Source organism: Phocoena phocoena, chromosome 13, assembly GCF_963924675.1.
Source record: "Phocoena phocoena chromosome 13, mPhoPho1.1, whole genome shotgun sequence".
In the NCBI taxonomy this organism is placed as follows: Eukaryota; Metazoa; Chordata; class Mammalia; order Artiodactyla; family Phocoenidae; genus Phocoena; species Phocoena phocoena.
The window spans coordinates 51,307,238-51,379,326 of record NC_089231.1 but is presented as its reverse complement, the minus strand read 5'-3'; positions in this window follow the sequence as shown (position 1 = coordinate 51,379,326).

Here is a 72,089-nt window from a genome sequence, read left to right as displayed (position 1 = left end):
CCGCCGCAATAAGAAGCCCACACACAGCAACAAAGAGCACCCCCGCTCGCCGCAACTAGAGAAAGCCTGCGCACAGCAATGAAGACCCAAGCCAGCCAAAAATAAATAAATAAATAAAAATTTTAAAAATTCAATGTAAAAAAAATAACAAAGATGTCACTAAAAGATGTTTTCATGATAACGGAATCAAATCCTAAAAACTCAAAACACTCAAAAACTTCAAAATTATAGGTGGCATATAGATATTGGGATACACTATTGAGACCTCAGAGCAGTGACAATAACGCCTTACATCGTAGGAGAATCTGATACAATCACACATGCACTGCTCAGAGGTGACATCTCTGTGAGGAGGACAGATCAGACTTAAATGCCACCCCCCGCACAGAACTTGAGGTTGTCTTCATGACCACACAGGCAGCAAAATGCAAAGCCAGGGCTGAATCATAATTTCCAACTTCCAAATCCATATTACTACTCTGCCTCTAGGGTGAAATCTCCACTTATGTAGATAGTTTCTTTCTATTTTACTAAATATTTTGAAAGTTAAATTTGAATTGTAAAAGCATAATTTGTGCTGAGGTTAAGTCCTGACATTGCCATATATCAGTAGGCATTCAAATATTCTCTTTAAATACCAGTCTCCTCAGCTATAAAAAGGGAGTTAACAATACCAGCCTCTTAGAGTTGTTGTCAGAATTAAATAGAATAATTCATGCGAAGCATAGAGCCCAATAAGTGCTCGGTAGAATATGGCTTTAATTATTGATAATAAAAACAAAATATACCCATTGTGGAAAATGCATCCAAGTATAGAGCAGGAAATAACAATCATCCATAAATCTACCATTTCAATATAATCACTGTACCATTATAGCATATTTTCTGGTTTTTTAAATAAGGCTACATAATGCATTTCCTTGTTATAAAAATTTTCAAACATACAAAAGTCAAAAGATAAATACAATGAATACTTACATATCTTCTGCTTAGATTTAATAATTGTAAATACTTTGCCATATTTGCTTTATTTATCTATATATGTGTGTATGTGCATGTTTTCACATATATCTGTGTTTCTTGCAGAAATATTTTAAATTGCATTAATCATTGCATCTCAACCTTAAATATTTCAATATGCATCCCCTATAAATAAGAACATTCTCCCACATAATCACTATACCCATACCACAACAGAATATTAGTGATTATTCCCTAATGTCATTTAATATTCAGTTCATATGTAGATTTTCTTAATTGCCCCCAAATGATATTTGCTGTTTTTCTTCCAGCAAACCAATTCATGCATTGTGTTTAGTTATGTCTTTTATTCCAGAACAATCTTCTCACTAGTTTTCCATCCCTCTAAGCATACTTTTTAATGATGCATACATTCTAGCGTAGACATATACACAGCCATTCTCTTAGCTTTAGACATATAAATTGTTTTTTTTTCTCTATTACAAATCATGTTAAGATGAACACCTTAGTTCACTAACTTTTTTTTCACCTTTTCTGATTACTTCGGAATATTTGTTTCTCCTAAAATTTATGAAAATATTTAAGATCCTCCTTATGTATTAGCATATTGCTTTCTAGAAAGGTTTTAGCCACTGTTATCCCCCAAAGTATTTGAGTATGCCAGGATAACTGGGGTTCTCAATGCCTCCTCATCCTCTGGGTCCTGGTTTAAATGTCACCTCTCTAGGGGACATGTCAAGGTCATCTACATTGGGTTTGCTCCCCTGTCGTGCTTCTATGGTGCATCTTTCCTAGAATTATTTAGTTATCTGGCTCTTCCCATGGAGGAACAAAAAATCTCTACTTGAAAAGGCCACAGTTTGTGAAACTGATGATTGCTTTCCTTTTTGTATTGTGCTGATTTTCGTAAGATTTCAACATAAAACTTCTGGTTCTTTTAATTTTTGCCAACAGGACACACATTAAGATGAAATATTACCATATGTACATTAAATATTGCCATGATTATAAAACCAATGAAAATTTACCCATAAGTGAGTATTTTGAAAACTCTTATTTTAAAATAAAATAACCCAAATAACCAATTTAGGTAAGTGGTTAAGTGAGGCAAATCTATATGATAGTACAGCCTGTAGACATTAAAAATAATATTCATAAAGAGTTATAATAACATGGGGGAAATACTTGCTAAATATGGGTATTGTTATGGGTAAAATAATTGTTAGAAATTCAGAGTGCTAAATATAGCACAAAAAGACTAGTAAGATATAGTTAATGCTGCAGCTATGGGTGATCAAAATTTCTTTTCTTAAGTCTTTTCTTTCTTTCTGAACACAGCACAGCAATGAAAGAAGCAGCTTTGGAAAAACATTATTTAAGCATCCATCATTCCTGTTTTCCAAACTATAAAAGAGGAAGGGAGTTTTCACTCATGGTAACTTCTAAACTTTTCAATCTGACTTTTGTAGCATGAATTTAATGTTAATACTACTTCAATATAGAAAGAATCTAACAAAAATAGGCCAACCAGCCAACCAACAAATAAATATTTTGGAATTCTCCATCTCCTTCTGAAGATTTTCAGCCATGTTCTATTACAACAGCATTTATAATTATTCCATTTTTTATTTGTAGTCCCTTTGATAAAACTTATCAACACCTCTACTTAATCAGATGAAATGTGCATCAGTAGGCAAGCACGTAACACATGCCTTCACTGTCTTCATCTCGAGCAGTAATTAAAGAACATCTGCTAAGCACTACCGGAAGCCAGCATTATACTTGGTGTTATATAAAGCAGCTTGCACTTGGCCCCAAGCTCTAGAACCTTACAGCTAATGACCTGTGATCAACAGACTCATCTTTCGTTGAACTACATGACAAACCCCCTGGACCCAAAGCCAAAGGAATTTACAGCTTTCCAAGGCAACTTGATATTTGCTTTGACAGCTTCACATAGCTTTATCCTGGAGCCAGACAAAGAGCTGAAGTTTCATCTTCACTCGCCTTTCCAGGGATCAAGCTCTTTGATGGAAGGAGATCACTGGGAATCCATCCCTAGGCCTGGAGGTGTTAGAGGCAGAAACCAGATGTACAAATCCTGCTCACTTTGGGCCTCTGGGAAAATACCTACCCATCGTTACCCTGATCTACCAGTCTCAGGTTGCCCGTCCGGCTCCAATGTCAGCACAAATGCTGACTCCTAACACTCTGTGTGTCTGGGAGGTGGGAGAAGAGGAATGGGTGGACAAGAGGTGTGGAGAAGAGCCAGCTAGTGACGCCTGCCCAGAGCTCTGGCTGGCCTTGTTAGGCTCTGGGCTGGTTTTTGAAAGGTTCTACTGCTGCTGCTGCCTGGTACCCAAACGTCTACCATTTTAAAGTTAACTTTTAGCATTCCTTTCTTACCCCCAGCCCTGCAAGGTAGGATCCTTGCTTTTCTCACAGCTCCAACATCAACATTCCTTTTGACCAAAACTTTTACAAGCAATAGATAGTCCTAGTGCCAATGTATCTTAGCTAGTTTCTGTAGTCAAAGTGAAACAAAGAAAGAAAACTTTGTAAAAATTGGTGTTGTATAATGGAAACAGATACAATAAACAACAGCCAGTGTGCACATTTAATGGCCTAAAGTCTTAGCATCCCAAAAGATTTCTTGAGGAGTCATGTGTAGATTTTTGAGAGGAGGTGGCAATTTTCTAATTGGAAGCCTAGGACTGAGGGATTCTCTGAAACAGACATAGTCAAACAGAGCAGTCAGGTTGCCATATGGCAAAATGGGAAGAAATATCTAGCTGTGCATATAAAATGCCTTCTCAGAATGGAGACATGGCTTGTAGGATATACATAAATATGAAGCAACCAGGCATAGCCAATGTGGCCATGTGTTGGAGCTCCTCCATCAGGGAACATGTGGTGTGTTAGAAGAACTGAAAGAGGTTCAGAGTCGCTAGAATGGGGAAGGAGGTGGTGGTGAAGGTTACTGTAAAAGACAAGTAAAAACAGGTAAGCAGGACATGTTCCTGAAGGGCCTCGTAGGTTCTTCTGAAGAGTTGAAAGTTATTTAACTGTTTAAGCAGAGCTGTTGAATGACTGGATTCATGCTTCTGAAAAATTATTCTCATTGAAGCATGGAGAGTGGATTGACGGCAGGCAAAGGTAGAGGCAGAAGGACCAGTTGTAATATCCAAGCGAAGGATGACAGTGGCCATGAAGGTTGAGGGACATATATGGATTTGGGAGCTTTTTAGGAGGAAGAATTTACAGGTCTTGGTGATTGATTACGGATTGGGGTGGAGGAGAAGTATGAAAGAGAAAGAAGAGCTTCGAATGACTGCCTGATTTTGGTGGAGTCATCAGGCATGAAGGCTGGCAGCACCAAGCTACTAAGGGAGCCCAGGAGAGGTAAGAGGCACGTTAGGGATGATAATAATAAATTCAGGTTTCGGTGGGTTGAGTTAAAAATATGTTTGGAAAATCTCAGTCAAGATCTTTACTAGGCAGTTGGATATACAGCTCTGAAGATCTGTGTTTTACTTACAGAGCTGGGAGTGATTCATACATAGATAATAAATGAAGCTGTAGGTGTACTGGGGGTGAGGGGAGGTTGTCTAGTAAGGAGAGACAGAAGGGCACATGCCTGTTTGAATACTCTGCTCATTCTTGGCAGCTTAGTGTAAATTCATTTAACAACCTTTACCTAAGAGCTGGAGGGAAGCAGTATGTCACATGGGGCTTAAGGATGATGGAGGGGCAATTGCCCAAGTGGGGAAGAGAAATAATCCTCAGAGTGGCGTTCATTACTGAGCACTTTCTACGTACCAGGCCCTGTCTGTGTTGAGAGCTTTATACGCATTGCTCTTTTGAATTTAATTCTTACAAAAACCCTCCATTAGGTAGCTATTACGTGCCCATTTTATAATAACAAGAGCAAAACTTGGAGAGGCTAAGTAACTATATCTGCTGTTGGATAGCCGTTAGCTGTACTGGCTATTAAGAACTTGAAATGTGCGATTGAGGGAGTTTTACATTAAATTTAATTTAAATTCAATTTTACTTAATTTAAATTTACAAACCAATACTGAATTCAGTTATTAGGAAACGTTTAAGTATGTTTGGAACAAGTTGGGTATGTAAATCAACTTTTCCAACTGCAAGTTTTATGAACTCTAAATACAGATCGAGTACTTCCAATGGAAAACTAGTATCTAAATTGAGCTGTACTGTTAGCATAAAATACATACTGGATTTCAAAGACTTAGCGTAACAAAAAGAATATAACATACCTCATGAATAATTTTTTATATTGATCATGTGCTGAGAGCATATTTTGGACATTCTGGGTTAAATAATATGATTAAAATTAATTTCACCTGTTCTTTTCACTTTTTCTTGTGTTGGCTATTCGAAAACTGTAAATCCTCTAAGTGGCTCGCACAAGATTTCCCCTAAAACTGACATGGGGCATACTCCAGCGAAGCAGTGTCCCAACGACTTGATAGTTTACGGAGCTGGGCTCCAACAGAGGTGGACGCGCACGTGCAGCCCCGCCTCAGTTGGACCGAATCTCCGCCCGTGTGCCTACGACAAGCCGGCTTTCCTGTTTGCCTTTTTGAACTGTTTTCTCTGAGCCTTGAAGAGCCAGGGGCTGTGATGTCACTGTATAAACAGAGGGAAGGGTGGGGGCGAAAGTTGCACTGGAGAGGACCAGGCAGAGGAGGAGGATGGGGGTGGGCACGGGAGGTTTTCAAAGGTGGCGGGGTCTGGAGTGCGTGGGAGCAGCGGGAGACTCCAGGGTCGATAAAGAAACCTAATGGGACTGCCAGTCACTAAAGTGGGGCGGGGACGGGGACGTGGCTGCAAGAGAGGGGGTTTGGAAAAATATGGGACGCCTAGAGCTAATTCCCCTGATTAAAAATGCATTAGTTTGGAGGTGTCAGGGACACGCAGCTGTTTTCAAGGAAAGCCTGGCTCCAAAAGATCCTCCCCGGCCGGGCCGCCTGGCGGCTCCATCTCGGGGTGGATGTCAGCGAGCCCCCGGCCCGCCGACGCTTGTCCTCTCCCTGACAGGGCCCTGGCCAATGTCCTGCTGCTGAGGGTCGTGGTAATTTACATCCTTTCTGTGTACATTAACTTATCTGCAGCCGCGCTGGCTGCGCTCCTTCAGTCAGCCTGTCTCCTGTGCAGCCTGGGAGACTTCCCCCACCGACGGCCGGGGGCTACAGAGGGAGCCGGGCCGCCGAGTTCCTGCGCCCTCGGAGTAACAACAAACGCCTCCGAGGAGAAGCCCCGCCGCCCGGTCCCGACCTGGGACGCGGAGCGCGGCGCGGGGCCTGGCGTGGGAGGCCGCGAGGGGACAGCGCGGGCAGGGCAGGGGCGGGCGGCCCGTGGCTGGAAGTGAAACACTTAGCGGCTAATTCATGACTCATGACTCATGCGCGGGCTCCTCTTCAGTGACAGCCGGGACAGTTACTGGTTATTTGTAGCCCCCCGGCTTTCATTTCGCTGTAATTAAGCAGTCATTTGAGGGTCATTTCATACCAGTTATAGGTTTCCCTGTTTTAATAATGTTTTAAGTTCCAGGGGGGCAACAGGGAGTGGAAAGGGAGGTTGGGAAGGAGGCGTGGAGGGCAAGAGGGTAATCGTCTCTGAGAACGTGTGCACTTTTCATAACTCTTTCCCTGACAGGCCCCAGTGTGGAGTTTCCTCAGATGCCGCCTCCTAAGTTCTGTTTCACGGCGCGCAGGCCAGATCCTCCTCCATGACACGAACAGTCTGTCCCGAGAAGAGGTCTGGCCGGGTTTGAGTCAGATGTTGGATTTTCTTCTTTCCCCTCTGGCACCACACTAATCATTCTCTTTAATCACTGTAGCTTTTTAATGAGGCCAAGTAGGTATTTATGGAGCCGTCTACTCTCTAAACACTAATGCTTGATAAGTCATTTATAACTTATCAGTGGGCTTTGCATGGGCCAAACCCAGAAGAAAGGAAGTGAGAGTAAAATAGAGTCTGGAGTTCGCTAGGAAAAATGCAGCATATCTTCAGGTCCTAGATGGTACCAAGCCCTTGTGGGAAATGTTCAATCCGTCAGGCATAAGAATAAGTAACAACAGTCTGTCCCAATTTTGTGAAAATTCCCTGGCTGTCATTCCTGATTCTCTTCATCCCACCACTTTCTCCTTTGGCTGGTTCATGTATCTTTGGATATCATTTGAAGCTTCCATTCTAAGGCCAACTCTACAGAGTTCTTTAGAGAATCCTGGCGCCATTACATTTGGAGGGTGCACAGAGGCAAAATGAGAGGACTGGGAAGAAATAAAGGACAGAAACCAGATTTCCTGTCATTGCAAAAGTAGGTGCCACATGCCCCAGATTTCAGTAGAAGTTAAAGTTAAAGCTGGAATACGTAGCAGCAGCAGCAGCAGGAGTGTAGTTGCCTTCCAAAGAGACTAGGAGAGAAAACCCTTCTTAGGGAGGGTAGGAGAAGGAGCGGTGAGGAAGAAATCAAGACAGTACCCCACAGACTAGAAAAAAAAATGCATCAATCCATCAACATATTAGTATTTAATGTGCATTAAGGAGACTTTTAAAAAGTTTTCAGCCATAAAAAAGGACCATACTGATATATGCTACAATATGGACGAACCTTGAAAATGTTATGCTAAGTGATAAAAGCCAGTTACAAAAAAACACACATTGTATGATTCCATTTATATAAAATGTCCAGAATATGAAAATGTCTAGAGACAGGAAGTAGATTAGTGGTTGCCTTGAAGGGGGGTAGAGTGGAAAGAGGGAGAAATAACTACTTAAGGGGATAGAGTTTCTCTTTGGGGTGCTGAAAATGTTCTAGAATTGATTGTAGTGGTGGTTGACCAACTCAGTATACTAAAAATCATTGAATTATAAGCTTTAAATGGGTGAATTGTATGGTATGTGAATTGTACCCCAATAAAGCTGTTACCAAAAAAAAAAGTTTTCAAAAAGTTAAATAGAAACAGGCCAGAAAAAGTGCTATTAAAAGATTATCTTGCTAAGTACACTGCTGGTTTCTCCATGACAATGAAACCAGCAGTTAATGTCCTTCAGGGTGGGGACTTTGTCATTCTCCACTTGGCCCCTAGTGCCTAGAACAGTGCTCCTTATTGAAGGCACTGAACAAATATTTGCTGAAAGAAAACTTGCAAATAACCAGACTGGCCTAATTCAGATGTATACCATGCTCTCCCTACCATCTCGTCTCTGCATCTTCTATCTAGCTTTCCAATATACCTATTATTATTATCATTACTAATACAGCTAGAAATAATAACTAATACACAAAATTTTATCATTTTGTTCCAGGCACTATACATATATCTGTCTCTAATCCTTATAAAACCCAGCAATGTAAACCTACTGAACCCAGGTCTGTCTGGCTCCCAAAGCTTTAGTCTACAATAAACACTGCCTCTGAAAACCAGTAACCACAAAGGCAAGGAGCATTGATGAACATGTATAGATACTCTGCCAAAGTCACCCATAAAGGAAACCAATTTGGTTTCTGTTTAAACTGAAAGAAGTGTCAAGAAGCATCATAAACACATCACTTAATTGACGATGGATTTTCTTATTTAAAATTATTATATTAATATGTTTAATTTATAATTATATTATATATTATATTATTATATAATATTACCAACATATGTACCTACCATGTACATAGCCCTGAGTGAAGCCCTGGGACGTGCTATAAAAGCAACGAACATAGGCGCTTATACTCACGCCTGCTATAAAGGCCATTGTCCCGCTCAAAAAAAAAAAAAAGAGCACTCAATATGTTTGTCTAAGTAGTATACAGAAGATTTAAACACACATAATCTGAAAAGTCCTGGTTTCCCAAGATTTGTTCCTAAAATTGAAATATCTTTGTGGAATGTGAAGGACAAGGTCCAGAGCTCTATGAAGAACTGCTTAAATGCTCTCCAAACATGGCTGGGGAGAAACTCAAGTAAGAATATATCCCATGTATTTGAAAGCTACTGTGGTGTCTGCATGGGTTTGAGCCCGCTGCCTGGGTGTCCATTAAATGGTTATTATTTCTTGTGTCAGTAATCCCAGATTCCACACCCACATCCCAACTAAGACTCAGACTCACTAACTTATCTCACACATTTTAGTATATTAATATAGCAGCTGGAAATGCACAAAACCTTCTAATCAAAGGTTCCCCTGTTTCGCTTTAAGAATTTTGCTCTAAGGTTTATAATACGTAGCCCACATTTTAGCCCAAGTAACCTCTCTGAAACTACTTACTGAAACTGTCACAAAGATCCATAACAGTATCAAGAAAAGATCACAAATAGTGGCCAGCAAGTTCTCCCTCCAACTGTTGGGATGTTCTCCTCCCCAGTCAAAACCGATGAGAGGTGTTCCTTTTGCTTCAAAAACAAAAACAAACAACAGCCCATAAATGTGAGGAAAAATCATAGTTCCTCCCCTCTCCTCCATATGGGAGACTCTAGAAGTGAAAGTCCAACCACTTAGGCTGATGAGCTTCAAGAAACTACTCAGGACTTTGGAATGTGCCTAGGTACCACGTCTATGGAATAGCCATCCATCCCTAAGCATATGTGGTTGTCACCCTCTAGTGGATGATCTATGATAACAGTTGGCAGCCTCCTGTGGGGCACAAGAGCAAATGTCATCCAAGACTGACCTATCTCGAAGAGGTAGATGACCGATAAGCCTGCAGCAGGACAATTCAGTCTTGGGTATGCATTTCCCAGGAAAATGGGTGGTCGTGGGCTGTTTATTCAGTCTACAGTTCCTTGCCTCTTTTGAGTCTACTGTTTGTGTTTCCTACTGGTATTGTGGCATTTTCAAGAACAATACATATTCCAAGACAGACTTCTACAATTGAGATAGTTCTAAGCAATAGATTCCAAGAAGTTATTTGCCTCCAGACTGGCCTTGAAAGCTCTCTCGGTCTGCAGGCCTACTGAGTGTGCCCAACTATTTAGCTGGTAATGTAGAACCTGCCAATTAAACACCACTCCTGTGTTGAATAATCTGATCTGCCTAGGGAAGCTGTGGACCAATAAATATTGTCTCGATATTTACTGTTGTATAAGGAGCCTAAATGTAGAGGCCTAAATATAACACTAAAAATGAAGTATGGTTTTGAATGCGTTCATATTATGAGATTCAAAATATAATAACATGATTTTCCTGCATCCATCTTATCAGGTACCTGAAGAATTGCATTTTTAAATCTGGATGGGAATTGGATTTCTACATCATAGACAGTCTCTAGGAGGGAAGGATTATGGGTACAGGAAATACTCCACATTCTCAAAATCCTACGTTTTTGGTGCTTGCATTTGCTCTGTGAGAATGTTCTGAAAGAAACTATTTCTCCAGAAGACAAATATAATTTCCTGAAGATCTGTTTATTCATCAGCAGAGGAGTTGAATGCTTCAAGTCAAGGATAACCTTGGTTCTAAAACTGAGGTCAAATAATGACAGCGTTGTAGAAATGAAATGCCCCTCTCCTCGTCTTACCCATCTGATAGAAGAAGAAACTGAGGTTTGGCCAAGTTAGGTAGTGTTAGCTAATTACAAAGCTGATACCCAGCAAGAGTCCCCTCTACACCACCTAGGCTCCTGCTCTTCCCCTTACATCACTCTCATCTCCCAGATAGAATTTCCTTAGTGATTGTAAGGAAATCAGTTTCTTAGCCTTGTTCATAGTAGTATATATTGTTTGGTTAGAAATTCATTTTTATGGTGGCAAAATATACATAACATAAAATTTACCATTTTAACCATCTTTAAGTACACAGTTCAGTGGCATTAAGTACATTCACATTTTTGTGCAACCATCACTACCATCCATCTCCAGAACTTTTCTATCTTCCCAAACAGAAACTCTGCACCCATTAAACAATAACTCCCCATTCCTCCTCCTCTCAGCTCCTGATAACCACCATTCTTCTTTCTATCCCTATGCGTTAGGCTACTCTAGGTCTCTCACGTAAGTGGAATCTTACAGTATTTGTCCTTTCCTGATTGGTTTGTTTCACTTAGAATAATGTATTCAAGGTTCATCCATGTTGTAGCACATGTCAGAATTTCCTTCTTTTTTAAGGTTGAATAATATTCCATTGTAAGTATATAACACATTTTGTTTATCTGTCAGTGAGCATTTGTGGAAAATATATTTCAAATTCACAAGAAAAACAAATACAAATCTTTAAGAAGTGAAGTCAAGAAGATTCTTCTGCAAGAAACTTGAAACTATATATTTTTAAAGACTACTGGAGATTGCTAGAGTAATTAAAAAATAATTTAATAATTCCATGTAGAATTGTTTTAAATTAAAGCTATGGGATTTTGTTTTCTTATCTTTACAGTCTCTGCCATCACCTCCCATGCTATCCCAACATCAGTGTAGGCGCACATGTAAGTACTCAATAAATGTGTGTTAAATTTCCAAGTCAAGCACTGGGAAAATCGAACGTGGTCTATGTTACCATGGTTTTTTTAAAAAAACATTTCTATTGATCATATGACAGCACGACACAAAGTTTCCTGGCAGAAATCTAGTAGAAAGAATGTTCTCCTGAGAGAACAATGTGTCCATCAAAATTCTTAATTTCAAGCAACTGAAACTGACTCTAATGGAGCAAGTATCAAAGGAGTTTATAAAAGAATATTGTAGAACTCATTGAATTGCTGGATGGCTGGAGAACCAGACTTGAGGCTTCCAAACCATGTCCAAAATGGTATGAGTTTAGTGGCCTAAACCACCAAAGTTTAGGCCAGCACTGAGCTGTGGGTGTCCCATTTGATGGCTGCCAGAACTTAATTGCACTTAACCACCTCCAAGTCTTCCGTTTCTGCCCAGGATGCAAACCTTGCAGCTCCCGCCATCTCCCAAACCTGGATGTCTGGGCATCCACCTCAAAAGCAAAAAGGATTCCATAGAGCCCCTCCTTCAAACTGTAAGGCATGTCTCAGGTAAGTACAGTGATTGATGGGGTGCAGATCACAGGCACATGCCCAGCTGCAAAAGTGGCTGGGCAACAAACACATGAAAGGATGCCCAACATCACTAATCATTAGAGCAATGCAAATCAAAACCACAATGAGGTATCACGTCACATCAGTCAGAATGGCCATCATCAAAAAATCTACAAACAATAAATGCTGGAGAGGGTGTGGAGAAAAGGGAACCCTCTTGCACTGTTGTTGGGAATGTAAATTGATACAGCCACTATGGAGAACAGTATGGAGGTTCCTTAAAAAACTAAAAACAGAACTACCATAAGACCCAGCAATCCCACTACTGGGCATATACTCTGAGAAAACCATAATTCAAAAAGAGTCATGTACCAAAATGTTCATTGCAGCTCTATTTACAATAGCCAGGACATGGAAGCAACCTAAGAGTCCATCAACAGATGAATAGATAAAGGAGATGTGGCACATATATACAATGGAATATTATTCAGCCATAAAAAGAAATGAAACTGAGTTATTTGTAGTGAGGTGGATGGACCTAGAGTCTGTCATACAGAGTGAAGTAGGTCAGAAAGGGAAAAACAAATACCGTATGCTAACACATATACATGGAATCTAAGAAGAAAAAAAAAAAGGTCATGAGGAACCTAGGGGCAGGACAGGAATAAAGACACAGATGTAGAGAATGGACTTGAGGACACGGGGAGGGGGAAGGGTAAGCTGGGACAAAGTGAGAGAGTGGCATGGACATATATACACAACCAAATGTAAAATAGATAGCTAGTGAGAAGCAGCTACCTAGCACAGGGAGATCAGCTCGGTGCTTTGTGACCACCTAGAGGGGTGGGATAGGGAGGGTGGGAGGGACGGAGACGCAAGAGGGAGGAGATATGGGGACATATGTATATGTATAGCTGATTCACTCTGTTACAAAGCAGAAACTAACACACCATTGTAAAGCAATTATACTCCAATAAAGATGTTAAAAAAAAATTTGCTGGGAAGCAAGTTCTGTGTTTTCTACCTGAGGGAGGAAGACAATTCACCACACAGAAGGGGTGTTCAAAAGGAGCTGGGCTGCCTCTACTGAAGATAAGAACACTATGTGCTCCCTAATATTTTATGGCAGAGGGACACATAAAAATCCTAACTAGAATAATTAGAATCAGCAATTATTTTCAAACACCATTAACACCTGATCTGGAGAAAGCAGAATGAATCGGCAAGTTTTCAGCCAGTTCATTCAGCCCACACTGCCATTATAAACCTACAAAGCATCACTGGAGAACTTCTCCCTCTAGAAATAGCTTCAGCCTTGATAAGGGAAACTAGAGCTTGATTAAGCAATAATTGGTAGCAGCTAAAATGTTTAAGGAAGGAGCCGTACCTTGTACTTAGATGTCTGAATTATTATTCTTGCATTAATTCCTGCACATTTTCTTTTATATTTTGATAGTAAAATATGAATAATACATTATTATTTTAAAAGTATATTCAAGTTGGAACAGCAGAAGATATATCATATGTCAAAACTTCTATTTCTATTATTCACATTTTATTAATTGACCCCTTCTCCCTTAGTGAAACACCACCAGGCTAAACAGATACACGTCTGGAAGGAAGTCACTCCCGAAGGGCTAGTATTGCTGGCTCTAACCTACTGGAGACACAAACACAAAGGCAGTCACACACATCACGATAGAAAAGAGCTTGGAGCAAGAAGAATCCGGTTTCATCTTACAGCGGACTTTCTCCCAAAATTACCTCAAATGGGTCAGTCCCTAAGTGTCACAAATTGTCATGATTTCCAAAAACAAAAAAAGAACTTCTATAAAAACCTATACATCTGAATACCTTCAAGTAACTCCATTCCTGAAAAAGTCACACAGATCAAGGAATCTACCCACCAAGAGATATGTAAAATAATAAGCATTTTGCCCTATGTATTAGTCCTTGGATTCTTCAACTACATATGATCTATGTCTACAAAACTGGTTCATTAAATATACTAAAGTTGATGGAGGAAAAAAAGTTTAATGTTTCAAACATTCCTGGTTTAATGTTACATAATTAATTAATTTGGTTCATTAAAATGTTAATTAGCAGAATTTTCCTTCCTTTAAATGGCTAAGAGCAGTGGGGGGCAGGTTGGTGGTGGTGTGATGAATTGGGAGGTTGGGATTGACATATATACACTAATATAAAATGGATAACTAATAAGAACCTGCTGTATAAAAAAATAAATAAAATAAAATTCAAAACTTAAAAAAAATTTTTCAAATGGCTAAGAGCACTATATAAATTTTTATCTTTAAAAAGATCTAGTGTAATCTAATAAATGCACTATTTAAAAAAGAAAATCACGGAGTCCAAAGTAGAAAATAGAAATCATAGGCTAGAATAAAATAATGTTTAGCCTGAAATAAAATTTCAAGATCGTCTAAACTAGGGTTGACAAATACATGGGGGTAAGGATAGGCACTTCCCTAGTTTCTGTCCAAGGCAGACATAACTAATCAAACTCAGCAGTTTCCAGCTGAGCCCAGACATACATAGTCTCATTATTCTTCTTCCAGAGCTCTGTAGCCTCTATCATTCACTCAGAGTTGGCATATGTAAAGAAACTATTTGCCATCCCTGGTATTCTGAGCTCTTCAATTTACATATAGGTGGAGGCTGAAAAGCATGAAATAACCAAAGTCTTGACCAATGTCACCCAGCTGACAAATGAAAGACTCAGCATTATAACACTGGTTATCTGTGCATGACTTGGATCAGATTCATAGTCAGAATACATAGCTGATTGCAATCAAGTCCCTGAATTCCCAAGTTTAGTAATTATAATGCTCCTGAAAGAGTTTATATTACCAACTTTATAATTTCTATTGTGAAAGAAGCAAAATAGGGGAAAAAGGAATCTTATGGCTTATGACTGAGTATGTATAAGTTCATTTATTGTTCACAAAAGGGGATTTTGTTTTCCTCTTCACTCATAATTTAAAGGATAATGTTAAAGCTTTTACTGCACATGAAATTATGATTAGGCTATGGTGGCAAATTAAATGCAATGCCCTTATGAACAGAGAATAGAATATACAGAGACTGGGGCAAAAGAGCTCTTTTGAATGAAATCCTTTTTGCAACAACAAAAATCACAATATACCACAACACCTGCAGTTTAAACAGCTATTTACCTTCATATAAAAATGATGATGATCAGAAGTGTCTTTTGGATTTGATAATATCTTGCCCTACCCATTAAGACAGCATGGTTATCTAGTATAAGTTTGATACAGTGTATCCTGTAATACACAAAAACAAAACACAGAAATTAGATGCTTAGAAGTCTCCAAAAAGAAGAAAAAAGGAGAAACCACTCGTGTTTGATAATCACGTACCCAAGATCAAAGTCTACATACTGACACATGCTGTTTCTAGATTTTTTTTCCTCAAACATAATTTCGTTGTCTTCCTTTTTGGATATTTTTATCAATATAACTTACACACATATTGTTTTAAAAATCAAATTGTGCTAAAAATCTTTTAATAAAAAGAGCAGCAACTTCATTTTCCCTTCCCATACACACACACACATACACACACATCTTATTCCTGTTTATTCTAGTATGTATTTCTGTATTTCTAAATAATATACTTATATCTCTTGATTTATCCATTTAGAGATCATATGTTATGATAGACAAAAATTTTAGCTCTCCTATATACCTTTTTTTCTTTCCCTTTCTATTCAACCAATTTTTGGTTATGTCCATAATCAGTGTTTTCATTACTATAACTATGGAAATATTGTTTACTATATTGCTGGATCTTCCAGCAAAGTAGTGTTCTACGATTTAATATTCTTTCTCATAAAACTTTTAAATTTTCTTACAGTTAATTGTTGCCTCATATTTACACTTATTTAGCTTTCTTTGAAGTTGTGGCCAAATCTTAAAACACATTCCAACAACTTTGTAAAATGACTCTCAGTACAATTTTCCACCAAGTCAAACCTAGAAGTTGCTCTGTCAGTTTCATGTTGTTTTTTCTGGAAACATCCCTCCTCCACCTGCTCCAGTTTGCCTAGCTGCTCACTGGATCGCTTGCACAGCTGTTGCCCTGGTGTTTCCCTTTGCATCTCTGCAGTGCTGGATTCCCTCTTTCCAGGATTCTATGTCTTCCTCTTTCTTGGAATACCCCTTTTTTCTGGCTGTAGCACATCCTTCAAGAATTTCCTGAGAAAGGATGCATGAAAGATAACTTTTTCTGAGACTTTACATGTCTGAAAATACCCTCACACTCGACTGCTAGTTTATTCAACCCTCACACTCAACTGGTAGTTTCACTGGGTATCAAACTTAAGTGAAAATATTATTTTACTGATAACATTGAAGTCATTGCTTATTGTTGTCTAGTTTCAGCGGTGCAGTTGGAAAGTTCATTTCCATTCTTATTCTTGACCTTTCGTAAATGTCCCTTGTCTCTATCTTTGGAAATTTTTAGAGTATTATTTTAATCCCCTGTATTCCTAAGTTCCACAATGATATGCCTCAGTGTGAGTCTTCTTTAATTTCACTGGTTTAGCACTTGGAAGGCTCCTGTCATTCAGTTGTAGAAAAATTTGTCTATCGAGATAATTTGCTCTTCTCTTTATTTTACCTTTCTTTCCATAATGCTTATTAGTAAGATATTGGGCTGATTCTTTGATTTTCTTCTCTTCTCTCATTTCTTTTTCATCTCTATGCGTTTTGATTCTGCTTTCTGGATGAGTTCCTTCACTTTGTCTCTAGATCTTTTAACAGAATATTTTTTTTCTGCTATCATATTTTTAATTTGTAAGAACTCTTGTTCTCTTCATATCATCATTGTCTGTTTCGTGGATATAATATCTGAGAATACTGATTATATTTTGCTTTCATGAAGCTTTCTTCTCCTCTTGAAATGTCTCTTTTTCCTCCAAGCTCCTTTGCCCTCCTGCTTATTTTGAACTCTGTCTTTTGTGTTGCAGGATTCCCTCAAATGCCAGGTGTTGCTGGCTGTCCAATTCTACTTAAGAATGAAGCACTAAACATCTGATTAAGACCTCTGTGGGAGGCAGCCTCTACTGTAGAGTGATTGGGTGGCACCTGCACCTCTGCTACATGCTCCCATATGTCTGTATCTTTAGGTCCCTCCTCTGAATGGTTTCTGGGTACCCAGAGAAGGATCGCCCTATCTCTTACCTGTGGTAAGCCTGGCTGCATTCTGAAGATCGGAGTATGGGTTTTCACTTCACCCCCTAGTTTTCCTTTTTCAGCCCATTGCTACCTGCTCTGTAATAGATGTCCTCAAATTCAGAGACTTTCTGATTCAGTCTCTTCAGAACCTAAGCCTCCTGTCTCCTGTTTAGAGGGTGAGCATGGGGCACGGAGCATTCATCTGGCTGCACCAATTAGTGGAAAGAATTCTGAGGTCTACAGCTCCTTATGTGGACTTTTAAGAGACCTCTATTGTTAGCACACCTCCCCCAACCTTGGGCAGAAACGGCTCTGCTCCAGCGCCTTTCCTGGGGTGAATCACCTTGTTACTAAGTGTGGCCCTCTGAAGACATTTTTTGTTCCCCCCTCTCTTCTTTGTTGGATGGCTGATGATTACAGAGGTCTTGAAGTATCATTAGAAATGGAGCTTGTATGTGTTTCTTGCTCTCCTCGTTGGATGGTGATATTTGAGCAAAGAAAGAATGATAGTGTTATTACTTGGCCATCATGAGAGGGGAGGTCTTGAGCACTTCTGGGTGATGTCCCCAGAACTGCTAGGGAGCAAGTTGTTGAGCACCCTGTATTAGTCTGGTAGGGCTGCTGTAACAAAGTACCACAGACTACATGGCTTCAGCAACAGAAGTGTGTTGTCTCACAGTTCTGGAGCTTGTAGTCTGAGAACAAGATGTCGGCTAAGTTGATTCCTTCTGAGGCTGTGAGGGAGAATCTCTTCATGCCTCTCCCCCAGCTGCTGGTGGTTTGCGGGCTGTCTTTGGTGCTCCTTGGCTCATAGATGCATTGCCCCAATCTCTGCCTTCATGGCCACATGGCATTCTCCCTGCGTGTATCTGTGTCCAAATGTGCCCTTTGTATAGGGACACCAGTCACATTGGATTACGACCCACCCAACTCCAGTATGACCTCATCTTAACTGATTACATTGGCAACAACCCTATTTCTAAATCAGGTTACAAACGTGGAAAATTTTGGAGGACACAATTCAACTCATAACACATCTCATATGTATATATATATATATATATATATATCTTATATCTCATATATCTCTTCTGATCAGGGTGATCCAACAACTCACTTTGTTCAGGACAGTCTCAGTTTACACATGTCACCCTTGCTTCGTTACTAATTGTGCCTACTTCCACTCTAGATAGTGTCCAACACTTAGAACAATCAACGATATGGTCACCCTACCGATGGTCCATTCCACTTGCATGAGATTATGAAAAATAAAGGATTTTACTGTCATTCCCAGTAGATTCTGAACACAAATCTAGGGAACAGTATTTTCATGTTGTCCTATATTTATTTTGTGGATAAAAATATATGTATATAGATATATATGGCTTTTATAAAATCTTATATAAAAATAGAATATTATATATATGTATGTATATATAACAAACTGTGTATATGGTTTTAAAACACACTGAAAGCTTACTGTGATACAGTAGCATGGTATACAAGCAGAATTTTGAGTCTTTTAAAAAATAAACATTTCTTTAAGAAAACAAAGAAAAAGAAACAAAACAGAGTTTTATGTTGCTAACAGTAAACAAACAAACTTCTAAGAGCTCAAGAAAATTGGAAATTCAGAACTCCCAGGGTTCACAGAGGCTCTGAATTTGGCCAAATCAACTGCTTCGAACCCATTTTTGTTATGGGATCAGGGACAGCTCAATTTTTTCCATAGCAACCATCTGTGCTGTCATAAACACTACAGGATGGTCTTCAAATGATCCAGCAGTTGCTGGACTACAAGGGAGATAAGATCTTATTAAAAATACAAAAGCTGGAGCTAACATACCAGAATATGGAGATGTATTGACAAGGGGATTTGCATTTATATATAAACAGTCCTTTCTCATTTGGCCTCATAAAGAATAGGCCCTGATGGTGAAAACCAATATAGATTAATGCTGGTCTTCCTTAATTAGTTCTTACACAAATCCCCTACCAACAGAAAATGTTGTAAAGAGAGGGAAGAGCAAGTACAGACGGTCCCCACTGAAGTGTGTTCTGTGCCTTTGTCCAAAAACATCACCCCACTACTAAGGGTATTTCTTGGTTAAGAAATATTTTTCCCTGGATAAGATAAAAACTGTTGTATTCTTTTCTAATTATAAAATACATTCTTATTTTCTAAAAATTAGAAATATATGACCTATAGAAAACAAAAATCACCTATATCTCTCCCACCCTGAGATTTTTTTTAAACTGGAGTCATGCTGAACATAGTTTTATATCTTGCTTTTCTTTTTTTTACAAAGCATTAATACATCATGAGCTTTATCCTATGTCATAAAAAAATGGTTCACAAACATGACATTTAGTGAATGCCTAATAGTCTATCATATGAATGAACCATAATTTATATACCATTTTCATATTGTGGAAGGATGTTTTTTAATAAACCTAATTTTTCAATATCATGAGTAATGCAGTGATGAACATCTTATAAATAAATCTTTATCCATATTTCCTATTATTTTATTAAAATACATTACTAGAAATGAAATTATTAGGAAAAAGGTTATGAACACTTTTAAGGTTCTCCCACTTTAAACAGCCTCTTCCAAAGTTTTCTCTATTCTTACTTGTTTACATTCCCAGATGCACTTTATTTAAATTTTTCACATTCTAGAAAACATTCTTTAGAATTTTTATTGGGATAATGTTAAAACCATAAATTCAAATGGGAAGAACTGACATTTTTACAATTTTCAGAAACTTGGTATGTATGTCCATTTATTCAAATCTTTTATACCTCAATAAACTTTTGTAGTTTTTTCATATTGTTCCCACACATTCCTTGTATTTTAAAATTTTTGTTGCTGTTATAAATATAATCTTATTGTTTAACTGGAGGTTGCTGGGATACAAAAAATAGTTACTAATTTTAGAAATATTTATCCTCTAACCAATTTATTTAACTATCTTATTATTTACAACAAGCTTATAGTTGATGTGTATGTTAACATATAATCATTCCAGCCGAAATTATTATATTTTGACTTTTTCTTTCGAATAGTTATACCTTTTTTTTTTTTTTTTTTTTTTTTTTGCGGTATGTGGGCCTCTCACTGTTGTGGCCTCTCCCGTTGCGGAGCGCAGGCTCCGGACGCGCAGGACCAACGGCCATGGATCATGGGCCCAGCCGCTCCGCGGCATGTGGGATCCTCCTGGACCGCGGCATGAACCCGTGTCCCCTGCATCGGCAGGCAGACTCTCAACCACTGCGCCACCAGGGAAACCCAGTTATACCCTTTTTTTGAGTTCTTGTCTCTTCCATTGGCCACAGCTTTCAGAAAAGTTAAGTAGTAAAGGTGATAGATGACATTTTTGATGTGTTCCTAATAAGAATGACAATGACCTCTTATATATTATACTGCTGAATATGATCTTTGCTGTTCAATTTAATACTGGAATAGCGAGCTTGGTGCAAACTGTGACAAACTGGAGAGGGCTCTTTCTGAATGGAGCACACAGGAGATGCTCAGCTTAAGCCTATTATACCCTATGAAAATGTGTACCTACTGCTAACAGATCTGCCATTTTTTCACACTGGAAACCCTAACCCTAACCCCTAATTTTTTTTGTTTGTTTGTTTTTGCATAAGAGAAATTTTCTGATTTTTTATGAAATCTCTCAATTATAAAATGTTTATAACTAAAATCATTTCCCCAAAATATATAGGCCAGAACAAAAACATTTAAAACAATGGTCCATATTCAGTCCATTGGCAAACTCAGGTTTCAGACAAATATTCTTAACCACATTAAGGTAGGATCAGTTTAATCCAAATCTTCCAAGAGTTTTGTTTTTTTAGAAGTACATGCTATATTTCATCATACGTCTTTTTTTTTTTACGTTTCTATTTTACTCATTGAATCCATTGTCTTCCTAATATTAAAAAAGTTGCATGTTGGGGATACAGTGTACAATAGTATAGAGTTGAATTTCATTGGGGATTTTTATATTTATAATCAAATGCAATTCTTTTTAAACTTTCTTTTTTAATGTTTGGTTTTGGCATATGTGAGTTTCATAAAGTGAACTGAAGATTTATAATATTCTGAAGTAGAATAGCATAGAAATTATCTGTTCCTTGAAAGTTTGGAGAAAATTCACCAGAATTATCTGGCATAAAGCCTTTTGAATTATTTCTTTAATACGTTTCTCATTTTTTCCTATGGTTGTTACTCTATTTATTATTGAGTTAATTTTGGACACATTTACTTTACTTGAAATTATATTCTTCAAATTTAATATCAAAGAATTTTACATAAAATTCTCTTATAATTTTATCACCTCTTCTGTATCTGCTATTATATATTCTATCTTAAATCCAATGCCTTTCTTGTGGTTGTTCTTTGAATCAATTTTTTAGGGTTTTCTTTTTTTCCCATAGTGCTATTTTCTTTACAGAACCATCTTCTACATTTATTCTACTGAGTTTTTTTTTAATTCGGTAATTCCTGATCTCAGCATCATTGTTATGTACCTCCTTGTTTCTTAAGAGGTACTTTCTTATATATCCAACTTCTTGAATTTGAAGATTACCTGTACAGTATAAAGTTTAATATAGATCAAACCTGACCTTGTAATATGATTCAAATTTCTTGTCCTTGTTTGACTTGACAAAGATTTAGAAAGCTCCCATGACAATTGTGCTTCTGATCATTTTTCTTCTGCCAAGAGCTTCTGTCTATATAGAGACAAAACTCACTAAAAGATAATAATTACTGTATTTAATTGTGACATTTTTATTTATTAATAAGTGTTCTTTCATTTAATGTTTTTTAGTTTTTAATTAGATATAATAGCACCACCCAGTTATAATAATGGCTAACATTTTGGTCTCTTTTTAGTCTAAATTTTATTATAAAATATAAAATATGGTTGATTAATATGTACATATATACATTTTGTTTTATGTTTTAGTCTTCCATATGTACAATGTACAAGGTAAATAAATATAAGTACATTTAAGTGTTATAAATGGTACTTATAAAATTAAGGTTATATTATATGCAATGTTTCATAATGTACTTTTCCCACTTCACATTATATTTTGAACATTTTCTCACACCTTTAAATGTTTTCTAAAATAAAATTTAAAATACATAGTATTCTATCATGGTAATATATCATAAGTTATTTAACCAATGTTCTTTTGGGGTTATTTAGATTTATCTAATTTTTTGTGTTATAAATATTACAACACTAAAAATTCATGTATATAAATATTTGTACAGACTTCTAGTTAGTTCTTTTGGATAAATTTCTAGAAGTGAAATGACTAGACACAAATATATGAATTTTTCAAGATTTGGATATATATTGCCAAATTGCCCTTCAGAGGTGCTGGGATAAGTTCCCACCAGTAAAATACAAGCTTGTTCATTCACTCTTACCTCACCAACATTGAGTATTAAATTCTGCCAATTAGGTGGGGAAAATGTTTTAATTTACATTTCTTTGAATACAAATAAAGTTGAAATAAGTATTTTTACATATTTGGGGGTTATATTTTTTCTTTTGTGAATTGTTTGCCTACATCTTTTGCCAATTTTTCTATTAGGGTGTACATCTTTCTTTTTTCTGATTTGTACTTTATGTATGTTAAGGATATAATAACTGTTAGTCATATATGTTTCAAATATTTACTTTCAGTTTATTATTTGTTTTTTGTCAATATTAGTTTATTTAATGTATAAATTAAAACTGTCAAAAGTCAAATATTTTCCAGTATTTGGTTCTTTTCCATTTGTGTTTAGGAAAGCCATTCCCACTCCAATATCAGGTAAGAAAATCACCTATGTATTTTCTACTTTTTTAAAGATTTTTTAAAAATTTAATATTATAATCCAGTTTAATATGTGTGATGGGGTGAAAGTAGGTATATAATTTTGGTTTTGTTTTCTTTTTCCTAAGCATTTAACAGTTCTCCCAGATTCATTTTTGCATGCTAATGTCACTTTCTTCATACAAATTTGGAAGGCTTTTTAAAAAAATAAATCAAATGCTAAGATTTGTAAATACTAGGATCTGTTTCAAGACTTTTCAAGACTCACTAGTTTTGACTCATTGTGACACTCTTCAAATTATTCGATCTATATAATGTGTTTTATTATGCAGAAATGTGAATCCTTGCTCTTTAGCTTTGAAATTTTCCTGACCTATCAATAACTCGGTAAAGGTGCAAATCAACTTTGCTCTCTGTATCTTGTTTTACTCCACCTGTAAAATAGTGTGCAGGCAACATAAGCTTTATTTGGCAACAAAGCTAATTCTTCTGTACCACTAACTCCTTCTTCCTAGACTCAATTATTTATTAGAAAAATTAACCAACTTTGGGCAGGGGATACTGGTAATGCTCTGTTTTTCCACCTGGTTATTGGTGAATGAACCTGAGTTCATTTATGTGCCAAAACACCAAATACTTGTGCATTTTGCTGCAGGTATTTTATTCTTCAAGATAAAGTTTACTTTTTTTAAAAAAAAAGGGCACCCCTGAACCCCTGGTGCTCTGGATAAGGCCACCCCTTTCCTCCTTGCTACCTGCTCCATACCAACTCCACCACCACCACAGGCAGGAGTTGAGAAGGTCCAGGACTGCCTGCTTGTGGCAAGGCCTCCACACGTCTGTGCCCACCCTGTCTACTATTCTCATAGCCTTGCCACCGCGATGTGGCAAGGGACCAATGGGAAACATTTTATTATGCTTTTTTTTTTTTTTTTTTTTTTTTTTGCGGTATGCAGGCCTCTCACTGTTGTGGCCTCTCCCGTTGTGGAGCACAGGCTCCGGACTCGCAGGCTCAGCGGCCATGGCTCACGGGCCCAGCCGCTCCTAGCATATGGGATCTTCCCGGTCCGGGGCACGAACTCCCGTCCCCTGCATCGACAGGCAGACTCTCAACCACCGCGCCACCAGGGAAGCCCCTATTGTGCTTTTATCTGTGTTTACATTCATCACAAGGTCCCCTGCACCATCACTCAACCCCTGTACTTTAACCCTCCATCTGTCTTTTCTTCTGATCCCATATCCCTCTCCAAACTTTGAAACTTTTTCACTGCTCCCCTCTGGAACTGAAAGATAGTTTTCAGCAAAATCCTCAAGTCTTCAGCCTCTTCTCTGAAAGTCCCTTTAGCTTCTCACTCTCACAGAACTGGCTCTCCTCCTGAGGACACAATGCCCCTGCAGCCCTCTCAGGAGGACAGCTTTCCCCTGCAACCTTCTCCCATGGGGCCTGTGGTGGGGGAATGGTTACCCCTCCTCTGAGTTGCCATTTTCTAACCACCCTTCCTCTGTCTTTCTTAAAACTCGCAGCCTAGAATTTCACTTTTTCAGGCTCTAACACCCATCCTCCTCATTGTTGCATTCACCTACCACTCCCAGGTCACTGCTCTTACATCACGATGTTTTTGCTTTTGCCTCACTGTCACTGTCTCCAATGCTCCTGCCATAATTTTTCATGTTTCAAGATCCACGGGAATGAGCCTTCTGGGACCTTGGCCAATCTGTTTTTCCATCTTCCTTTATCCAGGGATCTCCTACTCCTGTCCTCAGCCCCTCACCCCAATGCTAACACCCCGGGCTTTACAATTACCTCAACTGCACCTCCTCCACCATCTCGATTTCAAGGATGGCTGCCCTCTGACTACCACCTCCAACCTTTCCGGTTCTCTCTCTATTCCTTTGACTTCAACACTTTTTCATCCCTTTCCACTGAGACCCACACAATACCGTCAGAGTCATGGCTCTTCATCTCTCTCATATTTTCTTTCCAGCTTTATTGAGTAATAATTGACATATAATATTGTGTAATATTAAGTTGTACAATTTGTTGATTTGATACATTTATATACTGCAAAATGATTACCACCATAGCATTAGCTAACACCTCCATCTCATCATCTTCCTCATCTTCTTCCTTCCTTACCTAGCTTAAATTCTATGATCAGTAATAATTAATTAATTAATAATTAAGTATAACCACTCTTTTACATATAGCTAGACTCTCTTGCCCTTCTCTCACTTTGAGGTATTAACCTCCCTACTGAAACTAGAATATTTACCAAAGAAGAAAGGAGATATAGATTCAATATCAATTAGGTTGAGTAAAAACCCTGTAGACCTGAATTTGAGCTGGAAGTACTGGTATAAACTCATGATATAATTAATCTTTGAAACACCCACATGCATACATTTCCCATCTCTATCAACTGAAAAGGCTTGCGAATGGCCAACACAATAGCAGTAAGCACCCCTAATGTCCAGACTGTAGTCTCTAAAAATAATTTCCCACTAAAAGTAACCAAGGCTTCTTGGAAAAATATCCATTTTTGGATCTGGGACAGGAAATGTGCAAGATAAGCCTGGAACATCTTTTTGTACAAGAAAGTAAAAAGCCATCAGTGATTTTTATCATGTCTAAAGAACTCAAGAGCCAATGTCAATAGGCTACCACTGGCCAAAGATAGAACGATTTGAGCATCAATAAGCATAATAACTTCAATGGACTAAAACACATCAAACATGTTTAAAATCCACGTATTCATCATGATGCAAAACAAAACAGAACAGATCTTGCTGGTCACCTTTGATAAATGTTAAGAACCAACTTGTTTTGAAAACTAATAAACAAAGGGAAAGAATGAAGTATTTATTCTGCCTTTCCTGTAAGAATGCACCTCAAGTTATTGTACCTCAGTATACATACAAATATCTCTATTTAGAAGTAGCCCAATCTAATAAATGAAGAAAACTGATAAAATTAGAATATTACCATTTGCAAGCCCTAATGAATCAATAGACATAGGAAATAATTATCACTGACTTCTAATACCACAAAAAGAAAAACAATCAGATATTACGTAGTCTTCCTTCAGAAAAACCCAACTTGAATTTCATCACATCTCTAGATCCAATTACCAATTTATAGGAAATACAGAGGAATAAAGGAATATGATAACTCCATGGGGAGCCAATCAGCAAAACCCAAATTACGGGAAACTCTACAGGATAAATGATCCAAATTCTTCAACAAAAATTTGCAAGGTAAAAAAGAACTAGAGGATGACCCTATAGATTAAAATAAACTTAAGAGACATATCAAACAATTGTGATATATGGATTTTATTTGGATCCCAATTCAAACAAATGACCCAGAAAAGACTTTAAAGATAAAGAAATATGTACATTCACTGAATCTTGAAGATATTAAGAAATTATTGTAAAATATTTTAAGGTATAAAACTTATATGGTTGTATGTTTTTCAAGTTACTATCTTTTAGAGATACATACTGAAATATTTACAGGTGAAATGGTATGAAGTCTCGGATTTACTTCACAATAATCTGGGTGGGGGAGGAAAGAGAAGTGGGGGATGGATGGAATAAAACTGGTCTTAAGTTGAAAATTATTGAAGCTGAGTGATGGGTACAAGGAGCTTCATTATCCTAGTCTCTCTACTTTTGATGTGTTTGAAATTTTCTATCATAAAATATCTTAAATAGTTATAATGGAAGAAAAGATTCTCTTTACAATAGGAAAAAAATATAAAACACCTAGAAAAATGGATAGTAAGCATATGAAAATAAAACTTTAAAACATTACTGAAGGACACAGTAGAAGACTTTAACAAATGAAAAAGCATACCATTGGGTGGTAAGCCTCATTACATATAGGTGATTTTCCTAACTCTTCTCCAAAAGGTAGTCTAAGAATAAAAGGCAATCCAAATAAAATACAGAAGTGTTCTTTTTAAGCCAGATAAGCTTCATATGACAACAAATAAGTATACAAGACACCCCAAAAAATCAGGGGAGGAAGGATAATGGTGAGGGGATAAGCCCTAGTAGATATTAAATATTGTGATACTGGTGCAAGAACAGACAGATCAGTGAAAGAAAAAAAAATTTTTAATAAATTAAAAATACAAGGTAATATTGCATAGAATATGGGTGGCATGTTAAATCTGTAAAGAAAAGGTGGATTATTCAATAATGGCATTGTATTACTGGATAATCATCTGAAAAAAATATTAAACTTGGACATATACCACTAAAATTCTAAACATGATACAAAACTCAAAAGCCATGAAAGAAAAGATTTATAAATTAGCCTGTATAAACAGCAAACACAACAAAGCAAAACCAAAATCTTTAAAAAAAAAAAAAAAAGCCAAAGTCAAAATATCACACCTCACCTCACAATTTCCTTAAAATTTAAAGAGCTCTTACAATAAAAAAGAAAAGAATAACAATGCAATAGGAACACAGGATAGGATATAGACACAAATGGTCAGGCTGCAGAAAAATTAATGCAAATGACACTTAAACATGTGAAAAGATGCTCAAGCTCACCAGTGTGAGTTCACAGCACACAGAGTTTTCATGGGTGTGAGGACACAGGTGCTTACATTTTCTGAGTGTGAGTGAAAATCATTAAACCTTTTTTAAGGGAAATTTGGAAGTATTTCCAAATTTTAAAATGCGTATACACTTTGACCCAGAAATGTTGGTGTAGAATGTATACTGTAGCTATATGCAATATTGAAATGGCATATGCACAAGTTTATTTACTACAACGTTACTTGTCATAGCAAAAGACTGAAAACACCCTGAATGCTCCTCAGCAGGACTGGTTAATAAAGTGTGGTAGACCCAGACAATGGAATACGACACCAGCTACAAAGAATGAGGCAGGCCTTTCTGGACCGTATGCAAGGATCGTCTCATATACTTAATATACTAAACATACTGTCATGGGAAAAAAAGTCAAGTGTAGAATACTGCACATAGTGTGCAGTCATTTAGTAAAAAGGAGGAAATAAAAAGGTTACAAGAAACTGGTAAATGTGATTGCCTTTTGGATTTTGTAGCTTGAGCATAAGTTAACTCTTCATAAATAACTGAAATTAAACTGCCTTCAGATGGTTTTGTGAAGATTCATTTTTGTGAGATGATTTATAGGAAAGTCTGTAAACTTTAAAGTCTATGCAAATACAATTTCAAGAAGCAGTTTGTTACTGGGTGGAACATAAGGTCCTGGATTCAAGAACAAATTCTACTTTCTGTACAGTTATGTGTAAGTTACCCAATGTCTTAGAGTCTTGGTAACCATGTCTTGGTTTCTTTACTATTTCTCTGAAATGGTAATAAAAATCCCTTCCATTCTCACAGGCATTGCTGTGAGGACTGCTGAAGACAGTATATTGAAAGTGTTTCTTCGTAAACTATAGTCTTCAAAACTGTAAGGTGTCATGTTTATCGAGTTAAAAGTCTCTGAGTGACACAGTATTACAAAGATGGGCTAGATCTGACAAACTAGATGTGCACTGTCCAGTATGGTAGCCACTTGCCACTTGTGGCTATTAGCTCTTGAAATGTTGGAAGTCCGAACTGAAATGTACTGTAAGTATAATAGACACTGGATTTTGAATACCTAATTTAAAAAAATGTACAATATTTCATTGATCATAAGTTGAAATAATATTTTTGATATAGTGGATTAAATAAAACATCTCTGAAATTAATTGTACTTGATTTTTTAAATATGCCTAGCAGAAAGTTTAAAGTTACATATGCAGCTTGCATTATATCCTATAGGACAGCACTGGACAAACTTCATGAGTGACTAGGGCTTGGAAGGACAGAGAAGACGAGTGAAGAATTTCAGGCATTACCAGCAACATATGCAAACACACAGGAAGATCCCGTGCAACACTCAAGTTCATGCTACAGTGAAGAGACTGCCTGCCTTGTTGGGAGGGATCCATGTGAGAAGAGGCAGCACTGGATAGGCAGTGTGAGTCTAAGTAATGGCAAACTTTGAGGATCGACCTGAAGTTTGCATCTCACTGGGAGTGTTTATAAAGCAGGTTTGAGTGTAAAGCAAACTGAGGCAGAGCGTGATGCCTGCCAAGAACTGTCTGGCTACAGTCAACTTGTTGTTATCCATTTGCAGGATATATGTTCACTGTGTTTGCTCTATTCCAAGATTGTCCAGATTTGAGATGTTCCACTATTGATGCAGAGGAAATAAATGGAGAAGAGAAAGGGGGGAAAGGGAGCTCATATTTATTGAAAGCCTAGAGCACTATGCTAGGCATAAGACATACACCACCCACCTTGTTCTTGTACAATCCTATGAGAACCTGATTATCACCTCCATTTTTCATAAGGTAGGATCATTCAGAAATAAGTTGCCAAAGGTCATTCCAACTAGTCCATGCAGGACCAGCAGTGGAAGCCAGTACAGTTGACCAATTCTTATTATACAATGCTACCTATTAAGAAGAAAAGAAACTGCAAACCATGCTTTTGAATCTGTTTTTTCACTTCTGAGCAAACACAGTAAAAAACTGAAGGGGAGAAAGATCCATGTATTCAACAAAATACTGGTAGATTTGAATAATGAACATTCTACTTGTTGCTCCATGACTATAAATAAGTAAGACTTATATGTACTCATGCATTAATATATCTGGGATGGAAGGGCAAATTTCAAATAGTGCCTTTTAACTAGATTGAAGGATTTGTTGTGTTTTTTAAACTGGCCACACATTTAGTGAGAAACTTAGAGTGGTATGACATCACAGCGGTTCAGATTTTGAATCTCTGTGGGAGAAATGGGGGAGGATGAGAGAACCAGAGAAGATGACATCAAGACACGGTGGGAGGGCAGGAAATGGTTTCTCTCTTGTTCTTCCTCAGGAGCCTGTAAGAAAGTGGGTGGTTTAATATGTAAGAAAGAAATGAGATACAGATGAAGACGAGAGCCTGAGGTAGTAGAGGTGGCATGAGGAGTTCTATCCACCTGTTATTTCTTTCCCCTTTTTGGAGGGGGGAATATTTACATGTTCATGAATTTTTAATCTAGAAGATATACATGCAAAACAAAGACCATACGCTTATAGAACAGCATCGTCTCTTCAAGGAAGGGATGTGTCTGGTCAAGCTGTCGGAAACCACCAGAAGTCTCTCAGCATGTGCCCCTTTGCTGTTCTGGAAGCTGTGTCAGTTCTTTGAAGCGAGCTGTATTTTTCTGGGCACCACACCAAAGAGTGATGTAAACCTCAGAGCCTGACAAGTTGGATTCCAGTTCTAGCTTTTTCTCAGAAAACTTTGTCTGTTAGAACAACTTTTAGAAGAGGCAGAGGAAGAGACTTTTATTGACTGGGATAGTAATCAACAGCATTAGGATGTTAGAGAAAAACCAAACTGAGGAGATGTCTGCAACTCTTTGATGATAATAATTTTCCTCAATATTTTTTATGATTCTGTATAATAAATACCTAGAAAGAGTTTCTGCAGGACTCTGCAGAAGTGCAAAGAGTTCCAGGCAAAACAGATTTCATGGGAAACCACTGGTGTTTTCAACTGCATCTGTATGTGAAAATGGTGATTTTTATAGTGCCTACTCTGCTCCAGACACTAATGTTAGGGGAGTTATACAGAAGAATAAAACAAGTCGCTGCTCACACAGAACATGTAATGTTGTAAAATATATAGAATCAAATAACATTACAAGATAATATAAAATAAGAGCACATGAATAGTGTAAATAAGTAGATTACCATAGTATGTAAACTTGTGCGTCATTTGGAGCAAAAAGACAAGAGAAACGTGAGCCATTATCTCATTCCATGTAAAATTCTACCTTGAACCCATGGAAGCTGGGGAGGAAGGGTCAGTTCTTGCTGCTTCTTCTGATACCTTTCATTTTGGGAGCAAGATATATCATAGAAAATAGATTTCTATAGCTCTTCCAGAAAAATTCTCTTAATAATGTGGAATATAGATGTCTCAGAATACAGTAAACTCAGAGGATAGGCCCCTCATTGTGAGAAATAAAAATATTAAAACTAATGAATGAATGATTGTTTCTTTTTATTAAATTTATAGGAAGAGGAAAAATAAATTAAACAAACGAAAACTTTGAGGATTAAAGACAGAAAGATAGCCCAATCAGAGTATCTCATTTCTTTGTTCCTAAAGAATAATAATTCAGATTACAAAAAGCACTATCACTTGGTAGGTTAAATACAGTGCAAAGAAAACATTTCTGAGTTGAGCAAATGAACAGGTGGGAAATACTGGGAAGTCTTGTATCATTCTTGTAAATCTGGCTTAGAACTTTCTATCAGGAAAAAAAATGTGATTTCAGTTCCTAAATGCTGTGAATAAAGTTAGGCAGTTTTGGAACTTTGACTTATGTATTGATTTGGTTTATACAGTCATATAAACTATCCCTTATGCTAAGAAATCAAGGCAGTAGAAATTATCAGTATTTTGGTTATAATTCAACATATAAGAACATATAAAGCCTGTTCCAAACCAGCCATTGGAAGAAAAATGGGAAAACCAAGAGTAATCATTGATGACCCCCAGGGCTAGAGTCAATTCCTAAAACTTTGTCCCTGCTACACAGTGGGAGGGGGTTGAACATGTGATAGGACCTGACAGCCCTGGTCCTCTAATTTCCCCCATCTCAGTGGCTCCTGTGTCTACCAGCTTACTCAAGCCAAAACTGTAGAATCATTCCTCCTAGTCCCTTTTCCTTGTCCCCCACATCCAGTGCAACACTAAATCCTATTATTAGGCAGAACTGTGTGAAATTGTCAATGTGATCCCTTTGACTTAACAAAAATGACAATTTCACATGATTCAACATATATTTCTATCTGCAAAATATTTCTCAAATCCTCTCATTTTTCTTATTCTCTGCTTCCTGGTGGAAGCAACCTCATCCTTCACCTAGACAACTTCTATGCCATCCTAACCAATCTCCTTATTTCTACTTTTATTTCTTCTCCCTAGTTTAAAGCTGATCAATGGTTCCCTATTGCTCTTAAAATACATTGCAAATTTCTAGCCTAAATGAGAAAGCCCTGCATCATCAGACTCTTGCCTACAACTCTGGTTTCCCCCCAGGACACTCTCCCCATACCACTCTGTGCTCCAGCTTCACTGAACTCTTGTCACTCTTCTGTATCTTCCTTCCTGCCATGCCCTCTGCCTGGAATGATCTTCTCCTCACTCCAACTGACCAGTCCCACACATCCTTCATCTTTCCATTTCAGTTTACTTCCTCAAACCTGCCTTTCCTTATTTCCCAATCTAATTTAATTTTCCCCATTATTCTCTTTCATAATACTGTTTATTTCCTTTCTGGAAACAATTTGTAATTACACATTTATTTTGTTGTTGTATATTTGCTTACCACCTCTCTTTCTCCTAGATTGGAAGATACCTGAGGACAGAAATCATTTCTTTTTATTTGTTTCTTTTCATCAATACTGTGTACAGAGTAAAGTTTCAATAAATATTTGTTGAATGATTATTTATGAATAAACAAGTAAATCAATATTCTAGGTTAAATTGTCGATAAAAAAATAGGTTAGAAAATGGTGTGGATATTATCATTATAACCATTTTGTTAGACCAATCTTTAAAGAAAGAAAAGCTTAGAAGGAAATAAAACAATGTTAACAGTAGTTGTTTAGGTGATGGGACTAGGCGTAATTTGAATTTTTTCTTTTTGCTCTTCTGGATTTTCAAAATTTCCTCAATGAGAATATAAAACTAGAAAATTATATACTTGTAAATGCTGAGAACAATCTTTACTTCCTATATCATTATCCTCCTTACTTAACAAAATAAAATAAATTTTTGATCTCCAAATATTTATTACAAAATGTTTCCATCTAAATTTTTTGAGGATATATAGTCAATTGACCTCTTTCTGGCATATACAATTTGAAGAGTACATAAGGAGTTTCTAAATAAATCCTTGCTCTATATGAATAGGTGAGAAGATACTCACTAATTTCTGGTTCCAGAGGGTGGAGAAAAGTAACTCAATTACCTAAAAATCTACATGCCACTGTTTATTATAGACATGGAATATTAATGCATTTTCCATATAAGTTAGTATTACTTGGCATTTCCTAGCAAATCATGCCTACAAAGGGCTCTGAAACTTCAGAGGACCTTCAGAACTCAATGTAATCATCAGTAAAGATTACTTCCTATTTTCTGAAAAAATTATCTATCTCTTCATCCACACCAAATATTGCAGAAACTTTCTCTCCACTCTGACTTCTCCATTTAAAAAATATCAGATGAAAAGGAAATAGAGTGCAAGATTCTTTCACTTTCAAACATCTTTCAAATCCATCTACTTCTTGTCACTTCTCTCCAACCCCAGTGCCAATCCCCTAATCAAGACCACTATCGTCTCCAACATGGACACAGCTACAATCCCCTAAATGGTCCCTCCATCTTTTTAAAAGACCTTTATTAGGATACAGTTCATACAAAAGAGTGCAGAGGAGACCTCCAAGATGGTGGAGGAGTAAGACATGGAGATCACCTTCCTCCCCACAAATATATCAGAAATACATCTACACGTGGAACAACTCCTACAGAACACCTACTGAACACTGGCAGAAGACCTCAGACTTCCCAAAAGGCAAGAAACTGCCCATGTACCTGGCTGTGTGGCTGACAGGGTCTTGGTGCTCCAGTCGTGTGTCAGGCCTGTGCCTCTGAGGTGGGAGAGCCGAGTTCAGTACATTGGTCCACCAGAGACCTCCCAGCTCCATGTAATATCAAATGGCAAAAGCTCTCCCAGAGATCACCGTCTCAATGCTAAGACCCATCTCCACTTAACAACCAGCAAGCTACAGTGCTGGACACTCTACGCCAACTAGCAAGACAGGAACACAACCCCACCCATTAGCAGAGAGGCTGCCTAAAATCATAATAAGGTCACAGACAACCCAAAACACACCACCGGACACAGTCCTGCCCACCAGAAAGACAAGATCCAGCCTCATCCACCAGAACATAGGCACCAGTCCCCTCCACCAGGAAGCCTACACAACCCGCTGAACCAACCTTAGCCACTGTGGGCAGACACCAAAACAATGGGAACTACGAACCAGCAGCCTGCAAAAAGGAGACCCCAAACACAGTAAGCTAATCAAAATGAGAAGACAGAGAAACACACAGCAGATGAAGGAGCAAGGTAAAAACCCACCAGACCAAATAAATGAAGAGGAAATAGGCAGTTTACTGGAAAAAGAATTCAGAGTAATGATAGTAAAGATGATCCAAAATCTTGGAAATAGAATTGAGAAAATAAAAGAAACGTTTAACAAGGACCTAGAAGAAGTAAACAGCAAACAAACAAGGATGAACAACACAATAAATGAAATTAAAAATTCTCTAGAAGGAATCGTTAGCAGAATAACTGAGGCAGAAGAACAGATAACTGAGATGGAAGATAAAATGGTGGAAATAACTACCACAGAGCAGAATAAAGAAAAAAGAACGAAAAGAATTGAGGACAGTCTTACAGACCTCTGGGACAACATTAATGCACCAACATTCAAATTATAGGAGTCCCAAAGGAAGAAGAGATAAAAAAGGGACTCAGAAAATATTTGAAGGGATTATAGTGGAAAACTTCTCTAATATGGGAAAGGAAATAGTCAATCAAGTCCAGGAAGCAAACAGAGTCCCATACAGGATAAACCCAAGGAGAAACATGTCAAGACACATATTAATCAAACTATCCAAAATTAAGTTCAAACAAAAAAAAAATTAAAACCAGCAAGGGAAAAACAACAAATAACATACAAGGGAATCCCCAAAAGGTTAACAGCTGATCTTTCAGCAGAAACTCTGCAAGCCAGAAGGGAGTGGCAGGACATATTTAAAGTGATGAAAGGGGAAAACCTACAACCAAGATTACTCTACCCATCAAGGGGCTCACTCAGATTCGATGGAGAAATTAAAACCTTTACAGACAAGCAAAAGCTAAGAGAATTCAGCACCACCAAACCAGCTTTAGAATAAATGTTAAAGAATTACTCCAGGCAGGAAACAGAAGAGGAGGGAAAGACATACAATAACAAACCCAAAACAATTAAGAAAATGGTAATAAGAACATACATATTGATAACTACCTTAAAGGTAAATGGATTAAATGCTCCAACCAAAAACATAGACTGGCTGAATCGATGCAAAAAGAAGACCCAGATATATGCTGTCTACAAGAGACTCACTTCAGACGTAGGGGCACACACAGACTGAAAGTGAGGGGATGGAAAAAGATATTCCATGCAAATGGAAATCAAAAGAAAGCTGGAGTAGCAATTCTCATATCAGATAAAATAGACTTTAAAATAAAGACTATTACAAGAGACAAAGAAGGACACTACATTATGATCAAGGGATCAATCCAAGGAGAAGATATAACAATTGTAAATATTTATGCACCCAACATAGGAGTACCTCAATACACAAGTCAGATGCTAACAGCCATAAAGGGGGAAATCGACAGTAACACAGTCATAGTAGGGGACCTTAACACCCCACTTTCACCAATGAACAGATCATCCAAAATGAAAATAAATAAGGAAATACAAACTTTAAATGATACATTAAACAATATGGACTTAATTGATATTTATAGGATATTCCATCCAAAAATAACAGAATACACTTTCTTCTCAATTGCTCCTGGAACATTCTCCAGGATAGATCATAGCTTGGGTCACAAATGAAGCCTTGGTAAATTTAAGAAGATTGAAATCGTATCAAGTATCTTTGCCAACCACAACACTATGAGACTAGATATCAATTACAGGAAAATATCTGTAAAAAGTACAAACACAAGGAGGCTAAACAATACACTACTAAATAACCAAGATATCACTGAAGAAACCAAACAGGAAATCAAAAAATACCTAGAAACATATCACAATGAAAACATAACAACCCAAAACCTATGGGATGCAGCAAAAGCAGTTCTAAGAGGGAAGATTATAGCAATACAATCCTACCTCAATAAACAAGAATCATCACAAATAAACAACCTAACCTAACACCTAAAGCAATTAGAGAAAGAAGAAGAAAAAAACCCCAAAGTTAGCAGAAGGAAAGAAATCATAAAGGTCAGATCAGAAATAAGTGAAACAGAAATGAAGGAAACAATAGCAAAGATCAACAAAACTAAAAGCTGGTACTTTGAGAAGATAAACAAAATTGATAAACCATTAGCCAGACTCATCAAGAAAAAAAGGGAGAAGTCTCAAATCAATAGAATTAGAAATGAAAAAGGAGAAGTAACAACTGACACTGCAGAAATACAAAGGATCATGAGAGATTGCTACAAGCAACTATATGCCAATAAAATGGACAACCTGGAAGAAATGGACAAATTCTTAGAAAAGCACAACCTTCCGAGACTGAACCAGGAAGAAATAGAAAATATAAACAGGACAATCACAAGCACTGAAATTGAGACTGTGATTAAAAATCTTCCAACAAACAAAAGCCCAGGACCAGATGGCTTCACGGGCTATTTCTTTTTTTTTTTTTTTTTTTTTTTTTTTTGTGGTACGTGGGCCTCTCACTCTTGTGGCCTCTCCCGTTGTGGAGCACAGGCTCCAGATGCACAGGCTCAGCGGCCATGGCTCACGGGCCTAGCATGTGCGATCTTCCCGGACCGGGGCACAAACCCACGTCCCCTGCATCAGCAGGCGGACTCTCAATCACTGCGCCACCAGGGAAGCCCTTCACGGGCTATTTCTATCAAACATTTAGAGAAGAGCTCACACCTATCCTTCTCAAACTTTTCCAAAATATAAAAGAGGGAGGAACACTCCCAAACTCATTCTACAAGACCACCATCACCCTGATACCAAAACCAGGCAAAGATGCCACAAAAAAAGAAAACTACAGGCCAATATCACTGATGAACATAGATGCAAAAATCCTCAACAAAATACTAGCAAACAGAATCCAATAGCACATTAAAAGATCATACACCATGCTCAAGTGGGGTTTATCCCAGGAATGTAAGGATTCTTCAATATATGCACATCAATCAATGTGATAAACCATATTAACAAATTGTAGGAGAAAAACCATATGATCATCTCAATAGATGCAGAAAAAGCTTTTGACAAAATTCAACACCCATTTATGATAAAAACCCTCCAGAAAATAGGCATAGAGGGAACTTACCTAAACATAATAAAGGCCATATATGACAAGCCCACAGCAAACACTGTACTCAATGGTGAAAAACTGAAAGCATTTCCTCTAAGATGAGGAACAAGACAAGGATGTCCACTCTCACCACTATTATTCAACATAGTTTTGGAAGTCCTAGCCACGGCAATCAGAGAAGGAAAAGAAATAAAAGGAATCCAAACTGGAAAAGAAGAATGAAAACTGTCAGTATTTGCAGATGAGATGATACTATACATAGAGAATCCTAAAGATGCCACCAGAAAACTATTAGAGCTAATCAATGAATTTGTTAAAGTAGCAGGATACAAAATTAATGCACAGAAATCTCTTGCATTCCTATACACTAACGATGAAAAATCTGAAAGAGAAATTAAGGAAACACTCCCATTCTCCATTGCAACAAAAGAATAAAATACCTAGGAATAAACCTACGTAAGGAGGTAAAAGAGCTCTGTGCAGAAAACTGTAAGACACTGATGAAAGGAATTAAAGATGATACAAAAGATGGAGAGATATACAATGTTCTTGGACTGGAAGAATCAACATTGTGAAAATGACTATACAACGCAAAGCAATCTACAGATTCAAGGCAACCCCTATCAAACTACCAATGGCATTATTCACAGAACTTGAACAAAAAACTTCACAATTTGTATGAAACACAAAAGACCCCGAAGATCCTAAGCAGTCTTGAGAAAGAAAAACGGAGCTGAAGGAATCAGACCCCTGACTTCAGACTATACTACAAAGCTACAGTAATCAAGGCAGGATGGTACTGCCACAAAAACAGAAATATAGATCAATGGAACAGGATAGAAAGTCCAGAGATAAACCCACACACATATGGTCACCTTATTTTTGATAAAGGAGGCAAGAATATACAATGGAGAAACAACAGCCTCTTTAATAAGTGGTGCTGGGAAAACTGGACAGCTACATGTAAAAGAATGAAATTAGTACACTCCCTAACACCATACACAAAAATAAACTCAAAATGGATTAAAGACCTAAACGTAAGGAAAGACACTATAAAACTTTTAGAGGAAAACATAGGCAGAACACTCTATGTCATAAATCACAGCAAGATCCTTTTTGACCCACCTCCTAGAGTGATGGAAATAAAAACAAAAATAAACAAATGGGACCTAATGAAACTTAAAAGCTTTTGCACAGCAAAGGAAAACATAAACAAGATGAAAAGACAACCCTCAGAATGGGAGAAAATATTTGCTAATGAAACAAATGATAAAGGATTAATCTCCAAAATTTACAAGCAACTCATGCAGCTCAATATGAAAAAAACAAATAACCCAATCCCAAAATGGGCAGAAGACATAAATAGACATTTCTCCAAAGAAGATACACAGACTGCCAACAAGCACATGAAAGGATGCTCAACATCACTAATCATTAAAGAAATGTAAATCAAAACTACAATGAGGTATCACCTCACACCAGTCAGAATGGCCATCATCAAAAAATCAAACAATAAATGCTGGAGAGGGTGTGGAGAAAAGGGAGCTCTCTTGCACTGTTGGTGGGAATGTAAATTGATACAGCCACTATGGAGAACAGTATGGAGGTTCCTTAAAAGACTAAAAATAGAACTACCATATGTTCCAGCAAGCCCACTACTTGGGCATATACCTGAGAAAACCATAATTCAAGAAGAGTCATGTACCACAATGTTCATTGAAGTTCTATTTACAATAGCCAGGACATGGAAGCAACCTAAGTGTCCATCAACAGATGAATGGATAAAGAAGATGTGCCACATGTATACAATGGAATATTACTCAGCCATAAAAGGAAACAAAATTGAGTTATTTGCAGTGAGGTCTATGGACCTGGAGTCTGTCATACAGAATGAAGTAAGTCAAAAAGAGAAAAACAAATACCATATGCTAACACATGTATATGGAATCTAAAAAAAAAAAAAGGTTATGAATAACCTAGAGGCAGGACAGGAATAAAGATGCAGACGTAGAGAATGGACTTGAGGACACGGGGAGGGGGAAGGGTAAGCTGGGACGAAGTGAGAGAGTGGCATGGACTTATATATACTACCAAATGTAAAATAGATAGCTAGTGGGAAGCAGCTACATAGCACAGGGATATCAGCTCAGTGCTTTGTGACCACCTAGAGGGTTGGAATAGGGATGGTGGGAGGGAGATGCAAGAGAGAGGAGATATGGGGATATATGTATATGTATAGCTGATTCACCTTGTTATAAAGCAGAAACTAACACAACATTATAAAGCAATTATACTGCAATAAAGATGTTAAAAAAAATAATAGACTGCAGCTACTTAATTGTACATATCAATGAGTTTTGACAAATTACACCTCAGTGCAAGCACCACCACTATAAAGATATAGAACATTTTTATTATCCCAAAATTTCCCTTATGCCCCATCTTAGTAAATCCATTGTATGGAAATACCACAACCTTGTTTTATTTACTTCTTGCTGGACACTAGAGTTGTTTCTAGTTTTTGGCTATTATGAATAAATATGCTATTAATATTCATGTATTAGTCTTTATTTAGACATGTGTTTTAATTTCTCTTGGGTAACTATCTAGGAGGATTGCTGAATTGTATGCTACACATATATTTAACTCCATAAGAAACTGCCAAATTTTTTCCAAACTGGGTGTACCATGTTGCATTCCCATCAACAATGTATAAGAATTCCAGTTGCCAGCATCCTTGCCAGTGCTAGGTATCATCAATCTTTCTAATTTTAGCTTTTCTGAAGGGTGTATATTGATATTTTATTGTAGTTTAAATTTGCATTTACCTGATAGTTAATAATGTTGAACATCATTTTATGTGATTATTAGCTATTTGTATATCATTTTTTGGTTGTGTCTCTTTAAATATATTGCTCATTTTAAAAATTGGGTTGTTTGTATACTTACTATTGGATTGTAAGTTTTTTATGTAGTCTGGATAGAATTCCTTTGGCAGCTAAATATATATAGTGAATATTTTCTCACAGTTTTTAGTATAAACTTTTATATTCTTTACAATGTTTGTCAAAAAGCAGAAGTTTTTAACTTTGATGACTTTCTGTTTATCAAATTTTTCTTTAATGGTTCATGCTTTTTGTGTCCTAAGAAATCTTTGGCCACCCCAAGGATGTAAAGATTTTCATCTATTTTTTTCCAGAAGTTTTATAGTTTTTGTATTTCCATAAAAGTTTTAGAATGAGGTTAGAAATTTTTGCTCCACCCAAAAAGTCCTGCTAGAATTTAACTGGGATTGTGTTAATTAGATCACATTGCAGAGAAGAGATATCCTAAAAATATTGAATCTTCCTATCCATGAACATGGTCTATCTCTTAACTTATTTAGATCTTCTTTAATTTCTCCCAGCAGTGTTTTATGGTTTTTGTTGTAAAGACTCTGTACTTATTTTGTTAAATTTATTCCTAAGTATTTCATACTTTTTGATGCTCTTGCAAATGATATTTTTAATTTTATTTACAATTATTCATTGCTGGTATATAAAAGTACAACTGATTTTTGTGTATTGACTTTGTATTCTGGAAACTTGATAAATTCATTTATTGGTTCTAGTAGCTTTTTGTAGACTGTAAGATTTTTTTCAAACATAATCATATTATTTGCAAATAAAAACAGAATTCTTTCTTCCCAATTTACATGCATTTTGTTTGTTGTTAGTTTGTTTTTTTCTGCCTTTTTGCAGTGACTAGAACCTCTAGCATAATATTGAGTATAAATAGTGAGAGTGGGCATCCTTGCCCAATACTACTAAGAGATCATTTCGTTTTTCAGAATTTATCATGATGTTAAGTGTAGGTTCTTCACAGATATTCTGTCAGTATCAGGTTGAGAATGTTCCCTTCTATTCCTAGTTTGCTGAGAGTTTTTATCCCAAATGGGCATGGCATCATTTTATATATTATTGGATTCTATATTGCCAATATATTGTAAGGATTTTTGCATTCATGTCTATGCAGTATACTGGTCTTTAGTTTTCCCTTTTTTGTAATATCTTTATCTGGTTTTGGTAGAAGAGTAAATCTGGTCTCAAAAATAATTTGTAAAATGTTCCCATCTCTTTTCTTTTCTGAATTAGTTTGTATAGAATTGGTATTCTTTCTTCCTTAAATTTCAATATAATACACCAGTAAAGACATCTGGATTGAGGTTGTGTGTGTGTGTGTGAAAGTCCTCGATTATTAATTCAGTTTCCTTAATACATGTAGGGTTCTACCAATTTTCTCTTTCTTCTTGAGTCAGTTTTGATAAACTGTCTTTCAAAGAATTTTTCCTTTTCATCTAAGTTTTCCAATTTATTGACATATTTTTCAAAATATTTCCTTATTCTTTTAATATCTATAAGATCTCTAGAGATGTCCTTTTTTCTCATAGTCAGTGTACTTAGCATTTTAATTTTATTGGTTTTTCAAAATACCAGCTTTGGGTTTCATTCTTTTTTCTCTATTGTTTTTCTATTTTTAAATTCTATTGCTTTCTATTTCCTTTCTTCTATTAACTTCAGGTTTAATTTGCTTTTTTTCTTCTAATTTCTTATGATAGAAGCATATGCTTTGGTATGATCTTTTTTGTAATTTATAACATTAATTTTATAACATTATATCTTATGTTTTCCCTTACACTCTGGAGCACATTTATAATAATTATTTTAATGTCTTTTTCCTGCTAATTCTATTTTCTCTGTTATTTCTATGTCTGTTTCTATTTAGTTTTTTATTCCTGGCTATGGGTTACATTTTTCACTGTTTTGTATGTCTAGTAATTGCTTAATGATTGCTGGACATTTTGAATTGTATATGTTGAATATTGAATTTTGCATTGTTTTTAGGTTTGCTCGACTTTTTCTGGTAGAGGGTTATTTGTAAAGTGGTTTAACCTTTTGAGGCTTATTTTTAATTTCTTTTACAGTAGATGCAAAGTACTTTATCTGGAGGTAATTTAGCCCCATTTCCAAGGTATCACTATTCTGGGGTCTCTGTTAAATGCCTCAAATATTTAATAAGGTCTCTCCTCTTGGCTGAAGTGAATTAGAACAATTCATAGCTCTGTTTGAGGTGTGGAAATTATTTGTATCACAGCTTTCCAGTAATAACTCTTTCCTTGAGATTTACTCTTGCTTGGCCTCATGGGTTTTACCCTATGCGTGTGTGTATTGATATTCAGTCAAAGCCTCAAGGGAATTTCCGTGCATATTTCTGGAACCCTTCTGAATATTTCTCTCCTCTTGGGTACTCTGCCCCCCAAATTCTAAATGCTTCAGCTTCCTGGAATTTTGAAAGATCGCTGAGTTCTATTTGAGTTCATACTTCCTACACCGAAGACTGGAAATAACCTCCAGACAGAATGTTTAATGATGACAGGCCTTATATCATGTTTTCCTTTTCTCAGTGATTGCAATCCTGTGCTGCCTGCTGTATAATATCTGAAAATAGTTGTTTCCTATATTTTGTCCAGTTTTCTCATTGTTTACATGGGAAGGATAAGTCTAAACCCTATTTATTCCTCAAGGCTGAAAACATAAGTCTCTTCCCTCCACGTCTGACATTTGCCATCCATCCTTTACACTGTAGCCAGAGTGATTCTCTCAAAACAAATCTGATCATATTAGCCCCAAACTGCAATGATGGCTGCTGACTCTACATGGTTTCATCCCTACCTACCCCTACGGCACCATTTTTCACCATTCCCCAAATTCCACTTTATGCTCCAGCATTATTAAATTACTTCCAGTGTTCTTCAAACACGCTGTGCTCTCTCTCACATCCGGACCATTGCAAATATTCTTCTCTTGATTTAGGATATTTGCCCTGTACCTCACATATTCATTATCCCTGACTAATACCTAGTTGTCTTTTATAACTAATTTATATGTCCCTTTTTCAGAGCGATCTCCCACAAAACTTAGAGTTGGTTTTATACCTGCCTGGATTTGACTTAACAATAGCCCTCAACATTTCATTATAATTATTTAATATCTATCTTCTCCATTAGACTGTTAAATCCAAATGAAAGTTCAACATTTCTCTCACTAAATCTGCTAAAGCTCCAGTGCCTCGCACAGCAGCTGGCAGAGTAGATCTCAACAAATATTTGATGAATAAATTAATGAAAACATAAGGTAATTAACCAAAGAACTGATAGAGGGAGGGAGAGAGATAAAGGGAGGAAGGAAACAAACAAATAAGCGAACCCTAATGTTTAAGAAACCAGAAGGACCTTAAGGACAGCACTTTTACATTTCGTTGACACCATGGGTCAAATTTTCCAGATGTCATTTAATTCCTCACTTTTGTTTTGCCTTTGTCCACAGAGGCACTAAAAATAAAAATGGTACATTTGATACCTTTCTCTCTGAGAACCAAGAAGACTCAGAGCAAATGCTTTTCCGTAATGGAGTTTTCAGAAGCAATCATGATGAACAAAGTTTCACAATAATGAGTGCAGTATCTGATGATTCTATTAGGCTGTCTTGGGTAATTCCATGGAAGAGGGAGATCCATTATGCCTCGACCTGTTCTTTGTCACCACTGTTGTTTTAGTGTCAAGGTAAATGAGTGTCCACAGACCTGATATGATATTCATCATCTTAATTAAGTCATGTGAACAAACAAAATTAGGTTGTGGCAATCAAAGATCTGGGAAAGAATGTTTAGAAGAATTGAGAGATTTCATGTTTCATACAAAGCAACGGTGCAGAGGTTGTAACATTTTAATTCAAAAGTTGTGGATCCATTGCCTACAATGTAGAAGTGGCCAGCTCATTTGTCATCATTCAGTCCTTATCATTTATCACTTTATCAAAAAGTAAAATGAAAGAACATAAAATGTTTCCTTGTAAAGTGACATGCTTTAGTGTCATGTTTAGAATGCTCATAAAAGAGAGGCATTTCCAAACTAAAGCTAAGATTCCCTTATGAAACTTTCTTTGGGTGATAAGGAAGTCATTAATTCACCAAAGATTCAGTGGCATCATAAAATACTAGATATAGCTAAAAGTATTCTTACAGACCATTTGGTAAAATCTCCTATTTTAGAATCAGAAAGTGGTTTCAATAGCATCCACTGGTTCCTTGAATATCATTTCTCCCTCTGCTGTTTGACCTCTGGACCATTCATGCTTTTCTTCTTTCTCCTCCATCAACTCCTCTGTGTCTCATTCAATCTCATTGGTAGCCCAAACTCTCCCAGCAGGCATTTCATCACAGCTCTAACTAGCAAACTAGGTCAACTAATATTCCTGACCTGCCCTATCCACCATTCCCACCCCACAACTTTGGGCCAGGCTCATGTCCTCAAAGTCTTTTTGGACATTTCTCTGGCAATCATCTCCTCTCCAGCTCACTTCTTCACGATGACCCTTTCACTGATTCACAGCAGCAAGTCACCCAATGCACTCCAGAGCCATGCTCTCTGACTTCAGGGGGCTCCCAGTGCTGATCACTGGTTCTTAAACTCATCTCATACTGATGCTCCGTTACACTCCACACTCACAGCATCCTCAAGTCATGGGATTTTGTAAGTACCTAGAATCCTAGAGTACAGAAACTCCAAAGCCTTTATTTGACAAATAAGGAAAAGGAAGAAAGTCCAACATAGGAAGTCACACAGTTAATGGTAGTCACACAGTTAATGATAAAGGTCTGACTGTAATCCAGAAAGGGGAAAACCAAACTCTATTCCACTTTAATTCACCTGTGCCCTGACCCTTCAAGTCATGGGTTTTCATTTCAACAACTATTGCATCAACAAAAAAGAATCGAGGCGCCTTCAAGATGGCAGAGTAATAAGACGTGGAGATCAAATTCCTCCCCACAAATACATCAAAATGACATATGCATGTGGAACAACTCCTACAGAACACCTACTGAACACTGGCAGAAGATCTCAGACTTCCCAAAAGGCAATAAACTCCCCACATACCTGGGTAGGGCAAAAGAAAAAAGGAAAAACAGAGACAAACAAATAGGGATGGGACCTGCACCTCTGGGAGGGAGCTGTGAAGGAGGAAAAGTTTCCACACACTAGGAAGCCCCTTCACTGAGACGGGGGGTGGGGTGGGGGGGAAGTTTTGGAGCCATGGAGAGGAGCACAGCAATAGGGGTGCAGAGCAAAAAGCAGAGAGATTCCCACACAGAGGATCAGTGCCAACCAGCACTCAACAGCCTGAGAGGCTTGTTTACTCACCCGCTGGGGCAGGTGTGGGCTGGGAGCTGAGGCTCGGGCTTCAGAGGTCAGAAGAGGACTGGGGTTGGCTGCCTGAACACAGCCTGAAGGGGGCTAGTGCACCACAGCTAGCCGGGAGGGAGTCTGGGAAAAACTCTGTACCTGCCTAAGAGGCAAGAGACCGTTGTTTCAGTGTGTGGAAGGAGAGGGGATTAAGAGCACTGCTTAAACCAGCTCCAGAGATGGGCACAAGCCGCCGCTATCAGCGCAGACCGCAGAGACAAGCATGAAACACTAAGGCTGCTACTGCAGCCACCAAGAAGCCTGTGTGCAAGCACAGGTCACTATCCACACCTCCCCTCGTGGGAGCCTGTGCAGCGCGCCACTGCCAGGGTCCCGTGATCCAGGGATAACTTCCTCAGGAGAACACACAGTGCGCCTCAGGCTGTTGCAACATCATGCTGGCCTCTGTTGCCACAGGCTCGCTCCGCATTCCATACCCCTCCCTCCCCCCGGCCTGAGTGAGCCAGAGCCCCCTAATCACCCGCTCCTTTAACCCTGTCCTGACTGGGCGGGGAACAGACATCCTCAGGCGACCTACAAGCAGAGGCGGGGCCAAATCCAAAGCTGAACCCCAGGAGCTGTGCAAACAAAGAAGAGAAAGGGAAATCTCTGCCAGCAGCCTCAGAAGCGGAGGATTAAATCTCCGCAATCAACTTGATGTACCCTGCATCTGTGGAATACCTGAAGAGACAATGAATCATCCCAAAATTGAGGTGGTGGACTTTGGGAACAACTGTAGACTTCAGTTTGCTTTCTGCATCTAATTTGTTTCTGGTTTCATGTTTATCTTGGTTTAGTATTTAGAGCTTATTATCATTGGTACATTTGTTTACTGATTCAGTTGCTCTCTTCCTTTTTATATATATATATTTTTTTAATTTTTCCTTTTTCTCTTTTTGTGTGTATATGTATGCAACTTTGTGTGATATTTGTCTGTATAGCTTTGCTTTTGCCATTTGTGCTAGGGTTCTGACTGTCCACTTTTTGATTTTTTTTAGTATAGTTTTTAGCTCTTGTTATAATTGGTGGATTTGGTTTTTGGTTTGGTTGCTCTCTTCTTTCTTTCTCTATTTCTGTTTTTTTTTTACTTTTTTATTTTAATAACTTTATTTTATTCTTTCTTTTTTCTCCCTTTTCTTCTGAGCCATGTGGTTGACAGAGTCTTGGTGTTCTGGCTGGGTTTCAGGCCTGAGCCCCTGAGGTGAGAAAGCTGAGTTCAGGGCATTGATCCACCAGAGACCTCCCGGCTCCAAATAATATCAAAAGGCGAAAGCTCTCCCAGAGATCTCCATCTCATCGCTAAGACCCAGCTCCACTCAACGACCAGGAATCTACAGTTTTGGACACCCTATGCCAAACAACTAGCAAGACAGGATCACAACACCACCCATCAGCAGAGAGGTTGCCTAAAATCATAATAAGTTCACAGTCACCCCAAAACACGTCACTGGATGTGGTCCTGCCCACCAGAAAGACAATCCAGCCTCATCACAAGAACAAAGGCACTAGTCCCCTCCACCAGGAAGCCTACACAACCACTGAAACAACCTTAGCCACTGGGGGCAGACACCACAAACAACAGGAACTATGAACCTGCAGCCTGTGAAAAGGAGACCCCAAACACAGTAAATTAAGCAAAATGAGAAGACAGAGAAATACACATCAGATGAAGAAGCACAGTAAAAACCCATCAGACCAAACAAATGAAGAGGAAATAGGCAGTCTACCTGAAAAAGAATTCAGAGTAATAATAGTAAAGATGATCCAAAATCTTGGAAACAGAATGGAGAAAATACACAAAACATTTGACAAGGACCTAGAAGAACTAAAGAGCAAACAAACAGTAATGAATAACACAATAAATGAAATTTAAAATTCTCTAGAAGGAATCAATAGCAGAATCACTGAAGTAGAAGAACGGATAAGTGACCTGGAAAATAAAATAGTGGAAATAACTACTGCAAAGCAGAATAAAGAAAAAAGAATGAAAAGAATTGAGGACAATCTCAGAGACCTCTGGGACAACATTAAATGCAACAATATTCGAATTATAGGGGTCCCGGAAGAAGAGGAGAAAAATAAAGGGACTGAGAAAATATTTGAAGAGATTATAGTTGAAAATTTCCCTAATATGAATAAGCAAATAATCAAGTCCAGGAAGCACAGAGAGCCCCATACAGGATAAAACCAAGGAGAAACACGCCAAGACACATATTAATGAAACTATCAAAAATTAAATACAAAGAAAAAATATTAAAAGCATCAAGGGAAAAGCAACAATTAACATACAAGGGAATCCCCATGAGGTTAACAGCTGATTTTTCAGCAGAAACTCTGCAAGCCAGAAGGCAGTGGCAGGACATATTTAAAGTGATGAAAGGGAAAAACCTACAACCAAGATTACTCTACCCATCAAGGGGCTCACTCAGATTTGATGCAGAAATTAAAACCTTTACAGACAAGCAAAAGCTAAGAGAATTCAGCACCACCAAACCAGCCTTCAATAAATTCTAAAGGAACTTCTCCAGGCAGGAAACACGAGAGAAGTAAAAGACTTACAATAACAAACCCAAAACAATTAAGAAAATGGTAATAGGAACATACATATTGATGACTACCTTAAATGTAAATCAGTTAAATGCTCCAACCAAAAGATATAGAGTGGCTGAATGGATACAAAAACAAGACCTGTATATATGCTGTCTACAAGAGACTCACTTCAGACCTAGGGACACATACAGAGTGAAAGTGAGGGGATGGAAAAAGATATTCCATGCAAATGGAAATCAAAAGAAAGCTGGAGAAGCAATTCTCATATCAGACAAAATAGACTTTAAAATAAAGACTATTACAAGAGACAAAGAAGGACACTACATTATGATCAAGGGATCAATCCAAGAAGAAGATAAAACAATTGTAAATATTTATGCACAACATAGGAGCTCCTCAATACATAAGGCAAATGCTAATAGCCATAAAAGGGAAATTGACAGTAACACAATCATAGTAGGAGACCTTAAAACCCCACTTTCACCAATGGACAGATCATCCAAAATGAAAATAAATAAGGAAACACAAGCTTTAAATTTTACATTAAAGAAGATGGATTTAATTGATATTTATAGTACATTCCATCCAAAAACAACAGAATACATGTTCTTCAAGTGCTCATGGACCATTCTCCAGGATAGATCATATCTTGGGTCACAAATCAAGCCTTGGTAAATTTAAGAAAATTGAAATCATATCAAGTATCTGTTCTGTCCACAACGCTATGAGGCTAGATATCAATTACAGGAAAAAAACACATGGAGGCTAAACAATACACTACTAAATAACCAAGAGATCACTGAAGAAATCAAAGAGGAAATTAAAACATACCTAGAAACAAATCACAATGAAAACATGGCCACCCAAAACCTATGGGATGCAGCTAAAGTGGTTCTAAGAGGGAAGAAACAAGAAACATGTCAAATAAACAATCTAACCTTACACCTAAAGCAATTAGAGAAAGAACAAAAAACCCCCAAAGTTAGCAGAACGAAAGAAATCATAAAGATCAGATCAGAAATAAATGAAAAAGATATAAAGGAAACAATAGCAAAGATCAATAAACCTAAAAGCTGGTACTTTGAGAAGATAAACAAAATTGATAAACCATTAGCCAGACTCATCAAGAAAAAAAGGGAGAAAATCAATAGAATTAGAAATGAAAAAGAAGAAGTAGTAATACAAGGATCATGAGAGATTACTACAAGCAACTATATGCCAATAAAATGGACAACCTGGAAGAAATGGACAAATTCTTAGAAAAGCACAACCTTCCAAGACTGAACCAGGAAGAAGTAGAAGATATAAACAGACCAATCACAAGCACTGAAATTGAGACTGTGATTAAAACTCTTCCAACAAACAAAAGCCCAGGACCAGATGGTTTCACAGGCGAATTCTATCAAACATTTAGAGAAGGGCTAACATCTATCCTTCTCAAACTCTTCCAAAATATAACAGAGGGAGGAACACTCCCAAACTCATTCTACAAGGCCACCATCATCTTGATACCAAAACTAGAAAAAGATGTCACCAAGAAAGAAAACTACAGGTCAATATCACTGATGAACATAGATGTAAAAATCCTCAACAAAATACTAGCAAACAGAACCCAACAGCACACTAAAAGGATCATACACCATGATCAAGTGGGGTTTATCCCAGAAATGCAAGGATTCTTCAATATATACAAATCAGTCAATGTGATACACCATATTAACAAATTGTAGGAGAAAAACCATATGATCATCACAGTAGATGCAGAAAAAGCTTTCGACAAAATTCAACACCCATTTATGATAAAAATCCTCCAGAAAGTAGGCATAGAGGGAACTTATCTCAACATAATAAAGGCCAGATATGACAAACCCACAGTCAACATCATTCTCAATGGTGAAAAGCTGAAACCATTTCCACTACGATCTGGAACAAGACAAGGTTGCCCACTCTCACCACTATTATTCAACATAGTTTTGGAAGTTTTAGCCACAGCAATCAGAGAAAAAAAAGAAATAAAAGGAATCCAAATGGGAAAAGAAGAAGTAAAACAGTTACTGTTTGCAGATTACATGATACCATACATAGAGAATCCTAAAGATGCCACCAGAAAACTACTAGAGCTAATCAATGAATTTGTTAAAGTAGCAGGATACAAAATTAATGCACAGAAATCTCTTGCATTCCTATACACTAACGATGAAAAATCTGAAAGAGAAATTAAGGAAACACCCCCATTTACCATTGCCACAAAAAGAATAAAATACCTAGGAATAAACATACCTAAGGAGACAAAAGACCCATATGCAGAAAACTGTAAGACACTGATGAAAGAAATTAAAGATGATACAAAGAGATGGAGAGATACACCATGTTCTTGGATTGGAAGAATCAACATTGTGAAAATGACTATACTACCCAAAGCAATCTACAGATTCAACGCAATCCCTATGAAACTACCAATGGCATTTTTCACAGAACTAGAACAAAAAAATTCACAATTTGTATGAAATACAAAAGCCCCTGAATAGCCAAAGCAATCTTGAGAAAGAAAAATGGAGCTGGAGGAATCAGGCTCCATTACTTCAGACTATACTACAATGCTACAGTAAATCAAGACAATATGGTACTGGCACAGAAACAGAAATATAGATCAATGGAACAGGATAGAAAGCCCAGAGATACATCTATGCACATATGGTCACCTTACCTTTGATAAAGGAGGCAAGAATATACAATGGAGGAAAGACAGCCTCTTCAATAAGTGATGCTGGGAAAATTGGACAGCTACACGTAAAAGAATGACATTAGAACACTCCCAAACACCATACACAAAAATAAACTCAAAATGGATTAAAGACCTAAATGTAAGGACAGACACTATAAAACTCTTAGAGGAAAACATAGGCAGAACACTCTATGACATAAATCACAGCAAGATCCCTTTTGACCCACCTCCTAGAATAATGGAAATAAAAACAAAAATAAACAAATGGGACCTAATGAAACTTAAAAGCTTTTGCATGCAAAGGACCATAAAGAAGACGAAAAGACAACCCTCAGAATGGGAGAAAATATTTGCAAACGAAGCAACGGACAAAGGATTAATGTCCAAAACATACAAGCAGCTCATGCAGCTTAATATCAAAAAAACAAACAACCCAATCCAAAAATGGGCAGAAGACCTAAATAGACATTTCTCCAAAGAAGATATACAGATTGCCAACAAACACATGAAAGGATGCTCAACATCACTAATCATTAGAGAAATGCAAACCAAAACTACAATGAGGTATCACCTCACCTCAGTCAGAATGGCCATCATCAAAAAATCTACAAACAATAAATGCTGGAGAGGGTGTGGAGAAAAGGGAACCCTCTTGTACTGTTGGTGGGAATGTAAATTGATACAGCCAATATGGAGAACAGGATGGAGGTTCCTTAAAATCTAAAACTAGAACTACCATATGACCCAGTAATCCCACTACTGGGCATATACCCTGAGAAAACCATAATTCAAGAAGAGTCATGTCACAGACCTACGGGAGAACGGACTTGAGGATATGGGGAGGGGGAAGGGTGAGCTGTGACAGGGCGAGAGAGAGGCATGGACATATATACACTAACAAACGTAAGGTAGATAGCTAGTGGGAAGCAGCTGCATGGCACAGGGATATCGGCTCGGTGCTTTGTGACTGACTGGAGGGGTGGGATAGGGAGGGTGAGAGGGAGGGAGATGCAAGAGGGAAGAGATATGGGAACATATGTATATGTATAACTGATTCACTTTGTTATAAAGCAGAAACTAACACACCATTGTAAAGCAATTATACCCCAATAAAGATGTTAAAAAAAAAAGAAGTATAGTCTTCTATCTCTACTTGTAAAGTCTTCTATCTCTAGGAGTACATTCTTCTATCTTGAGGAGAATAGTCTTCTATTTCTAGAAGTATAATCTTCTATCTCTAGGTGTAAAGTCTTCTATCTCTAGGAGTATACTCTTCTATGTCTAGGTGTATAGTTTTCTATCTTTAGAAGTATAATCTTCTATCTCTAGGTGTAAAGTCTTCTATCTCTAGGAGTATACTCTTCTATCTCTAGGTGTACAGTCTTCTATCTCTAGAAGTATAATCTTCTATCTCTAGGTGTAAAGTCTTCTATCTCTAGGAGTATACTCTTCTATCTCTAGGTGTACAGTCTTCTATCTCTAGGATTATCCTCTTCTATCTCTAGGTGTATAGTCTTCTATCTCTAGAAGTATAAAAAAAAAAAAGAAGAGTCATGTACCACAATGTTCATTGAAGCTCTATTTACAATAGCCAGGACAGGGAAGCAACCTAAGTGTCCATCAACAGATGAATGAAGACAGATGATGTGGCATATATATATAATGGAATATTACTCAGCCATAAAAAGAAACAAAATTGAGTTATTTGTAGTGAGGTGGATGGACCTAGAGACTGTCATACAGAGAGAAGTAAGTCAGAAAGAGAAAAACAAATACCATATACTAACACATATATATGGAATCTAAAAAACATGGTTCTGAAGAACCTAGGGGCAGGACAGGAATAAACACGCAGACGTAGAGAATGGACTTGAGTACACGGGGAGGGGGAAGGGTAAACTGGGACAAAGTGAGAGAGTGGCAGTGGGAAGCAGCTGCATAACACAGGGAGATCAGCTTGGTGCCTGTGACCACCTAGAGGGGTGGGATAGGGAAGGTGGGAGGGAGACGCAAGAGGGAGGGGATATGGCGATATATGTATATGTATAGCTGATTCACTTTGTTATACAGCAGAAACTAACACACCATTGTAAAGCAATTATACTCCAATAAAGATGTTAAAAAAAAAAGCACACAATAAAGAATCATCCAGTAAAATCTCTCTTAACTTTCCCAATCTCTACCCCCAACATGGTGGAATGAAAAGAATATGGGCCTGGTGCCAGAAAGAGCAGGATCCAATCTCAGGTCTGTCATTTACTGTCCATGTGACAGTGGGGAAGTTACTAACCCCATTTGGCCATAATGTCTTCACCTGTTAAACAGCAACAACAGACTGGAAATCTACCCTGTAAGGTTTCTGTGATGGTTAGGGTTCATGTGTGTAAAACAAGTATAATGTATGACAAGGAATTGGTCAATGATAGTTATTTTCACTTTATCTCTCTTTTAGCATACTCTTCTTTCTGCTTCCAAAGTTGTCCTTATTTTCACCCACAGCCTCCTCCTTCCAACCTTCTTCCCTCAAAAGATGTGGTTTTCATCCTTTTCAAAATGAATCCCTCTTCCTTAGATTATGAGTCTGTTTTCTTCCCCTTGCTCTGGGCTCTGAGCCATTAGCTGTCTGTTCTCTCCAGCATCTTATACTCCTCTTTCTCTGGGGACTCCCTTCCAGCTGGCTTCTCACCTGCACAGGACTCCCCTGGCCTTGAAAACATCCTCAGGGGAGAGGTTGCAGGAGAGTGGTTACAGCTGGGGATCAGGGAGAAAGTAAGCGACAGTTCTGAGCATAATGTATATTTGACAACTCTTCAAGGGAATTTTGATATGCTTTCTTCTATCCACATTGGAGATATTTCACCTTATTGAATAGAAAAGTTCTAGCTTCCTTATTCCAGTTACCACCAATTTCTGGGGGAAAAAAGTAGGGGTGGGTAATAAACCTTCATAGGCCATTTTATGATTACTTATTCACTCTTTAACACTTAGATGGCTTGTTAAAGCAAAGGTTTCTGGGTCTCAATCCCAAATTTCTGATTAAGTTTGGATTAGGGCTGAGAATTTTATTTCTGACGACTTCCCAGGTGATGTTGACGTCCTTGTGCAGAACACTCAAGAACCACGGCTCCAGACTCTTGCTGCTTGAGGTGTGGCCTGTGAACCAGCCACAGCTCACCTGGGAGTTGTCACAGATGTGGGATCTAGTCCCCACCCACACCTACTGACCCAAAATCTGCATTTTAACAAGACCCATGTGACTCATATGCACATTAAAGTTTGAGAAGCCCTGCTCCAGATCAATGGTCCTTGTATAAATGTTAAAACCGCTGGGAAGTATTTTCTAAATACTAATTCCTGGACCCCACCGCTGAGATTCTGACTTGGTTGGACTGGGGTAGGGCCCCAAACATCAGTATTTTTAAATCCCTGGGAGTCTCATTAAAGTGCAGATTTGGATTGAGTAGGTCTGAGGTTGGGCATTTCTAGAAAGCTCTGAGGTGATGCTGTTGTTATGGTCTGGGGATCACATGTTAAGTAGCAATCCATTCCAGAAAGGGCCATTAATGCTCTCCTCATCCCCAGGTTCAACTATCCTTTTTCAACCCTCATCCATCTTCATCTCTCTGCAGCTGTTATTCATTCTTCCTGCTTTAAAACACTAGTTCTCAGCTTTGACTACAAATCGCTGTCACCTGAAGAGGTTTTAAAACTACTGGTTTTTGGTCCTACCCCCAGAGATTCTGAAGTAATTAGTATGGGGTGCAGCCTGAGAACTGGAAGATCCACATCTCCCTAGATGATCCTAATGGGAGCAAAGCTTAAGAAGCACTAGTTTAAAACCATTGCTTGCCATACTCCTGAGATACAGCACTATTCTATATATTCTCCTACTTCTCAATCACTTCTTTGTATTCATCACTGGCTACTTTTTCTATCATTTTGGTAGTTTCACCCATAATTACAAACATGTATCTGTATCTGAAAACTTGACAAGTTCCCCAAATGTGCCTCTCTTGACTTCCACATTTGGATTAAAAAATCTCTTCATTCTCATAGTCACCTAGGCTCAAATCTGGACACATAGAAAAGTCTAAACACTTAGAGTTTGATTCCTCTTTCTGCTGCTCTGCCCTCTCCAGCCAAGACCAGGCTGTTTCTTCTCATCTCCTTCAGTGTCTCTGCTGCATGTCTTCTCAATTCCATTTCTACTCACAGCTGCTTCCAGGTTTCACAGTTTTTCATAGCTACTGTAATAGCCTCCAAAATGTCTCTGCTTCTCACCTTTCTCCCTGACTCAGTTTACACACCTTGACCATGGAGTCAATTCCTCACCCCACTTCCATGGCATATATTAACATCTCACTGAAGTAGCATTCTCAGGGCCCCACCATGGGAATACTCCAATGAATTTTTTCCAAAATTATATTCCCACACACACACGTCCAGCCCACCTTACCTGGTGCATTTCTTTTCTTCATAGCACTTATCATCTTCCAACTTTATATAATTTGTTTGTTATGTTCAGTATCTGTCTCCCACCATTAGAGTATAAGCTACGTGAAGACACAGATTTTTGTGTCTTTTGTTCTTTCATTTGTCTCAAGAACCTAGAAGAGTACGTGGCAATCAATCACTATTGGTTGAAGGAATTAATACATTTCAACCATAGTTAGCAATGTAGATATCAGCTAATTATTCATGAACTAGGTAAGTCCTGCTACCAAAGTTAGGAGCTCCCTGGCAGGATTTGGTCAAGGCCTTCTCCCTGGGGAGAACTCTGGGCTCCAGGAGGTGGGAGGGTACAAAAAAGGTGAGAAGAAGAGGTCAGAGAGGAGGGGAGAAGAGAGGAGTTAGCGAACAGTCACCACACAAGACTGTCACTGTATTGACTTTTGCAGGCCTTCATTTGGTTTGTTCTATCTGAGTGTGTTTATAAGATGTGGAAATCCCTGGTCTGGTCACTGTTCAGCCCTGACACAAACTGCAGAGACTTACAGGAGACGAGGGCTAACCTTGTTACTGGCTGAGGAGGGCTCAACAGGCAAAAGTGATTGCTTTAGGGCCCCCCGGCACCAAAGACACACCGCACGCAATCTTTCTTCTCTGAGATTAAGCTGGCCTAGAGCCATGGTAAACACCCAATCTCCCTTACAGGGAGGAAAGATTAAATATCTGATTAAAATTTTTGGCTGCTAATTTATTGAACTTGGATGGATGAACTGTTTGGAAGTCACATGACTTTCCCTGTGTGTCTGCTGCTGTTGTTCCCCAGAAAGAGGTCAGGGCTCCGCGTGGGCGTATGGGGGCTGCTAGGCCACGGGGCCATCTTTGAAAGCTCGGGGGCCAGTTCTTTCCCAGTTCGTTCAGGAATGTCCACATGGACCGTGGCAGTTTCTGTTTCAACCTCTTTCTCTGTTCTGGCGCTTTGTGGATTTGGTTCGTCTCAGCCCTCCCCCGCCTATTGTTCTGAGCTGGCCAGCAAAATGATGTCATGGGCAGCTTAAAAGTATACGGGAAGTCTTCAAAGCCGAATGACTTCAATATACTTTATTCCGTGGACTCTGGCTGCTGGCTTGCTATGGAAACCACACCCCGCAGACCTGGGGGAGGCAGCCATAGGATTAAAGCCTCTCTCCTCTCCACCCACCGGTCCATTATCCCCCTCCCCGCCCCCTCAACCCAACCCCTCACCTCCATCCCAGGGCCTTGGACAGAAGCCATCACCAGAGGAGCAAAGGGAAGCCAGAGGAATAGGAGGTCAAAGGGAGCTTCCTCAGAAAAACGGGGACACAGGACTCTCAGGAGAACCAGAGGTCACCTTTACCGACCTTTGGGTGATAGAGTCAGTCAGGTTAGCAGTGCTGCCAGTCATGGCAATGTCCCCAGAGAGGGCAAAGTGAGGAACTAGCCTCAACTTGTAAATGGCAGTGAGAGTGCTGCCCTGTGATTTGGAGTAGAGCAACCAGGAGGCAGTTTGTAACAGGATAATAACAAAAATGTATACAGGGCTTTACAGTTTCTGCAGTAGGCCTTCATATATATTCCTGTATGAGTCCATCACAGAAGCCTTGTGAGGTATGAGCCCCATTTTACCAATGGGGATCAAAAGCAAAAAGCGGAGAACTTTTTTACTTACTCAAGGTCACCAGCTATCAAGGGTGGAACTGGGACTCAAATCCAAATCCCATGTACTTCCAAGTCCTCCACTCTGTGTTCGAACTGGGGTCCTAGTTTCCTTTCCTCATTCCTAGTCTTCATAGAAATCACCCCAAATTAGTGTTTGTCCAGCTATCTAGTTTGTAGTACTGCTCTATCTTACAGAACTACTAGAACTTTCCTTTGCCCCCATAAATGACACAGAGTTTGTGCCTGGCCCTGGTGCCTTTGCCTGTCTGCGTATGCTCAACCCTCCAAGACTTTGGAGGTAACTAATTTCACATGTCCGCAGACTGGCCCTTGCAATGGGGCTGGGCATTGCCTTGTCATTATTGTGTAAACTGGGGACACTGTAGCTCTGTGATACTGGTATTGAGGTAAAAAAGTTTACCCAGAACCAGGAACATGACTTTCTAAAGGCATTTGCCATTTTCCAAACACATAAGGTATGAAGTCTTAATTGAGGTCCATAGACAGAATTTAGGGGGTCTGTTGAAACAGGATGGGGAAAAATCACATCTTTGTTTTCATTCCCTTTCGTTGAAATTTAGCATTTCCCCCAATTATGAATGTAGGCAACATACTACATTAGTATTACAGTATCTGTAACTTTGTCACCAGTAGAAATCACAAATTTTTCAAATCACATTTCAGTTGTAACAGATATCTCAAAATACCATTTATGTTCATCACTACTTGGAATTATGGTAAATATTAGGCCTGCTGCTAAGTTTTGTTACTTATTGCGTTATTGATAAAGCAACTATATTGTAATATCACAAGTTTAATTTTTAGACAGTTTGATCATGCAGGCTCCTATCTGCAGAGAAGGAACCTAGCCTCCTTTCAGGATTCTTATTTCCATCTGGCCCTAATTATTTCTTGAAGTCCCTAGGATATTTCAGACTATATTTCCATGTAATTGGCTTCCTTTGTAATCCTAAGTCTAATATTTTATTCATTTAAAAACATTATTCGGCTAAAGAGTCCCTAGGCTTCACCAGGCTGCTGAAGGGGTCCATGCACCAATGAAAGTTAAGAGCCCAGCTGCCATGTTGCTGGAGTTGAAGAGTTGAGGGGATAAAGGCTTGGTCACCTGAACTGGGTCTTCCCGCCACCTGCTAGAACTTCACTCTGCTTAGGCAGAGCATGAAGGTCAACAAGCCAAGGCCATGTCTGGTGAGGAACTGAGGAGACCTGGGAAGCTGGGCTCAGGGACACCTTGCGGGGCTGCTGTCTAGGCTGATTCACACCTTTATACTTTCCTCAGGAACTGCACGGCCCGTCAGCATGTGCACTAGTGTCCCTTCTCTATAGCCTAACACCAACGCTCCCCAGCCACACCAACGCTCCATAGCCACACTACTCACTCCAAGGCTTTGCCTCTGGCTGTCTCGTTAACTTGAGAGAGAGCAGGGTCAGGATGAGCTGCTCTGTGGATAGTCATCAAGCCTGATTTCACAGCACATTTAAGTGGCAACTGTACACCACTCTACACAGCAGCCAACTTGAGCACCTCTCCGTGGACCTCAACTGGGAAACAGTCAAGCCAGGTTTGGAGGAATATGTGTCGTCGGCACTAGTGGGTATGCACAGCTATTAGGGATTTTTGCACAACCTACCTGGCTAAGGTGGTGTGATTCTACAAGGCACTAATACCTATTCACTATACACCAGCCATGCTATTCTGTATTCTCATAGCTCAAGTACTAGAGTAACTCTAGGCCTCCCTGGTCGATCCAGACATAGTAACATTAATGTCCACCTCTCATGGCTTCACGGCCCCCACGTGCATAGAAGGAAGCAACCCTTTTTCAAGATCCTTTTCTCTATCCAGACATAACTATTTGTCTTGCGGGATGTTTCAGACACTCTTGCGAATCGGTGTAGGGTGCAGCCCGAAACAGGGATCCAGGCCTCTCTTTACTGCTGACTTTGCTGCCCCATGCCACCACACATACTCTTGCTGATCTCTGCCTCCCCTGACTGAGGATTGACTCTTGGGCACACGTCTCAATCCCCTGGGCACTTGGCTACTCATAGTTGGCCGAAAAGAGCAGCACCCCCGCCCACAAGCTCCCTTTGCTAGAGGGCACCATGGCGGGCAGCCTGGGCTCAGAGATGCTGGGAGGCTGGCTCACGGAGCAACACCTTCTCTTCCACAGATAGCCCTTCCAACTCCAGAATGTGCATAGCCCTCCAGAGCGGTGGGGTAGGGACAGGTTCAGGACAGAACAAGCTGGCCGTGCTTAGAACTGCACCTTCTTTCCAACCTCAGCTTACTGTGCCTTCGCTGAATCAGATTCACCATGCCTGACACCCCCTTCCTTCTGCTGAATCCTCTCTTAGAAGGATTCAAAGATACTCCCTTGAATCTGACCTCGGCTGTCCTGCCCTGCCCTCCCTATTTTGTTCTCCAGACAAACCTGCGAACATCAAGACCCCTTTTAAGGACCTGTTTCAACTTCTTCTGGGTACCTCCTCAGACCCCAGAAAAATCCAAGACACAGTTGACTGGAGGGTAGAGGGGAAAAGATTACCCTAACTCCACACCCCAGATCCATCTACGTTCATTAGAATTGGTCTCCTTCTGTAGATACTCTTAAGGAAACTAAGCTGTGTAAGCCGGTGAGAGGTCTCTTGTTCTAGCATTCTGGGCTTCCAGTACAATCTTGGTATTATGATGAAGTGGAAAGAACTTGGACTTTGGGGTTAGAGTGTGCTCAGCTCCAGCAGCAGTTTTGTTTTGTTTTTTTAATAATTTTATTTATTTATTTATTTATTTTTGGCTGCGTTGGGTCTTCGTTGCTGCACGCAGGCTTTCTCTAGTTGTGGTGAGAGGGGGCTACTCTTCGTTGTGGTGCATGGGCTCCTCACAGCGGTGGCTTCTCTTGTTGCGGAGCACGGGCTCTAGGCACGCGGTCTTCAGTAGCTGTGGCTCGTGGGCTCAGTAGTTGTGGCTCTCGGACTCTAGAGTGCAGGCTCAGTAGCTGTGGCGCACGGGCTTAGTTGCTCCGCGGCACGTGGGATTTTCCTGGACCAGGGCTCGAACCTGTGTCCCCTGCATTGGCAGGCAGATTCTTAACCACTGCACCACCAAGGAAGCCCTCCAGCAGCAGTTTTGACAGTTACTAACTGTGAGACTTGGGTAAGATCTCTCTGAGCCCACTTTCTTATATGGATGTGGGAAGTGGTCATACTTGCTTTGAGGGTTGTTTTGAGGATTAAATGGAATACCTAATATATAGCACCTAGTACAATGCCTTGCACATAGTTGGCGACTGATACATCTTAATTCTTATTTTGAATATTACTTTTTAAAATTATGCTTAGGTGTACCAGTTGGATGTGAGATACATTGAGGGGAGGTTTCTGGAATTGCACAACAAGCTTATTAATTAGAAAAATATTTCTTTGCTATTCACTAAGTCCTAAAAAAGGAAATACAAGCAGTAGGAAATTGTTTATAGTATGAAATAACAAAATATATATTACTGACTAATCTGCAGAGTAAAATTAAAGTTATACCATTTGATAATAATATATAATAAAAAGAAAAGGCCAGGGAAGAAAATTTACATTATTCATGTAACTGTATGTGCCAAGAAATATGCCAACTTTTTTGCTGTATTATCTAATGGTCACATTATAATTGAGGACACTGAGGCTCTCTAGATTAGATCCCTAGAAAATAATAAATGTCATTCTTTCTTCTTCTTTCACCTTCCTCTGTGTGTCTAAAACTCAGGCTTCATTATCCACTTTCTACATAAATCCAATTCCATGTCCCACGGTTCCACACCTCACTGTCTTTACTCCAGGCGTAAAGTACCCTGGCTTACTTGGAGAGATGAGTGTGGGCTGCTCTTCCTTGGGTGCCCACCTGAGACCAGCAGAATTCCCAAGCCTGTGCACCAAGAGAGCAGCACTGCTGCTATACACTGAAGGTATCCAGAGATCTGCTTTACTTGTCACTGTGGCTTCCTTTCTAGTAACCTCCAAGACAGCTTTCATTGTGACCTGCTTTGATTGGAACCCCCTGGAAATTTTAAGCAATGTTCTACTTAAATCTAGCAAACCCTCACTTCTAGCAGAACTGGGGAGAAAGAGTGGGCAGGAAGGCCAATGGAAGGGGAGAATCTCCCTTCTGTGCTCCACATGATTTGATTCTGTGACCTTCAAAGTCTGAAAAAGAAAATTGGGTTGATTCATAAACAACCAGGGACAAAAATACTTCTGGTTTCCTTTTATTGTACTTCTGGGAACCAACTGATTATGTTCAGAACTCTGGGTTATTGGTAGGGTTTGGTTTTGTTTTGTTTTTTTAAAGCTGATTCAGGAACCTTAATGAGTTTTCTGGGCTGTTCATTTTGGCACTTTTGTCTAGTTTTTGTCACCCAATCATAAAGGAATAGAAAAGGTTCATCCCAAAAGAAGGAAGCCAATCAGTGACCAAGGCTGCCAGGTAAAACACCAAAACAAATACAAAGGGCTGAATTCTCACACATCACTACTGGGTCCATTTCCAGAACAGAGCCTGAAAGGTAAGAGGCAGAAGGGAGGCTGGAGACACTGCTCTGCTGCAGGGCTTAGTATTTAATCTCAAGTGGCTGAAGTTATGTCTGTGCTTGATTCAACTGAAAGGATGTTGAGGTATTAAACAAGGCCTGTGTAACCCTTAAATAAATAGAGAAGGGAGCCAAGAGTTGGTGTAGTCATAATACCTTACACTTCTATAGCATGAATTCATAGTGTTCAAAGCAACTTCATAAACACTCTATATTTTGATTGATTCCTCATCACGATCTAAATAGGATTAGCCCTATTTCTCACTGTTTTGTGGCTGAAAGGCTGCTGAAAAGGTAGTCTAAAAACAATTAGGGAAACACTTTGGACCACCCTTCCCACCAAAGAGAAACTTTCCCACTAGTGCTACAGGTTCAGAAAAATGCTCTCTATTATCATCCTTCTAAAACATGAAAGTATTGGAAAATAATTGTTCTTCTACATTTTTTTTACTCTACTGCTTTATATAAGTCAAAACTTGACGGATACTCGACAAGATCTATTTAAAAATACTTTCTTCTCCTTTCTTTTGTTCTATTAAATTTGGGAACCTAACATAAAGCCAACAGGTAAGATAATGGGAATAATATAGCCCCACATGTTTATAATTTATCTCATCTACCAGCAAACTGAAAACTAAATTTCATCTTCTGGGATAATAAGTGCTTGCCACCTAGAAGCCTGTTAACTATTTGTATGATTTAGGAAAAAACAAAAAGTTGTTTTATTCTGTAATGTGTATACAGTTGCAACATATTTTTAAATTTGTTTTGGAAATTGATGTGGTATAAGTCTTAAATAGTGATAACAGAGGGCAACAAAGGTCTCTAAGAATAGTATTATTTTATATAAATAGATAAAGGTTTGAAGTGATAGGCACAAAAATACAAACAAAAATGAGAGGTTTTTTTTTTCTTTTTTTTTTTTTACCAACTCCCAGCAATGTTGTGGTTTTCTTCTCTCATCTACAAGAGGTGGTAAGGTGGAATCACACTCTCTTGGGAGGCAAAGGACCAGGGATCTAGGCTTCCTGTGTTTGCAACTTTAGGTGACACATATGACCTCTTGATAGTGCTCATCAAATGAGGAATAAAAACACATTCTCTATTTGAAAGCAAGGAATTAGATCAATTTGCATAGAGTCCTTTTATTTCTTAAGATCTACAGCCCTTTCATCAAAGCATTTAACTCTAAAATAATTGTGTAGATTAATTCAAACCCAAACCACAAAAATGTGCCTAAAATTTTTCTAACAGTCCAACCTGATTTTGCAGTGATGTTTGGGAGAGAAGTGAAGTAAGTCACAGTCTTTCTGTCTGGCTGTCATAAACTGTTGCTCATCCTAAAAAAGTAACGCAAGCACCCACTGTGGGTGAGGCACAGAAGATGAAAGCTTGCTGCCTTGTGACTAATAGAAAAAGAAGACTGGTCATTGATCTTAGAGAAACTTTCACTTCTAAGTGCAGATTTTTAAAACTCCTTTGCTTTTATGTTTCCTAGGTTACCATAAGCTGAACCCATGAAAACACTTTTATGTATACCCTCTTCACATGTTGGATTAAAGTGCTATGCTATCTTAGATTCCTAACTAGCCTCCTAGCTCCCTGATATAAGCATCTGTTCCTTACTCGTCCTTCTATCCTCCATGATACTCAACTCAGTGCCTCGCCTGCAGCAGAGACATAAAAACGGTTCAACTGAATTGACCTGACTTCATTATTCAGCTGACTCTTTAGCTTTTGCTCAATATTTCTTAGTTCTAGTTGGGAGCCAAAGCATTGAGAAGGTTTTACTAACAACTAAAAATAATACTAAAAGTATCTTCTAGTCCAGAAGAGATTATGTCTATCTCAAATTAAGAACAGATGAGAAATATTAAAATATCCATTAGAGTACTGTAAAATGTTCCAATTCTTTGTCTGTTTCCGTCATGAATCAGGGATCCCATTTGGAGTTCATCTGCAACTTCAAATTTGCATAAGAAAGGCTTCCACTGCAAAGAATCAGAATCATTTTGCAAATTCAAAATATCCAGATAAGTTGTTCATTCGTATTTGTATTTGTAAATATTTTTTCCAAAATCACTTTTAATAACATAGGCTCATTCTTAATAAAGTTTTGACTTGGGAATTTTTGACACTTCTGAAATAGAAGATATAGGAAAATATGAAAGGTGTAATTTTCCCTGAAAATAAGTAAAGCGATGCCCACAGAAGATACACAGCTTGTTCAATATTTCCAGGTTGCCTATGAGGAGGCTTAACTCAGTATATTGACTGTAGGGTTCTAGTGGCTGGTTTTTCATCTAATACATTTTCAATAAAGGGATGCCAATCAATCCGCCATAAAAACTCCCTAAACTTTGATAGTGTCTCCAGTACTATTTTGATGCCTCAGAGGAAAGCAGATTTGCTTTTTACAGAATCACTCTCAGTGGAGTGCTGTGAGAAAGCTACAAGCTCTACATATAAAACACGAGAGCTCCCTCTACAGTGGTTACCAGCAAAAGTGCCCTCCAGCTGGTTGCCCTATGCTGGGACCCAGATAGAAGGCCACAAACAAAATAAAAACAAAAGGAAGCTCTCTTGGCTTCTTTTCATGAGTACAAAATAGGGTGGGAATGAGAAGGTAGAACTACTCCATCTGTCAAGCAGAGGCGAAGAGTGATGAAAGAAAAGGGGTTGTGTAAGAGAATGTAATGTGTATAAGCAGATTATTGCTTGTATTTGGTATGAAGTTTTCCTGTAATAACAATGACCAATTTCGTTTATTTCTAGCTATTCATATCCTTGGGTTTTGCTTTGTCTTGTTTCGCTTTTTGTTTTGTTTTAAGGTGGGAAAGGAATGGTAGAAGGGATGTCATGAAGAGGAGGGAGAAATTATAACACAATACAGAGGCAAGCCGGGCTTCCCAGCACCACTGCAGAGGCACATCCCACCACATTCCTCTGGGCATGATCGACTGGCCAGATGAAGAGCTTCAAGGTCATCAAAGGAAGGAGAAATGAGGAGTTGCCTGAATTTGTGTTGATTGGTGCATTGCGCAGAGCAAGGATGAAACGTAAAACTCAAAGGGAAAGGGCGAAGCAGATGAGGAATTATATTCCTGAAGAAACCGTGCAGCTTGAGAACTGTGAAATGTCATTGGCAGGTAGCCCATTCCCTTTAAGAAAATGTGAAGTATGTGCATTGCAGACAGAGGGGACCCACTATAAACATGGCTCAATAACTCTCTCAAATGAGAGAGAGTGTTCGTATTTACCTTTCAGAGACGCTGGGTCACCCTGCCTTATACTGAGAGAAGGAAATGTCTCTAACACCTTAAAATGTTGAGTGCATACCGCATACCACAAAGCTCGAATATGGCTGATAATGGGCACAGCGGTCACTGAAAGGTAACCAGCTCAGCAGAAGAATTCGTATGGGTACCATGTTCTGGTGACTTGAATTTATGCCCCTTTCCCAGACATCAAAGTGTATTCCTCTATTTAAAAGTGAATATATTAATATAATCAGACTTTTTTTAACCTTCAGGTCCAAAATGAAAAGTGGGTGAGAACTTTCTGTCCACCCCCACACCTGCTCCCCACCTACACAGAGAAAATCTGAAGTGCTAACAGTGCTTAAAAACTTCAGTCAGATTCGCCTAGAAAAGTAACAGTTGGGCATGGACAGAGATGGGATTCTGGAATATGTTTGACAGTGTAATCTTCTATAGTACTCTTTATTGGGAGAGACAGAGGAAGGAGGGAAAAAGAAAATTAAAAGGTTAAAACGTGAAGAGATGACAGTTGAATAGCTGAATAAAATCTTGTACAGCCATAGAGTTGGACGCTATTCAGCAATCTAAACAGGAATAAAATACTGATACACACTACAACACAGATGGATTTTTAAAACACTATGTCAAGTGAGAGAAGCCAATGCAAAAAACCCCCATATTGTATGATTCCATTTACATGAAATATCCTGCAAAGGTAAAACTATAGAGACAGAAGGTAAAATATTATTTGCCTGGGACTAAGGCTGGGAGTAGGGATTATCTGAAAATGGGAATGTGGGACCTTATTGGAGTGATGGGAATGTTCTGAGACTGAACGATGGTGATGGATGCCCAGCTTCGTAAATTTACTAAAAATCATGAGTTGTATACTTTATGCGGGTGAATTTTATGGTATGTAAATTACAGCTTAATAAAGTTTTTTTTTAAGTAAATGAACAATTTGGTAGAAGCAGTCACTAATTTGATTTTGTAAGATTTTAGGAAAAGAAAGAAGATTTAAAAAAAATGAAAATATATGACTACCCCTTAAACTTCCTCGGATAGGTCTACACCTAATCAAACTAATAATAACACTTTTTTTCTGAACTAAAGTACTTCACATGGTCCACCCCATACTGGAGTTATTTGTGTACGTATCTCTCATCCCCTAGACTGTGAGATCTTAGAAGAGAGGACCTCTTTTATATTTATTTTCTACCATCCTCAGTGTAATGCACATTAGCTTTCACAGAGTAGACACATAATGAATATTTTCTGATTTGAAAACAGGATCTTTAGGAAAGAAGAAAGAGCTTAAATGGGGCAAGAGAAAAGATGAAGCATTCAAAGGAGTTAGATAGCAGGCAGATAGACTTGTTTTCTCTAGAAAACCAACTTCCAAATAAAGGTCTCTTCAAGAGAAAGCAACTTTAAAGAGAACACAGGTCCTTGAGGGAACAACAAGAAGTCTAGGTAAAAATGAAATACCAGAAACAAAAATTTATCTGTAAATACACCACAATATAATCCCTCCATTTATGCACATATTTTTCCTGAGTACTGCCACCACTTAACACACACACACACACACAAACACACACACACACACGTCAGAAACCACACACAGGAGTAGAAGGCAATGGTGAGTGGAAGGATACATCTTCAATTAATCAGTATTTATCAATGTATAAAATCCAGTCCTCTGTGCATGACACTTTACTGCAATGATAACTCAGCTGGAACATGCTCTTCTGTGTCACAAAGGATACCTCTGGAACCAAAGCCACCAACTAGAACGGTCAACTAAACATTGGTTCCTAGTCATATGTTTGGTCTGACCTCTTGGACAAAGCTTCGTTAACACCTTAAGATTCAGGAGTTACTCCAAGGGACAGAGTCCATGCAGCTACCAAAGTCAGCAGCAGTGCTTAGAACAAAGATTCACACATAGAAATAACCAAATAAACATCTGTCATATTTAAATTTGAAAAGGAAAGGGAGGAAGGAAAGGAGGGAGGGAGGGAGGGAAGGAGGGAGGAAGGAAGGAAGGAAGGGAGGGAGGGAAGAAGGAAGGAAGGAAGGGGGACAACAACCTATGAAAACAGAAAAATAAGTAAAGGGGTAGAAAAATAGCATCAATTCAATTTTACAGTTAATTTGTGTGGGAAGCTGGGGAAGCTAAAGATGACAATTACTGTCACATTTTTAAAAGAATTATTATGAAGAAACATTAAATAATTATTCTAATTCTCCAAAGAGCAGAGGAACAAAGAAAATGCACTTAAATTGCAAGAAAAAGAAACTTCAATTAGCCCCAAAGTAAGCTTGTCAATGAGGGTAACTCACAGGTTCCCAACAGAGTTCACACACCATTCATCCCTACAGACAGCTAAGAAGGCAATTATTATTTTTCTCAGTTGGAGTAAATATAGACCTGTCCAAGGCAAGAAGTTGAACCAGGAACCACTTCTGCTCCCTTCTTGATCTCTGATTTTGTTCAATTTTCTCTTGCTTATCTTCTAAATGTGCTTGTAATAACCTGCCCTCTTGCTAGCACCTTCTTGTAAATGAGATGCCTATCTGGGTTTATCCCAGCTAAATAAACTGAATTCAATAAAACCCATCCTGGGTTATCCGCCAGGAGAGTTATTACTCCACTAACATGCTACTGTTGCTACCGTTACCTAATACTTTAACTTCTCCTTTAGGCTTGAGTTATGCTACGTCGTTGTATATCTAAGATAAGAGGCTGTCTGGAGTCTGTTCAATGTTATCGCATAACACGCAGTGACTTTTTTATTGAAGGCACTCCGTGAGTACCTCTGCACTGATGCAGGTTTTATTGAAACTAATTCAGAGACTCTGTGTGTGTGTGTGTGTGTGTGTACATGCATATGTGTACACATTCATATATACATATGTATTAAAGAATATATATGTATATTTTAAAGATAAATGCTGAAATGAAAAAAGAAAAGTCATAACGTTACTCTTCACAGTTAGTTAGCTAATAATCTGCATTAATCTGTCAGACCAGTACACCCTGTGTTTAATCTAGTTTAAACCTTAAAGTGGCAACCCTATTCTCTTAAGTACAAACCAGCCCAGTGGGAGCTTGCTGTCTCTCCATGCTGACAAACTCAGCCTCTGCCCAATTTCTGCCACTTCAGATCCCTGAAGATGTAGCAATTCCCAACCATGACGCCCCCAGACGGCTAGGCCTTCACGGAGTTAGAAATTGGGGTGTTCTGATACAGTGTCCATGTTTCAAAAATTCTAATGGAAAATTTACATCTCCTACAAAGACTACAATAGGCAAATGGTCTGCCTTCTTTGGTTTTGAGTTTTACCAAGTCCTTAAATAATCCTGATTGTCTCATACTTAACAGAAGCTCTGGTTAGCATCAAACATGATTCTGATGAATCAATTATTGAGGGAAATTAATTATTCCTTAAACTGTAGTTTGATATGAGAAAATATTTGAAAACGTGGACTTAAAAAAGAAAAATTATATAAGTTCCCTGATGACAAAAAGGTTTGGTACCCCTACCATGAAAACAGCATTGGGGAACACGAGAGTACTGACCTGGGAATCATCATTTATTAAATGAAGGCATACCTAGACACCTTATGAAATAAAAGTCCATCATCATTTATTAAATGAAGGCATACCCAGACACCTTATGAAATAAAAGTCCAACCTGAAAAAAAAAGGTAAAAATACATGCCATACTCCTTCCACTTCCTGCCCTGTGATTCAGGGCCCAAATTCAACATGAATTTGAAACATTCTACAATTTCATTACATACACCTAGATTTCTGAGGCAGCCAGAGAAATATTCTACATCTTTTTCTCTTGCCCATATTCTTACATGCATTCAGAGAACACAACTTCCAGGGAAAAAATGTGCAATAAGTAGGTAGAAGATTAGTGTTGGCATTTTTGTGCTTCCAACCAGGGGCAAAGATAGGAAAACTTTCTCTAGCTTTTTGCTGTGTGGAAACTATGGGTTTTCATGTACTCCATCACTTCTGAGTATTGAGGAAACAAGAGTAGGAAAAGATACCGCCTTAATAAAGCAACGTTGCATAGGAGAATGCCAGCTGGAATCTGGTAACTGAACAGTAGCCCACTGAAAAGCTGCCCTCTGGGCTGTAGATCAAATAAAGGAACGTGACTATCACATGATGCAAAGGGGTCGAAAACAGGAAAATCTACACATTTTACGTGGCATAGCCATAGAACGAAAAATTATTCAGTCATAAGAAGGAATGAAATACTGACACACACTACAAAATGGATGAATGTTGGAAACATTATGCTAAGTGAAAGAAACCAGAAGCAAAAACCACATACTGTATTATCCCACTTATACCAAATATTTAGAAAAGGTAAATCTATGGGCAGAAATTAGAATCACGGCTTCCTACGACTAGGAATGGATGGGAATGGGAAGTAACTGCAAACGGGCACAAGAGATATTTCTGGGATGATGCAAATGTTCTATCACTGAATTGTGGTAATGGCTGCAGAACTCTGTAGATTCACTGAAAATCGTTGAGTTGTACATTTAAAATGAGTGAATTTTACAGTATGTAAGTTACGACTAAATAAAGCTGTTAAAATATTTTAAAGTTTCTGGACTCATATGACATGTTCACTGCTGCATCCTCAGCACTCAGCACAGTTCCTGGCACATAGTAGGTGTTTAGTACATGTTTACTAAATAAGTGTATGAATAAGTGAATGAAGTAATAATCAAAGGGTTAGGATAAAAACCAGTTTTATGACTTACATGAAGACCTGTGCATACATGTTGAAAAGATTCATTATATTCCAAGCAAAAACAACTTATGAAGACCAAACCTAGATATTCCCATTTTTTAAAATATTATATTAAAGAAGAATTGCTACACAAATTCAGAGAAAAGAAAAAAAGTTTACAAAGGGTAGCTTAATATTTTTTCTATGCAATAGTAAACATCAGAAGAGAGTGGAGGAACATATAAAAAATTTTGAAGGGAAAAGAGTAACCTCCAAGCATTTTCTTCCCCAGTTAACTTGTCTTTCATATGGGAAAGACATTTTCAAATGTGCAAGGCTTTCATATATATATAAACTATATACCCCTCTTGAAAAATGTTATTTAATATTATATCAGATGGCATAAGCTAAATGAAGCTATAGTTACTAACAACCCCAAAACCTCAATGACTGAAAATAGCACAGGTTATTCTTTGATCACACTTAGTACCTATGGTGCAGGGGAGGGAGTTGGGATCATCTGCTGATTACTGTTACTCAGAGGTCCAGGCTGATGGAGAAGTTTCATCTTGAACTTCTCCAGAGGGAAAGAGAGCTCTGGACAATTCCCACTGGCAAGTCCATTCACAACTCACTGGCTAGAACTAGTCACATGGCCTCACCCAACTCAAAGGGGGTTAAGAAATGCAACTCCAGCACTAGCTTGCCCCCAAGGCAGGGCAGAGGGTGGAGTGAGGAATGCTCCAGTGGCTGCAGGTTTCCTGCAATCACCTGGGTTCGTGCAAGCCCAGTTTATTCCACGTCACAATGTGGCACTGGACCTAGGGGCTGCAACCAGGTGAAAGCTCCACCATGGGCCACAGATGCTACTCCATCCTAGGGCAGTGTCTGGGTGGGGCAGCAGCCATAGTTGGCGTTTACTCAAGCAGCGCATCAGAAGCAGCCCAGAACTCTGAAGGTGGCTGGTTCAACACAGCTCACTCCCCAATACATGCCAAGAGTCCATGTGGGCCCACCTGCCCTGTGGTGTGGCTGCACAACAGAGCAGGGGGCAGTGGAGCCTGTGAGGAGTGATCAGCTATGAGGCACAGAGGGAACTTGGACCCAAGGCTGTGTCTGAACAGAGCGAGGGAAACATTATAAATAAATTAAAATGGTACCCTAAAAATATGTGCAGGTAACACATAGAAAGGCAAAAAAAGAGAACAGAGGATCAAGAAACAAGGAAACAAACAGAAAACAGGTAACAAATGGCAGACTTAAGTCTTAACGTACCAATAATTACCTTAAATGTAAATGGTCTAAATACACCAATTAAAAGGTAAAGAGTGAATATAACTAAACATGCAGTTACCAGAGGACCCAGCAACTACACTCATGGGCATTTATTCCAGAAAAGTGAAAACTTGTGTTCATACAAAAACCTGTACACAAATGTTCATAGTAGCTTTATTTATAATAGCCAAAAACTAAAAACAACTCAGAAGAACTTCAATGGGATTGAATAGTCCAACAAACTGTAGTACATCCATACTATGGAATACTACTCAGCAAATAAAAGAAACAAACTATTGACACACATGACAACTTGGATGAATCTCAAGGGAATTATACTGAGTGAAAAAAGTCAATCCCCAAAGATTACATACTGTATAATTTCATTTATATAACATTCTTAAATTGAAAAAACTATAGAAATGGCAAAAAATACACGAGTTTTATGAGATAAACAGAAATTTAAACACTGAGTGATAGAAAAAATTAAGAAATTAATTTTTTAGTTGCGATAATATCTCTATGGTTATTTTTTAAAGTTATGATATTTAGGGATACATACTGAAATATTTATGAATGAAATATATCTGGGATTTGCTTCAAAACAATTTAGGGAGTGGATGGGAGAGGGAAAAGTATAGGATTCACCATGGATTCACAGTTGTTGGGACTAGAAATGGGTATGTGTGGGTTCATTATATTGTCTGTCTATTTTTGTAAGTGTTCAAAGTCTCCATTATTATTATTATTAAATAGTAAAAGCACTTGGAAAAAAGTTTTTAAAAACTGAATGTAGACATTGCATTATTTTAAATAAATGTACAACATATAAATTTAATACATCCTATCCTATCTAAAACCTAAGATAATATTAACAAAGGCCAAGAATAGTAAGGTGGGAAGGAGAAAGTTAAATTGCACTAAAGGATTTGTTTTAAATAGAGATAACTCAAAAGATACCTCTTAATTCTGACTCTATCAGAACATACTATTACAAATAATAAACCAAAAAAATTGGTAAACCTTACTACTCTAAAACTAAAACCGCAAGAAAGCACCACAGTAAGAAGTTTTCATAGGAGATTTGAACCAAAGCTTTAAGAAACAGATAACTCTTGTGTTAGTTAAACTTATCCAAAATATACACAAAGAAGGTGCATGAGTTATCCACTGCCGCTTAAGACATTGCCTCAAAACTTAGTGATTGCAAACAACAAAATTTATTATCTCA